The sequence below is a fragment of the Tenrec ecaudatus genome, chromosome X (genome assembly GCF_050624435.1).
Source record: "Tenrec ecaudatus isolate mTenEca1 chromosome X, mTenEca1.hap1, whole genome shotgun sequence".
Classification (NCBI taxonomy): domain Eukaryota; kingdom Metazoa; phylum Chordata; class Mammalia; order Afrosoricida; family Tenrecidae; genus Tenrec; species Tenrec ecaudatus.
In genome coordinates this window covers 68,344,708-68,416,796 of record NC_134548.1, presented here as the reverse complement: position 1 = coordinate 68,416,796, position 72,089 = coordinate 68,344,708, and positions in this window count along the sequence as shown.

The window sequence follows — 72,089 nt, the reverse complement described above, 5'->3', positions numbered from 1 at the left end:
CTCTCATATTGTCATTGCGATGGGAAGATTCCTTATTCGCTAGGAAATGTTTTACCGTGGAAGACGGGTCACCACATAGCTCTCTCTTTTGTGTTGAGACAATGTGTGCTGAATTTACCTGCCAGCAGTTGCTTGTCCTCCCTTTCTTTTAAGGTCGATGGAGACGCACGAGTGTAAGGAGAACGGTGAATGGTGGCCGTTCATAACCCAGGATCATCAGAAACCGCAGAGTAAATTTTAGGAACGTAGACGTAGGACAGCGGAGAAAACTTCACTCAGGGACTTCAGTGAACCCTCCTTACAATGCTGAGGCCTGACACGCCTAGTGCCTTGGGCAACACGGCTCCTGCCCCAGGTAGTTTTCTTGAGCGTGCCTCCCTCTGGGGGTGCCTTTTCTCTCCCAGCAATATTGCTCCGTGAAATTCGGTCGATGATGAAAACTATTTGCCATAGGTTTGTCCTTTCACCTCATTGGCCTCATCTTTGAAGTACAAATGCTTTTCTACAAGGGTGCTGCCTCCCTGAGCTTTCCTTTGTCTTGGCTCAATCGATGCAGATTCCTGTGCTGAATACGCCATGGACTAGCACAGGTGGGTGCTTGTCAGTATACCGGGCACACGCAGCAATTTCGTTTGTCAAGACCCACATGGCTTGATCAAGGTTCTTTATTCCAGTGAAAACGATTTTTATCCAAATTCTAGAGGAGCACCAGTGTGCCTCTGGGAGCTACACCCGGGCCTGCTGAACAGAGGCTCCGGAGTTTTCATTTTCTGACTAAAATTCTACACGGAATTTCATGGATCTAAGGAAACCGTGAATTGTGGACGTACCAGATTCTCACATCTTCATTGTCTAATGGAAGCTGAAGTTTCCCAGTCTGATCCGGCTGCCACTTCATTTCTGGCAATGACCATTCAATTGTGGACATTCAGCCTTCTTCGGAATTCTCTTATACCGGCATGTTCCCGCGCCACATTAAGACCACTCGGTGGAGGTTCATGTGACTCAGGACAACTCTTTATTTCAGGCGTCTAGAACAAAGGGAATTCACAGAGGTTGATGATCACTTATTAAAGTCCCGTTTCTCTATGATGCCCACTGATGACACTTCTACATCTGAGGGCAAAGAGCTCATGCAGCATGATATTCTCATTTCAGCCACGCCGCCTGCAGTTTCTTCCTTGCAGAGAAATCTTTCCCAGTGTACTTCTTTAAAATGCTGCAAAATAGTGGGAAAGAAGATTTCGGTTTAGCGTTAACTTTAAACGGGCATAGATACAGGCATGTGGGCATTTTAGACAGTGTTTCACTGGTCTGGGGTAAAGGGTGGAGCGCCTGGGTTCCCGTGCTTCACTACTGTATGGCCTCAAGATGATGTTTGTAGGCACAGCGGCAAATCCATCGGTGGCAATACTCTCATATTGTCATTGCGATGGGAAGATTCCTTATTCGCTAGGAAATGTTTTACCGTGGAAGACGGGTCACCACATAGCTGTCTCTTTTGTGTTGAGACAAAGTGTGCTGAATTTACCTGCCAGCAGTTGCTTGTCCTCCCTTTCTTTTAAGGTCGATGGAGACGCACGAGTGTAAGGAGAACGGTGAATGGTGGCCGTTCATAACCCAGGATCATCAGAAACCGCAGAGTAAATTTTAGGAACGTAGACGTAGGACAGCAGAGAAAACTTCACCCAGGGACTTCAGTGAACCCTCCTTACAATGCTGAGGCCTGACACGCCTAGTGCCTTGGGCAACACGGCTCCTGCCCCAGGTAGTTTTCTTGAGCGTGCCTCCCTCTGGGGGTGCCTTTTCTCTCCCAGCAATATTGCTCCGTGAAATTTGGCCGATGATGAAAACTATTTGCCATGGGTTTGTCCTTTCACCTCATTGGCCTCATCTTTGAAGTACAAATGCTTTTCTGCACGGGTGCTGCCTCCCTGAGCTTTCCTTTGTCTTGGCTCAATCGATGCAGATTCCTGTGCTGAATACGCCATGGACTAGCACAGGTGGGTGCTTGTCAGTATACCGGGCACACGCAGCAATTTCGTTTGTCAAGACCCACCTGGCTTGATCAAGGTTCTTTATTCCAGTGAAAACGATTTTTATCCAAATTCTAGAGGAGCACCAGGGTGCCTCTGGGAGCTACACCCGGGCCTGCAGAACAGAGGCTCCGGAGTTTTCATTTTCTGACTAAAATACTACACGGAATTTCATGGATCTAAGGAAACCGTGAATTGTGGACGTACCAGATTCTCACATCTTCATTGTCTAATGGAAGCTGAAGTTTCCCAGTCTGATCCGGCTGCCACTTCATTTCTGGCAATGACCATTCAATTGTGGATGTTCACCCTTCTTCGGAATTCTCTTATACCGGCATGTTCCCGCGCCACATTAAGACCACTCGGTGGAGGTTCATGTGACTCAGGACAACTCTTTATTTCAGGCGTCTAGAACAAAGGGAATTCACAGAGGTTGATGATCACTTATTAAAGTCCCGTTTCTCTATGATGCCCACTGATGACACTTCTACATCTGAGGGCAAAGAGCTCGTGCAGCATGATATTCTCATTTCAGCCACGCCGCCTGCAGTTTCTTCCTTGCAGAGAAATCTTTCCCAGTGTACTTCTTTAAAATGCTGCAAAATAGTGGGAAAGAAGATTTCGGTTTAGCGTTAACTTTAAACGGGCATAGATACAGGCATGTGGGCATTTTAGACACAGTGTTTCACTGGTCTTGGGTAAAGGGTGGAGCGCCTGGGTTCCCGTGCTTCACTACTGTATGGCCTCAAGATGATGTTTGTAGGCACAGCGGCAAATCCATCGGTGGCAATACTCTCATATTGTCATTGCGATGGGAAGATTCCTTATTCGCTAGGAAATGTTTTACCGTGGAAGACGGGTCACCACAGAGCTGTCTCTTTTGTGTTGAGACAAAGTGTGCTGAATTTACCTGCCAGCAGTTGCCTGTCCTCCCTTTCTTTTAAGGTCGATGGAGACGCACGAGTGTAAGGAGAACGGTGAATGGTGGCCGTTCATAACCCAGGATCATCAGAAACCGCAGAGTAAATTTTAGGAACGTAGACGTAGGACAGCGGAGAAAACTTCACTCAGGGACTTCAGTGAACCCTCCTTACAATGCTGAGGCCTGACACGCCTAGTGCCTTGGGCAACCCGGCTCCTGCCCCAGGTAGTTTTGTTGAGCGTGCCTCCCTCTGGGGGTGCCTTTTCTCTCCCAGCAATATTGCTCCGTGAAATTCGGCCGATGATGAAAACTATTTGCCATGGGTTTGTCCTTTCACCTCATTGGCCTCATCTTTGAAGTACAAATGCTTTTCTACACGGGTGCTGCCTCCCTGAGCGTTCCTTTGTCTTGGCTCAATCGATGCAGATTCCTGTGCTGAATACGCCATGGACTAGCACAGGTGGGTGCTTGTCAGTATACCGGGCACACGCAGCAATTTCGTTTGTCAAGACCCACCTGGCTTGATCAATGTTCTTTATTCCAGTGAAAACGATTTTTATCCAAATTCTAGAGGAGCACCAGGGTGCCTCTGGGAGCTACACCCGGGCCTGCAGAACAGAGGCTCCGGAGTTTTCATTTTCTGACTAAAATTCTACACGGAATTTCATGGATCTAAGGAAACCGTGAATTGTGGACGTACCAGATTCTCACATCTTCATTGTCTAATGGAAGCTGAAGTTTCCCAGTCTGATCCGGCTGCCACTTCATTTCTGGCAATGACCATTCAATTGTGGACGTTCAGCCTTCTTCGGAATTCTCTTATACCGGCATGTTCCCGCGCCACATTAAGACCACTCGGTGGAGGTTCATGTGACTCAGGACAACTCTTTATTTCAGGCGTCTAGAACAAAGGGAATTCACAGAGGTTGATGATCACTTATTAAAGTCCCGTTTCTCTATGATGCCCACTGATGACACTTCTACATCTGAGGGCAAAAAGCTCGTGCAGCATGATATTCTCATTTCAACCACGCCGCCTGCAGTTTCTTCCTTGCAGAGAAATCTTTCCCAGTGTACTTCTTTAAAATGCTGCAAAATAGTGGGAAAGAAGATTTCGGTTTAGCGTTAACTTTAAACGGGCATAGATACAGGCATGTGGGCATTTTAGACACAGTGTTTCACTGGTCTGGGGTAAAGGGTGGAGCGCCTGGGTTCCCGTGCTTCACTACTGTATGGCCTCAAGATGATGTTTGTAGGCACAGCGGCAAATCCATCGGTGGCAATTTTCTCATATTGTCATTGCGATGGGAAGATTCCTTATTCGCTAGGAAATGTTTTACCGTGGAAGACGGGTCACCACATAGCTGTCTCTTTTGTGTTGAGACAAAGTGTGCTGAATTTACCTGCCAGCAGTTGCTTGTCCTCCCTTTCTTTTAAGGTCGATGGAGACGCACGAGTGTAAGGAGAACGGTGAATGGTGGCCGTTCATAACCCAGGATCATCAGAAACCGCAGAGTAAATTTTAGGAACGTAGACATAGGACAGCGGAGAAAACTTCACTCAGGGACTTCAGTGAACCCTCCTTACAATGCTGAGGCCTGACACGCCTAGTGCCTGGGGGCAACCCGGCTCCTGCCCTAGGTAGTTTTGTTGAGCGTGCCTCCCTCTGGGGGTGCCTTTTCTCTCCCAGCAATATTGCTCCGTGAAATTTGGCCGATGATGAAAACTATTTGCCATGGGTTTGTCCTTTCACCTCATTGGCCTCATCTTTGAAGTACAAATGCTTTTCTACACGGGTGCTGCCTCCCTGAGCTTTCCTTTGTCTTGGATCAATCCATGCAGATTCCTGTGCTGAATACGCCATGGACTAGCACAGGTGGGTGCTTGTCAGTATACCGGGCACACGCAGCAATTTCGTTTGTCAAGACCCACCTGGCTTGATCAAGGTTCTTTATTCCAGTGAAAACGATTTTTATCGAAATTCTAGAGGAGCACCAGGGTGCCTCTGGGAGCTACACCCGGGCCTGCAGAACAGAGGCTCCGGAGTTTTCATTTTCTGACTAAAATTCTACACGGAATTTCATGGATCTAAGGAAACCGTGAATTGTGGACGTACCAGATTCTCACATCTTCATTGTCTAATGGAAGCTGAAGTTTCCCAGTCTGATCCGGCTGCCACTTCATTTCTGGCAATGACCATTCAATTGTGGACGTTCAGCCTTCTTCGGAATTCTCTTATACCGGCATGTTCCCGCGCCACATTAAGACCACTCGGTGGAGGTTCATGTGACTCAGGACAACTCTTTATTTCAGGCGTCTAGAACAAAGGGAATTCACAGAGGTTGATGATCACTTATTAAAGTCCCGTTTCTCTATGATGCCCACTGATGACACTTCTACATCTGAGGGCAAAGAGCTCATGCAGCATGATATTCTCATTTCAGCCACGCCGCCTGCAGTTTCTTCCTTGCAGAGAAATCTTTCCCAGTGTACTTCTTTAAAATGCTGCAAAATAGTGGGAAAGAAGATTTCGGTTTAGCGTTAACTTTAAACGGGCATAGATACAGGCATGTGGGCATTTTAGACAGTGTTTCACTGGTCTGGGGTAAAGGGTGGAGCGCCTGGGTTCCCGTGCTTCACTACTGTATGGCCTCAAGATGATGTTTGTAGGCACAGCGGCAAATCCATCGGTGGCAATACTCTCATATTGTCATTGCGATGGGAAGATTCCTTATTCGCTAGGAAATGTTTTACCGTGGAAGACGGGTCACCACATAGCTGTCTCTTTTGTGTTGAGACAAAGTGTGCTGAATTTACCTGCCAGCAGTTGCTTGTCCTCCCTTTCTTTTAAGGTCGATGGAGACGCACGAGTGTAAGGAGAACGGTGAATGGTGGCCGTTCATAACCCAGGATCATCAGAAACCGCAGAGTAAATTTTAGGAACGTAGACGTAGGACAGCAGAGAAAACTTCACCCAGGGACTTCAGTGAACCCTCCTTACAATGCTGAGGCCTGACACGCCTAGTGCCTTGGGCAACACGGCTCCTGCCCCAGGTAGTTTTCTTGAGCGTGCCTCCCTCTGGGGGTGCCTTTTCTCTCCCAGCAATATTGCTCCGTGAAATTTGGCCGATGATGAAAACTATTTGCCATGGGTTTGTCCTTTCACCTCATTGGCCTCATCTTTGAAGTACAAATGCTTTTCTGCACGGGTGCTGCCTCCCTGAGCTTTCCTTTGTCTTGGCTCAATCGATGCAGATTCCTGTGCTGAATACGCCATGGACTAGCACAGGTGGGTGCTTGTCAGTATACCGGGCACACGCAGCAATTTCGTTTGTCAAGACCCACCTGGCTTGATCAAGGTTCTTTATTCCAGTGAAAACGATTTTTATCCAAATTCTAGAGGAGCACCAGGGTGCCTCTGGGAGCTACACCCGGGCCTGCAGAACAGAGGCTCCGGAGTTTTCATTTTCTGACTAAAATACTACACGGAATTTCATGGATCTAAGGAAACCGTGAATTGTGGACGTACCAGATTCTCACATCTTCATTGTCTAATGGAAGCTGAAGTTTCCCAGTCTGATTCGGCTGCCACTTCATTTCTGGCAATGACCATTCAATTGTGGATGTTCACCCTTCTTCGGAATTCTCTTATACCGGCATGTTCCCGCGCCACATTAAGACCACTCGGTGGAGGTTCATGTGACTCAGGACAACTCTTTATTTCAGGCGTCTAGAACAAAGGGAATTCACAGAGGTTGATGATCACTTATTAAAGTCCCGTTTCTCTATGATGCCCACTGATGACACTTCTACATCTGAGGGCAAAGAGCTCGTGCAGCATGATATTCTCATTTCAGCCACGCCGCCTGCAGTTTCTTCCTTGCAGAGAAATCTTTCCCAGTGTACTTCTTTAAAATGCTGCAAAATAGTGGGAAAGAAGATTTCGGTTTAGCGTTAACTTTAAACGGGCATAGATACAGGCATGTGGGCATTTTAGACACAGTGTTTCACTGGTCTGGGGTAAAGGGTGGAGCGCCTGGGTTCCCGTGCTTCACTACTGTATGGCCTCAAGATGATGTTTGTAGGCACAGCGGCAAATCCATCGGTGGCAATACTCTCATATTGTCATTGCGATGGGAAGATTCCTTATTCGCTAGGAAATGTTTTACCGTGGAAGACGGGTCACCACAGAGCTGTCTCTTTTGTGTTGAGACAAAGTGTGCTGAATTTACCTGCCAGCAGTTGCCTGTCCTCCCTTTCTTTTAAGGTCGATGGAGACGCACGAGTGTAAGGAGAACGGTGAATGGTGGCCGTTCATAACCCAGGATCATCAGAAACCGCAGAGTAAATTTTAGGAACGTAGACGTAGGACAGCGGAGAAAACTTCACTCAGGGACTTCAGTGAACCCTCCTTACAATGCTGAGGCCTGACACGCCTAGTGCCTTGGGCAACCCGGCTCCTGCCCCAGGTAGTTTTGTTGAGCGTGCCTCCCTCTGGGGGTGCCTTTTCTCTCCCAGCAATATTGCTCCGTGAAATTCGGCCGATGATGAAAACTATTTGCCATGGGTTTGTCCTTTCACCTCATTGGCCTCATCTTTGAAGTACAAATGCTTTTCTACACGGGTGCTGCCTCCCTGAGCGTTCCTTTGTCTTGGCTCAATCGATGCAGATTCCTGTGCTAAATACGCCATGGACTAGCACAGGTGGGTGCTTGTCAGTATACCGGGCACACGCAGCAATTTCGTTTGTCAAGACCCACCTGGCTTGATCAAGGTTCTTTATTCCAGTGAAAACGATTTTTATCGAAATTCTAGAGGAGCACCAGGGTGCCTCTGGGAGCTACACCCGGGCCTGCAGAACAGAGGCTCCGGAGTTTTCATTTTCTGACTAAAATTCTACACGGAATTTCATGGATCTAAGGAAACCGTGAATTGTGGACGTACCAGATTCTCACATCTTCATTGTCTAATGGAAGCTGAAGTTTCCCAGTCTGATCCGGCTGCCACTTCATTTCTGGCAATGACCATTCAATTGTGGACGTTCAGCCTTCTTCGGAATTCTCTTATACCGGCATGTTCCCGCGCCACATTAAGACCACTCGGTGGAGGTTCATGTGACTCAGGACAACTCTTTATTTCAGGCGTCTAGAACAAAGGGAATTCACAGAGGTTGATGATCACTTATTAAAGTCCCGTTTCTCTATGATGCCCACTGATGACACTTCTACATCTGAGGGCAAAAAGCTCGTGCAGCATGATATTCTCATTTCAACCACGCCGCCTGCAGTTTCTTCCTTGCAGAGAAATCTTTCCCAGTGTACTTCTTTAAAATGCTGCAAAATAGTGGGAAAGAAGATTTCGGTTTAGCGTTAACTTTAAACGGGCATAGATACAGGCATGTGGGCATTTTAGACACAGTGTTTCACTGGTCTGGGGTAAAGGGTGGAGCGCCTGGGTTCCCGTGCTTCACTACTGTATGGCCTCAAGATGATGTTTGTAGGCACAGCGGCAAATCCATCGGTGGCAATTTTCTCATATTGTCATTGCGATGGGAAGATTCCTTATTCGCTAGGAAATGTTTTACCGTGGAAGACGGGTCACCACATAGCTGTCTCTTTTGTGTTGAGACAAAGTGTGCTGAATTTACCTGCCAGCAGTTGCTTGTCCTCCCTTTCTTTTAAGGTCGATGGAGACGCACGAGTGTAAGGAGAACGGTGAATGGTGGCCGTTCATAACCCAGGATCATCAGAAACCGCAGAGTAAATTTTAGGAACGTAGACATAGGACAGCGGAGAAAACTTCACTCAGGGACTTCAGTGAACCCTCCTTACAATGCTGAGGCCTGACACGCCTAGTGCCTGGGGGCAACCCGGCTCCTGCCCTAGGTAGTTTGTTGAGCGTGCCTCCCTCTGGGGGTGCCTTTTCTCTCCCAGCAATATTGCTCCGTGAAATTTGGCCGATGATGAAAACTATTTGCCATGGGTTTGTCCTTTCACCTCATTGGCCTCATCTTTGAAGTACAAATGCTTTTCTACACGGGTGCTGCCTCCCTGAGCTTTCCTTTGTCTTGGATCAATCCATGCAGATTCCTGTGCTGAATACGCCATGGACTAGCACAGGTGGGTGCTTGTCAGTATACCGGGCACACGCAGCAATTTCGTTTGTCAAGACCCACCTGGCTTGATCAAGGTTCTTTATTCCAGTGAAAACGATTTTTATCGAAATTCTAGAGGAGCACCAGGGTGCCTCTGGGAGCTACACCCGGGCCTGCAGAACAGAGGCTCCGGAGTTTTCATTTTCTGACTAAAATTCTACACGGAATTTCATGGATCTAAGGAAACCGTGAATTGTGGACGTACCAGATTCTCACATCTTCATTGTCTAATGGAAGCTGAAGTTTCCCAGTCTGATCCGGCTGCCACTTCATTTCTGGCAATGACCATTCAATTGTGGACGTTCAGCCTTCTTCGGAATTCTCTTATACCGGCATGTTCCCGCGCCACATTAAGACCACTCGGTGGAGGTTCATGTGACTCAGGACAACTCTTTATTTCAGGCGTCTAGAACAAAGGGAATTCACAGAGGTTGATGATCACTTATTAAAGTCCCGTTTCTCTATGATGCCCACTGATGACACTTCTACATCTGAGGGCAAAGAGCTCATGCAGCATGATATTCTCATTTCAGCCACGCCGCCTGCAGTTTCTTCCTTGCAGAGAAATCTTTCCCAGTGTACTTCTTTAAAATGCTGCAAAATAGTGGGAAAGAAGATTTCGGTTTAGCGTTAACTTTAAACGGGCATAGATACAGGCATGTGGGCATTTTAGACACAGTGTTTCACTGGTCTGGGGTAAAGGGTGGAGCGCCTGGGTTCCCGTGCTTCACTACTGTATGGCCTCAAGATGATGTTTGTAGGCACAGCGGCAAATCCATCGGTGGCAATACTCTCATATTGTCATTGCGATGGGAAGATTCCTTATTCGCTAGGAAATGTTTTACCGTGGAAGACGGGTCACCACATAGCTGTCTCTTTTGTGTTGAGACAAAGTGTGCTGAATTTACCTGCCAGCAGTTGCTTGTCCTCCCTTTCTTTTAAGGTCGATGGAGACGCACGAGTGTAAGGAGAACGGTGAATGGTGGCCGTTCATAACCCAGGATCATCAGAAACCGCAGAGTAAATTTTAGGAACGTAGACGTAGGACAGCGGAGAAAACTTCACTCAGGGACTTCAGTGAACCCTCCTTACAATGCTGAGGCCTGACACGCCTAGTGCCTTGGGCAACGCGGCTCCTGCCCCAGGTAGTTTTCTTGAGCGTGCCTCCCTCTGGGGGTGCCTTTTCTCTCCCAGCAATATTGCTCCGTGAAATTCGGCCGATGATGAAAACTATTTGCCATAGGTTTGTCCTTTCACCTCATTGGCCTCATCTTTGAAGTACAAATGCTTTTCTACAAGGGTGCTGCCTCCCTGAGCTTTCCTTTGTCTTGGCTCAATCGATGCAGATTCCTGTGCTGAATACGCCATGGACTAGCACAGGTGGGTGCTTGTCAGTATACCGGGCACACGCAGCAATTTCGTTTGTCAAGACCCACTTGGCTTGATCAAGGTTCTTTATTCCAGTGAAAACGATTTTTATCCAAATTCTAGAGGAGCACCTGTGTGCCTCTGGGAGCTACACCCGGGCCTGCAGAACAGAGGCTCCGGAGTTTTCATTTTCTGACTAAAATTCTACACGGAATTTCATGGATCTAAGGAAACCGTGAATTGTGGACGTACCAGATTTTCACATCTTCATTGTCTAATGGAAGCTGAAGTTTCCCAGTCTGATCCGGCTGGCATTTCATTTCTGGCAATGACCATTCAATTGTGGACGTTCAGCTTTCTTCGGAATTCTCTTATACCGGCATGTTCCCGCGCCACATTAAGACCACTCGGTGGAGGTTCATGTGACTCAGGACAACTCTTTATTTCAGGCGTCTAGAACAAAGGGAATTCACAGAGGTTGATGATCACTTATTAAAGTCCCGTTTCTCTATGATGCCCACTGATGACACTTCTACATCTGAGGGCAAAGAGCTCGTGCAGCATGATATTCTCATTTCAGCCACGCCGCCTGCAGTTTCTTCCTTGCAGAGAAATCTTTCCCAGTGTACTTCTTTAAAATGCTGCAAAATAGTGGGAAAGAAGATTTCGGTTTAGCGTTAACTTTAAACGGGCATAGATACAGGCATGTGGGCATTTTAGACACAGTGTTTCACTGGTCTGGGGTAAAGGGTGGAGCGCCTGGGTTCCCGTGCTTCACTACTGTATGGCCTCAAGATGATGTTTGTAGGCACAGCGGCAAATCCATCGGTGGCAATACTCTCATATTGTCATTGCGATGGGAAGATTCCTTATTCGCTAGGAAATGTTTTACCGTGGAAGACGGGTCACCACATAGCTGTCTCTTTTGTGTTGAGACAAAGTGTGCTGAATTTACCTGCCAGCAGTTGCTTGTCCTCCCTTTCTTTTAAGGTCGATGGAGACGCACGAGTGTAAGGAGAACGGTGAATGGTGGCCGTTCATAACCCAGGATCATCAGAAACCGCAGAGTAAATTTTAGGAACGTAGACGTAGGACAGCGGAGAAAACTTCACTCAGGGACTTCAGTGAACCCTCCTTACAATGCTGAGGCCTGACACGCCTAGTGCCTTGGGCAACCCGGCTCCTGCCCCAGGTAGTTTTGTTGAGCGTGCCTCCCTCTGGGGGTGCCTTTTCTCTCCCAGCAATATTGCTCCGTGAAATTCGGCCGATGATGAAAACTATTTGCCATGGGTTTGTCCTTTCACCTCATTGGCCTCATCTTTGAAGTACAAATGCTTTTCTACACGGGTGCTGCCTCCCTGAGCGTTCCTTTGTCTTGGCTCAATCGATGCAGATTCCTGTGCTAAATACGCCATGGACTAGCACAGGTGGGTGCTTGTCAGTATACCGGGCACACGCAGCAATTTCGTTTGTCAAGACCCACCTGGCTTGATCAAGGTTCTTTATTCCAGTGAAAACGATTTTTATCGAAATTCTAGAGGAGCACCAGGGTGCCTCTGGGAGCTACACCCGGGCCTGCAGAACAGAGGCTCCGGAGTTTTCATTTTCTGACTAAAATTCTACACGGAATTTCATGGATCTAAGGAAACCGTGAATTGTGGACGTACCAGATTCTCACATCTTCATTGTCTAATGGAAGCTGAAGTTTCCCAGTCTGATCCGGCTGCCACTTCATTTCTGGCAATGACCATTCAATTGTGGACGTTCAGCCTTCTTCGGAATTCTCTTATACCGGCATGTTCCCGCGCCACATTAAGACCACTCGGTGGAGGTTCATGTGACTCAGGACAACTCTTTATTTCAGGCGTCTAGAACAAAGGGAATTCACAGAGGTTGATGATCACTTATTAAAGTCCCGTTTCTCTATGATGCCCACTGATGACACTTCTACATCTGAGGGCAAAAAGCTCGTGCAGCATGATATTCTCATTTCAACCACGCCGCCTGCAGTTTCTTCCTTGCAGAGAAATCTTTCCCAGTGTACTTCTTTAAAATGCTGCAAAATAGTGGGAAAGAAGATTTCGGTTTAGCGTTAACTTTAAACGGGCATAGATACAGGCATGTGGGCATTTTAGACACAGTGTTTCACTGGTCTGGGGTAAAGGGTGGAGCGCCTGGGTTCCCGTGCTTCACTACTGTATGGCCTCAAGATGATGTTTGTAGGCACAGCGGCAAATCCATCGGTGGCAATTTTCTCATATTGTCATTGCGATGGGAAGATTCCTTATTCGCTAGGAAATGTTTTACCGTGGAAGACGGGTCACCACATAGCTGTCTCTTTTGTGTTGAGACAAAGTGTGCTGAATTTACCTGCCAGCAGTTGCTTGTCCTCCCTTTCTTTTAAGGTCGATGGAGACGCACGAGTGTAAGGAGAACGGTGAATGGTGGCCGTTCATAACCCAGGATCATCAGAAACCGCAGAGTAAATTTTAGGAACGTAGACATAGGACAGCGGAGAAAACTTCACTCAGGGACTTCAGTGAACCCTCCTTACAATGCTGAGGCCTGACACGCCTAGTGCCTGGGGGCAACCCGGCTCCTGCCCTAGGTAGTTTGTTGAGCGTGCCTCCCTCTGGGGGTGCCTTTTCTCTCCCAGCAATATTGCTCCGTGAAATTTGGCCGATGATGAAAACTATTTGCCATGGGTTTGTCCTTTCACCTCATTGGCCTCATCTTTGAAGTACAAATGCTTTTCTACACGGGTGCTGCCTCCCTGAGCTTTCCTTTGTCTTGGATCAATCCATGCAGATTCCTGTGCTGAATACGCCATGGACTAGCACAGGTGGGTGCTTGTCAGTATACCGGGCACACGCAGCAATTTCGTTTGTCAAGACCCACCTGGCTTGATCAAGGTTCTTTATTCCAGTGAAAACGATTTTTATCGAAATTCTAGAGGAGCACCAGGGTGCCTCTGGGAGCTACACCCGGGCCTGCAGAACAGAGGCTCCGGAGTTTTCATTTTCTGACTAAAATTCTACACGGAATTTCATGGATCTAAGGAAACCGTGAATTGTGGACGTACCAGATTCTCACATCTTCATTGTCTAATGGAAGCTGAAGTTTCCCAGTCTGATCCGGCTGCCACTTCATTTCTGGCAATGACCATTCAATTGTGGACGTTCAGCCTTCTTCGGAATTCTCTTATACCGGCATGTTCCCGCGCCACATTAAGACCACTCGGTGGAGGTTCATGTGACTCAGGACAACTCTTTATTTCAGGCGTCTAGAACAAAGGGAATTCACAGAGGTTGATGATCACTTATTAAAGTCCCGTTTCTCTATGATGCCCACTGATGACACTTCTACATCTGAGGGCAAAGAGCTCATGCAGCATGATATTCTCATTTCAGCCACGCCGCCTGCAGTTTCTTCCTTGCAGAGAAATCTTTCCCAGTGTACTTCTTTAAAATGCTGCAAAATAGTGGGAAAGAAGATTTCGGTTTAGCGTTAACTTTAAACGGGCATAGATACAGGCATGTGGGCATTTTAGACACAGTGTTTCACTGGTCTGGGGTAAAGGGTGGAGCGCCTGGGTTCCCGTGCTTCACTACTGTATGGCCTCAAGATGATGTTTGTAGGCACAGCGGCAAATCCATCGGTGGCAATACTCTCATATTGTCATTGCGATGGGAAGATTCCTTATTCGCTAGGAAATGTTTTACCGTGGAAGACGGGTCACCACATAGCTGTCTCTTTTGTGTTGAGACAAAGTGTGCTGAATTTACCTGCCAGCAGTTGCTTGTCCTCCCTTTCTTTTAAGGTCGATGGAGACGCACGAGTGTAAGGAGAACGGTGAATGGTGGCCGTTCATAACCCAGGATCATCAGAAACCGCAGAGTAAATTTTAGGAACGTAGACGTAGGACAGCGGAGAAAACTTCACTCAGGGACTTCAGTGAACCCTCCTTACAATGCTGAGGCCTGACACGCCTAGTGCCTTGGGCAACCCGGCTCCTGCCCCAGGTAGTTTTCTTGAGCGTGCCTCCCTCTGGGGGTGCCTTTTCTCTCCCAGCAATATTGCTCCGTGAAATTCGGCCGATGATGAAAACTATTTGCCATAGGTTTGTCCTTTCACCTCATTGGCCTCATCTTTGAAGTACAAATGCTTTTCTACAAGGGTGCTGCCTCCCTGAGCTTTCCTTTGTCTTGGCTCAATCGATGCAGATTCCTGTGCTGAATACGCCATGGACTAGCACAGGTGGGTGCTTGTCAGTATACCGGGCACACGCAGCAATTTCGTTTGTCAAGACCCACTTGGCTTGATCAAGGTTCTTTATTCCAGTGAAAACGATTTTTATCCAAATTCTAGAGGAGCACCTGTGTGCCTCTGGGAGCTACACCCGGGCCTGCAGAACAGAGGCTCCGGAGTTTTCATTTTCTGACTAAAATTCTACACGGAATTTCATGGATCTAAGGAAACCGTGAATTGTGGACGTACCAGATTTTCACATCTTCATTGTCTAATGGAAGCTGAAGTTTCCCAGTCTGATCCGGCTGGCATTTCATTTCTGGCAATGACCATTCAATTGTGGACGTTCAGCTTTCTTCGGAATTCTCTTATACCGGCATGTTCCCGCGCCACATTAAGACCACTCGGTGGAGGTTCATGTGACTCAGGACAACTCTTTATTTCAGGCGTCTAGAACAAAGGGAATTCACAGAGGTTGATGATCACTTATTAAAGTCCCGTTTCTCTATGATGCCCACTGATGACACTTCTACATCTGAGGGCAAAGAGCTCATGCAGCATGATATTCTCATTTCAGCCACGCCGCCTGCAGTTTCTTCCTTGCAGAGAAATCTTTCCCAGTGTACTTCTTTAAAATGCTGCAAAATAGTGGGAAAGAAGATTTCGGTTTAGCGTTAACTTTAAACGGGCATAGATACAGGCATGTGGGCATTTTAGACACAGTGTTTCACTGGTCTGGGGTAAAGGGTGGAGCGCCTGGGTTCCCGTGCTTCACTACTGTATGGCCTCAAGATGATGTTTGTAGGCACAGCGGCAAATCCATCGGTGGCAATACTCTCATATTGTCATTGCGATGGGAAGATTCCTTATTCGCTAGGAAATGTTTTACCGTGGAAGACGGGTCACCACATAGCTGTCTCTTTTGTGTTGAGACAAAGTGTGCTGAATTTACCTGCCAGCAGTTGCTTGTCCTCCCTTTCTTTTAAGGTCGATGGAGACGCACGAGTGTAAGGAGAACGGTGAATGGTGGCCGTTCATAACCCAGGATCATCAGAAACCGCAGAGTAAATTTTAGGAACGTAGACGTAGGACAGCAGAGAAAACTTCACTCAGGGACTTCAGTGAACCCTCCTTACAATGCTGAGGCCTGACACGCCTAGTGCCTTGGGCAACACGGCTCCTGCCCCAGGTAGTTTTGTTGAGCGTGCCTCCCTCTGGGGGTGCCTTTTCTCTCCCAGCAATATTGCTCCGTGAAATTCGGCCGATGATGAAAACTATTTGCCATAGGTTTGTCCTTTCACCTCATTGGCCTCATCTTTGAAGTACAAATGCTTTTCTACAAGGGTGCTGCCTCCCTGAGCTTTCCTTTGTCTTGGCTCAATCGATGCAGATTCCTGTGCTGAATATGCCATGGACTAGCACAGGTGGGTGCTTGTCAGTATACCGGGCACACGCAGCAATTTCGTTTGTCAAGACCCACTTGGCTTGATCAAGGTTCTTTATTCCAGTGAAAACGATTTTTATCCAAATTCTAGAGGAGCACCAGTGTGCCTCTGGGAGCTACACCCGGGCCTGCTGAACAGAGGCTCCGGAGTTTTCATTTTCTGACTAAAATTCTACACGGAATTTCATGGATCTAAGGAAACCGTGAATTGTGGACGTACCAGATTCTCACATCTTCATTGTCTAATGGAAGCTGAAGTTTCCCAGTCTGATCCGGCTGCCACTTCATTTCTGGCAATGACCATTCAATTGTGGACGTTCAGCCTTCTTCGGAATTCTCTTATACCGGCATGTTCCCGCGCCACATTAAGACCACTCGGTGGAGGTTCATGTGACTCAGGACAACTCTTTATTTCAGGCGTCTAGAACAAAGGGAATTCACAGAGGTTGATGATCACTTATTAAAGTCCCGTTTCTCTATGATGCCCACTGATGACACTTCTACATCTGAGGGCAAAGAGCTCATGCAGCATGATATTCTCATTTCAGCCACGCCGCCTGCAGTTTCTTCCTTGCAGAGAAATCTTTCCCAGTGTACTTCTTTAAAATGCTGCAAAATAGTGGGAAAGAAGATTTCGGTTTAGCGTTAACTTTAAACGGGCATAGATACAGGCATGTGGGCATTTTAGACACAGTGTTTCACTGGTCTGGGGTAAAGGGTGGAGCGCCTGGGTTCCCGTGCTTCACTACTGTATGGCCTCAAGATGATGTTTGTAGGCACAGCGGCAAATCCATCGGTGGCAATACTCTCATATTGTCATTGCGATGGGAAGATTCCTTATTCGCTAGGAAATGTTTTACCGTGGAAGACGGGTCACCACATAGCTGTCTCTTTTGTGTTGAGACAAAGTGTGCTGAATTTACCTGCCAGCAGTTGCTTGTCCTCCCTTTCTTTTAAGGTCGATGGAGACGCACGAGTGTAAGGAGAACGGTGAATGGTGGCCGTTCATAACCCAGGATCATCAGAAACCGCAGAGTAAATTTTAGGAACGTAGACGTAGGACAGCAGAGAAAACTTCACTCAGGGACTTCAGTGAACCCTCCTTACAATGCTGAGGCCTGACACGCCTAGTGCCTTGGGCAACACGGCTCCTGCCCCAGGTAGTTTTGTTGAGCGTGCCTCCCTCTGGGGGTGCCTTTTCTCTCCCAGCAATATTGCTCCGTGAAATTCGGCCGATGATGAAAACTATTTGCCATAGGTTTGTCCTTTCACCTCATTGGCCTCATCTTTGAAGTACAAATGCTTTTCTACAAGGGTGCTGCCTCCCTGAGCTTTCCTTTGTCTTGGCTCAATCGATGCAGATTCCTGTGCTGAATACGCCATGGACTAGCACAGGTGGGTGCTTGTCAGTATACCGGGCACACGCAGCAATTTCGTTTGTCAAGACCCACTTGGCTTGATCAAGGTTCTTTATTCCAGTGAAAACGATTTTTATCCAAATTCTAGAGGAGCACCAGTGTGCCTCTGGGAGCTACACCCGGGCCTGCAGAACAGAGGCTCCGGAGTTTTCATTTTCTGACTAAAATTCTACACGGAATTTCATGGATCTAAGGAAACCGTGAATTGTGGACGTACCAGATTTTCACATCTTCATTGTCTAATGGAAGCTGAAGTTTCCCAGTCTGATCCGGCTGCCATTTCATTTCTGGCAATGACCATTCAATTGTGGACGTTCAGCTTTCTTCGGAATTCTCTTATACCGGCATGTTCCCGCGCCACATTAAGACCACTCGGTGGAGGTTCATGTGACTCAGGACAACTCTTTATTTCAGGCGTCTAGAACAAAGGGAATTCACAGAGGTTGATGATCACTTATTAAAGTCCCGTTTCTCTATGATGCCCACTGATGACACTTCTACATCTGAGGGCAAAGAGCTCATGCAGCATGATATTCTCATTTCAGCCACGCCGCCTGCAGTTTCTTCCTTGCAGAGAAATCTTTCCCAGTGTACTTCTTTAAAATGCTGCAAAATAGTGGGAAAGAAGATTTCGGTTTAGCGTTAACTTTAAACGGGCATAGATACAGGCATGTGGGCATTTTAGACACAGTGTTTCACTGGTCTGGGGTAAAGGGTGGAGCGCCTGGGTTCCCGTGCTTCACTACTGTATGGCCTCAAGATGATGTTTGTAGGCACAGCGGCAAATCCATCGGTGGCAATACTCTCATATTGTCATTGCGATGGGAAGATTCCTTATTCGCTAGGAAATGTTTTACCGTGGAAGACGGGTCACCACAGAGCTGTCTCTTTTGTGTTGAGACAAAGTGTGCTGAATTTACCTGCCAGCAGTTGCTTGTCCTCCCTTTCTTTTAAGGTCGATGGAGACGCACGAGTGTAAGGAGAACGGTGAATGGTGGCCGTTCATAACCCAGGATCATCAGAAACCGCAGAGTAAATTTTAGGAACGTAGACGTAGGACAGCGGAGAAAACTTCACTCAGGGACTTCAGTGAACCCTCCTTACAATGCTGAGGCCTGACACGCCTAGTGCCTTGGGCAACACGGCTCCTGCCCCAGGTAGTTTTCTTGAGCGTGCCTCCCTCTGGGGGTGCCTTTTCTCTCCCAGCAATATTGCTCCGTGAAATTCGGCCGATGATGAAAACTATTTGCCATAGGTTTGTCCTTTCACCTCATTGGCCTCATCTTTGAAGTACAAATGCTTTTCTACAAGGGTGCTGCCTCCCTGAGCTTTCCTTTGTCTTGGCTCAATCGATGCAGATTCCTGTGCTGAATACGCCATGGACTAGCACAGGTGGGTGCTTGTCAGTATACCGGGCACACGCAGCAATTTCGTTTGTCAAGACCCACTTGGCTTGATCAAGGTTCTTTATTCCAGTGAAAACGATTTTTATCCAAATTCTAGAGGAGCACCAGTGTGCCTCTGGGAGCTACACCCGGGCCTGCAGAACAGAGGCTCCGGAGTTTTCATTTTCTGACTAAAATTCTACACGGAATTTCATGGATCTAAGGAAACCGTGAATTGTGGACGTACCAGATTTTCACATCTTCATTGTCTAATGGAAGCTGAAGTTTCCCAGTCTGATCCGGCTGCCATTTCATTTCTGGCAATGACCATTCAATTGTGGACGTTCAGCTTTCTTCGGAATTCTCTTATACCGGCATGTTCCCGCGCCACATTAAGACCACTCGGTGGAGGTTCATGTGACTCAGGACAACTCTTTATTTCAGGCGTCTAGAACAAAGGGAATTCACAGAGGTTGATGATCACTTATTAAAGTCCCGTTTCTCTATGATGCCCACTGATGACACTTCTACATCTGAGGGCAAAGAGCTCATGCAGCATGATATTCTCATTTCAGCCACGCCGCCTGCAGTTTCTTCCTTGCAGAGAAATCTTTCCCAGTGTACTTCTTTAAAATGCTGCAAAATAGTGGGAAAGAAGATTTCGGTTTAGCGTTAACTTTAAACGGGCATAGATACAGGCATGTGGGCATTTTAGACACAGTGTTTCACTGGTCTGGGGTAAAGGGTGGAGCGCCTGGGTTCCCGTGCTTCACTACTGTATGGCCTCAAGATGATGTTTGTAGGCACAGCGGCAAATCCATCGGTGGCAATACTCTCATATTGTCATTGCGATGGGAAGATTCCTTATTCGCTAGGAAATGTTTTACCGTGGAAGACGGGTCACCACATAGCTGTCTCTTTTGTGTTGAGACAAAGTGTGCTGAATTTACCTGCCAGCATTTGCTTGTCCTCCCTTTCTTTTAAGGTCGATGGAGACGCACGAGTGTAAGGAGAACGGTGAATGGTGGCCGTTCATAACCCAGGATCATCAGAAACCGCAGAGTAAATTTTAGGAACGTAGACGTAGGACAGCAGAGAAAACTTCACTCAGGGACTTCAGTGAACCCTCCTTACAATGCTGAGGCCTGACACGCCTAGTGCCTTGGGCAACACGGCTCCTGCCCCAGGTAGTTTTGTTGAGCGTGCCTCCCTCTGGGGGTGCCTTTTCTCTCCCAGCAATATTGCTCCGTGAAATTCGGCCGATGATGAAAACTATTTGCCATAGGTTTGTCCTTTCACCTCATTGGCCTCATCTTTGAAGTACAAATGCTTTTCTACAAGGGTGCTGCCTCCCTGAGCTTTCCTTTGTCTTGGCTCAATCGATGCAGATTCCTGTGCTGAATATGCCATGGACTAGCACAGGTGGGTGCTTGTCAGTATACCGGGCACACGCAGCAATTTCGTTTGTCAAGACCCACTTGGCTTGATCAAGGTTCTTTATTCCAGTGAAAACGATTTTTATCCAAATTCTAGAGGAGCACCAGTGTGCCTCTGGGAGCTACACCCGGGCCTGCTGAACAGAGGCTCCGGAGTTTTCATTTTCTGACTAAAATTCTACACGGAATTTCATGGATCTAAGGAAACCGTGAATTGTGGACGTACCAGATTCTCACATCTTCATTGTCTAATGGAAGCTGAAGTTTCCCAGTCTGATCCGGCTGCCATTTCATTTCTGGCAATGACCATTCAATTGTGGACGTTCAGCTTTCTTCGGAATTCTCTTATACCGGCATGTTCCCGCGCCACATTAAGACCACTCGGTGGAGGTTCATGTGACTCAGGACAACTCTTTATTTCAGGCGTCTAGAACAAAGGGAATTCACAGAGGTTGATGATCACTTATTAAAATCCCGTTTCTCTATGATGCCCACTGATGACACTTCTACATCTGAGGGCAAAGAGCTCATGCAGCATGATATTCTCATTTCAGCCACGCCGCCTGCAGTTTCTTCCTTGCAGAGAAATCTTTCCCAGTGTACTTCTTTAAAATGCTGCAAAATAGTGGGAAAGAAGATTTCGGTTTAGCGTTAACTTTAAACGGGCATAGATACAGGCATGTGGGCATTTTAGACACAGTTTTTCACTGGTCTAGGGTAAAGGGTGGAGCGCCTGGGTTCCCGTGCTTCACTACTGTATGGCCTCAAGATGATGTTTGTAGGCACAGCGGCAAATCCATCGGTGGCAATTCCCTCATATTGTCATTGCGATGGGAAGATTCCTTATTCGCTAGGAAATGTTTTACCGTGGAAGACGGGTCACCACAGAGCTGTCTCTTTTGTGTTGAGACAAAGTGTGCTGAATTTACCTGCCAGCAGTTGCCTGTCCTCCCTTTCTTTTAAGGTCGATGGAGACGCACGAGTGTAAGGAGAACGGTGAATGGTGGCCGTTCATAACCCTGGATCATCAGAAACCGCAGAGAAAATTTTAGGAACGTAGACGTAGGACAGCGGAGAAAACTTCACTCAGGGACTTCAGTGAACCCTCCTTACAATGCTGAGGCCTGACACGCCTAGTGCCTGGGGGCAACCCGGCTCCTGCCCTAGGTAGTTTTGTTGAGCATGCCTCCCTCTGGGGGTGCCTTTTCTCTCCCAGCAATATTGCTCCGTGAAATTCGGCCGATGATGAAAACTATTTGCCATAGGTTTGTCCTTTCACCTCATTGGCCTCATCTTTGAAGTACAAATGCTTTTCTACAAGGGTGCTGCCTCCCTGAGCTTTCCTTTGTCTTGGCTCAATCGATGCAGATTCCTGTGCTGAATACGCCATGGACTAGCACAGGTGGGTGCTTGTCAGTATACCGGGCACACGCAGCAATTTCGTTTGTCAAGACCCACCTGGCTTGATCAAGGTTCTTTATTCCAGTGAAAACGATTTTTATCCAAATTCTAGAGGAGCACCAGGGTGCCTCTGGGAGCTACACCCGGGCCTGCAGAACAGAGGCTCCGGAGTTTTCATTTTCTGACTAAAATTCTACACGGAATTTCATGGATCTAAGGAAACCGTGAATTGTGGACGTACCAGATTCTCACATCTTCATTGTCTAATGGAAGCTGAAGTTTCCCAGTCTGATCCGGCTGCCACTTCATTTCTGGCAATGACCATTCAATTGTGGACGTTCAGCCTTCTTCAGAATTCTCTTATACCGGCATGTTCCCGCGCCACATTAAGACCACTCGGTGGAGGTTCATGTGACTCAGGACAACTCTTTATTTCAGGCGTCTAGAACAAAGGGAATTCACAGAGGTTGATGATCACTTATTAAAGTCCCGTTTCTCTATGATGCCCACTGATGACACTTCTACATCTGAGGGCAAAGAGCTCATGCAGCATGATATTCTCATTTCAGCCACGCCGCCTGCAGTTTCTTCCTTGCAGAGAAATCTTTCCCAGTGTACTTCTTTAAAATGCTGCAAAATAGTGGGAAAGAAGATTTCGGTTTAGCGTTAACTTTAAACGGGCATAGATACAGGCATGTGGGCATTTTAGACACAGTGTTTCACTGGTCTGGGGTAAAGGGTGGAGCGCCTGGGTTCCCGTGCTTCACTACTGTATGGCCTCAAGATGATGTTTGTAGGCACAGCGGCAAATCCATCGGTGGCAATACTCTCATATTGTCATTGCGATGGGAAGATTCCTTATTCGCTAGGAAATGTTTTACCGTGGAAGACGGGTCACCACAGAGCTGTCTCTTTTGTGTTGAGACAAAGTGTGCTGAATTTACCTGCCAGCAGTTGCCTGTCCTCCCTTTCTTTTAAGGTCGATGGAGACGCACGAGTGTAAGGAGAACGGTGAATGGTGGCCGTTCATAACCCAGGATCATCAGAAACCGCAGAGTAAATTTTAGGAACGTAGACGTAGGACAGCGGAGAAAACTTCACTCAGGGACTTCAGTGAACCCTCCTTACAATGCTGAGGCCTGACACGCCTAGTGCCTTGGGCAACCCGGCTCCTGCCCCAGGTAGTTTTGTTGAGCGTGCCTCCCTCTGGGGGTGCCTTTTCTCTCCCAGCAATATTGCTCCGTGAAATTCGGCCGATGATGAAAACTATTTGCCATGGGTTTGTCCTTTCACCTCATTGGCCTCATCTTTGAAGTACAAATGCTTTTCTACACGGGTGCTGCCTCCCTGAGCGTTCCTTTGTCTTGGCTCAATCGATGCAGATTCCTGTGCTGAATACGCCATGGACTAGCACAGGTGGGTGCTTGTCAGTATACCGGGCACACGCAGCAATTTCGTTTGTCAAGACCCACCTGGCTTGATCAAGGTTCTTTATTCCAGTGAAAACGATTTTTATCGAAATTCTAGAGGAGCACCAGGGTGCCTCTGGGAGCTACACCCGGGCCTGCAGAACAGAGGCTCCGGAGTTTTCATTTTCTGACTAAAATTCTACACGGAATTTCATGGATCTAAGGAAACCGTGAATTGTGGACGTACCAGATTCTCACATCTTCATTGTCTAATGGAAGCTGAAGTTTCCCAGTCTGATCCGGCTGCCACTTCATTTCTGGCAATGACCATTCAATTGTGGACGTTCAGCCTTCTTCGGAATTCTCTTATACCGGCATGTTCCCGCGCCACATTAAGACCACTCGGTGGAGGTTCATGTGACTCAGGACAACTCTTTATTTCAGGCGTCTAGAACAAAGGGAATTCACAGAGGTTGATGATCACTTATTAAAGTCCCGTTTCTCTATGATGCCCACTGATGACACTTCTACATCTGAGGGCAAAGAGCTCGTGCAGCATGATATTCTCATTTCAGCCACGCCGCCTGCAGTTTCTTCCTTGCAGAGAAATCTTTCCCAGTGTACTTCTTTAAAATGCTGCAAAATAGTGGGAAAGAAGATTTCGGTTTAGCGTTAACTTTAAACGGGCATAGATACAGGCATGTGGGCATTTTAGACACAGTGTTTCACTGGTCTGGGGTAAAGGGTGGAGCGCCTGGGTTCCCGTGCTTCACTACTGTATGGCCTCAAGATGATGTTTGTAGGCACAGCGGCAAATCCATCGGTGGCAATTCTCTCATATTGTCATTGCGATGGGAAGATTTCTTATTCGCTAGGAAATGTTTTACCGTGGAAGACGGGTCACCACATAGCTGTCTCTTTTGTGTTGAGACAAAGTGTGCTGAATTTACCTGCCAGCAGTTGCTTGTCCTCCCTTTCTTTTAAGGTCGATGGAGACGCACGAGTGTAAGGAGAACGGTGAATGGTGGCCGTTCATAACCCAGGATCATCAGAAACCGCAGAGTAAATTTTAGGAACGTAGACGTAGGACAGCGGAGAAAACTTCACTCAGGGACTTCAGTGAACCCTCCTTACAATGCTGAGGCCTGACACGCCTAGTGCCTTGGGCAACACGGCTCCTGCCCTAGGTAGTTTTGTTGAGCGTGCCTCTCTCTGGGGGTGCCTTTTCTCTCCCAGCAATATTGCTCCGTGAAATTCGGCCGATGATGAAAACTATTTGACATAGGTTTGTCCTTTCACCTCATTGGCCTCATCTTTGAAGTACAAATGCTTTTCTACAAGGGTGCTGCCTCCCTGAGCTTTCCTTTGTCTTGGCTCAATCGATGCAGATTCCTGTGCTGAATACGCCATGGACTAGCACAGGTGGGTGCTTGTCAGTATACCGGGCACACGCAGCAATTTCGTTTGTCAAGACCCACTTGGCTTGATCAAGGTTCTTTATTCCAGTGAAAACGATTTTTATCCAAATTCTAGAGGAGCACCAGTGTGCCTCTGGGAGCTACACCCGGGCCTGCTGAAGAGAGGCTCCGGTGTTTTCATTTTCTGACTAAAATTCTACACGGAATTTCATGGATCTAAGGAAACCGTGAATTGTGGACGTACCAGATTCTCACATCTTCATTGTCTAATGGAAGCTGAAGTTTCCCAGTCTGATCCGGCTGCCACTTCATTTCTGGCAATGACCATTCAATTGTGGACGTTCAGCTTTCTTCGGAATTCTCTTATACCGGCATGTTCCCACGCCACATTAAGACCACTCGGTGGAGGTTCATGTGACTCAGGACAACTCTTTATTTCAGGCGTCTAGAACAAAGGGAATTCACAGAGGTTGATGATCACTTATTAAAGTCCCGTTTCTCTATGATGCCCACTGATGACACTTCTACATCTGAGGGCAAAGAGCTCATGCAGCATGATATTCTCATTTCAGCCACGCCGCCTGCAGTTTCTTCCTTGCAGAGAAATCTTTCCCAGTGTACTTCTTTAAAATGCTGCAAAATAGTGGGAAAGAAGATTTCGGTTTAGCGTTAACTTTAAACGGGCATAGATACAGGCATGTGGGCATTTTAGACACAGTGTTTCACTGGTCTAGGGTAAAGGGTGGAGCGCCTGGGTTCCCGTGCTTCACTACTGTATGGCCTCAAGATGATGTTTGTAGGCACAGCGGCAAATCCATCGGTGGCAATTCTCTCATATTGTCATTGCGATGGGAAGATTCCTTATTCGCTAGGAAATGTTTTACCGTGGAAGACGGGTCACCACAGAGCTGTCTCTTTTGTGTTGAGACAAAGTGTGCTGAATTTACCTGCCAGCAGTTGCCTGTCCTCCCTTTCTTTTAAGGTCGATGGAGACGCACGAGTGTAAGGAGAACGGTGAATGGTGGCCGTTCATAACCCTGGATCATCAGAAACCGCAGAGTAAATTTTAGGAACGTAGACATAGGACAGCGGAGAAAACTTCACTCAGGGACTTCAGTGAACCCTCCTTACAATGCTGAGGCCTGACACGCCTAGTGCCTGGGGGCAACCCGGCTCCTGCCCTAGGTAGTTTTGTTGAGCGTGCCTCCCTCTGGGGGTGCCTTTTCTCTCCCAGCAATATTGCTCCGTGAAATTTGGCCGATGATGAAAACTATTTGCCATGGGTTTGTCCTTTCACCTCATTGGCCTCATCTTTGAAGTACAAATGCTTTTCTACACGGGTGCTGCCTCCCTGAGCTTTCCTTTGTCTTGGCTCAATCGATGCAGATTCCTGTGCTGAATACGCCATGGACTAGCACAGGTGGGTGCTTGTCAGTATACCGGGCACACGCAGCAATTTCGTTTGTCAAGACCCACCTGGCTTGATCAAGGTTCTTTATTCCAGTGAAAACGATTTTTATCCAAATTCTAGAGGAGCACCAGGGTGTCTCTGGGAGCTACACCCGGGCCTGCAGAACAGAGGCTCCGGAGTTTTCATTTTCTGACTAAAATTCTACACGGAATTTCATGGATCTAAGGAAACCGTGAATTGTGGACGTACCAGATTCTCACATCTTCATTGTCTAATGGAAGCTGAAGTTTCCCAGTCTGATCCGGCTGCCACTTCATTTCGGGCAATGACCATTCAATTGTGGACGTTCAGCCTTCTTCGGAATTCTCTTATACCGGCATGTTCCCGCGCCACATTAAGACCACTCGGTGGAGGTTCATGTGACTCAGGACAACTCTTTATTTCAGGCGTCTAGAACAAAGGGAATTCACAGAGGTTGATGATCACTTATTAAAGTCCCGTTTCTCTATGATGCCCACTGATGACACTTCTACATCTGAGGGCAAAGAGCTCATGCAGCATGATATTCTCATTTCAGCCACGCCGCCTGCAGTTTCTTCCTTGCAGAGAAATCTTTCCCAGTGTACTTCTTTAAAATGCTGCAAAATAGTGGGAAAGAAGATTTCGGTTTAGCGTTAACTTTAAACGGGCATAGATACAGGCATGTGGGCATTTTAGACACAGTGTTTCACTGGTCTGGGGTAAAGGGTGGAGCGCCTGGGTTCCCGTGCTTCACTACTGTATGGCCTCAAGATGATGTTTGTAGGCACAGCGGCAAATCCATCGGTGGCAATACTCTCATATTGTCATTGCGATGGGAAGATTCCTTATTCGCTAGGAAATGTTTTACCGTGGAAGACGGGTCACCACATAGCTGTCTCTTTTGTGTTGAGACAAAGTGTGCTGAATTTACCTGCCAGCAGTTGCTTGTCCTCCCTTTCTTTTAAGGTCGATGGAGACGCACGAGTGTAAGGAGAACGGTGAATGGTGGCCGTTCATAACCCAGGATCATCAGAAACCGCAGAGTAAATTTTAGGAACGTAGACGTAGGACAGCAGAGAAAACTTCACCCAGGGACTTCAGTGAACCCTCCTTACAATGCTGAGGCCTGACACGCCTAGTGCCTTGGGCAACACGGCTCCTGCCCCAGGTAGTTTTCTTGAGCGTGCCTCCCTCTGGGGGTGCCTTTTCTCTCCCAGCAATATTGCTCCGTGAAATTTGGCCGATGATGAAAACTATTTGCCATAGGTTTGTCCTTTCACCTCATTGGCCTCATCTTTGAAGTACAAATGCTTTTCTACACGGGTGCTGCCTCCCTGAGCTTTCCTTTGTCTTGGCTCAATCGATGCAGATTCCTGTGCTGAATACGCCATGGACTAGCACAGGTGGGTGCTTGTCAGTATACCGGGCACACGCAGCAATTTCGTTTGTCAAGACCCACTTGGCTTGATCAAGGTTCTTTATTCCAGTGAAAACGATTTTTATCCAAATTCTAGAGGAGCACCAGTGTGCCTCTGGGAGCTACACCCGGGCCTGCTGAACAGAGGCTCCGGAGTTTTCATTTTCTGACTAAAATTCTACACGGAATTTCATGGATCTAAGGAAACCGTGAATTGTGGACGTACCAGATTCTCACATCTTCATTGTCTAATGGAAGCTGACGTTTCCCAGTCTGATCCGGCTGCCACTTCATTTCTGGCAATGACCATTCAATTGTGGACGTTCAGCTTTCTTCGGAATTCTCTTATACCGGCATGTTCCCGCGCCACATTAAGACCACTCGGTGGAGGTTCATGTGACTCAGGACAACTCTTTATTTCAGGCGTCTAGAACAAAGGGAATTCGCAGAGGTTGATGATCACTTATTAAAGTCCTGTTTCTCTATGATGCCCACTGATGACACTTCTACATCTGAGGGCAAAGAGCTCATGCAGCATGATATTCTCATTTCAGCCACGCCGCCTGCAGTTTCTTCCTTGCAGAGAAATCTTTCCCAGTGTACTTCTTTAAAATGCTGCAAAATAGTGGGAAAGAAGATTATGGTTTAGCGTTAACTTTAAACGGGCATTGATACAGGCATGTGGGCATTTAAGACACAATGTTTCACTGGTCTTGGGTAAAGGGTGGAGCGCCTGGGTTCCCGTGCTTCACTACTGTATGGCCTCAAGATGATGTTTGTAGGCACAGCGGCAAATCCATCGGTGGCAATTCTCTCATATTGTCATTGCGATGGGAAGATTCCTTATTCGCTAGGAAATGTTTTACCGTGGAAGACGGGTCACCACAGAGCTGTCTCTTTTGTGTTGAGACAAAGTGTGCTGAATTTACCTGCCAGCAGTTGCCTGTCCTCCCTTTCTTTTAAGGTCGATGGAGACGCACGAGTGTAAGGAGAACGGTGAATGGTGGCCGTTCATAACCCTGGATCATCAGAAACCGCAGAGTAAATTTTAGGAACGTAGACGTAGGACAGCGGAGAAAACTTCACTCAGGGACTTCAGTGAACCCTCCTTACAATGCTGAGGCCTGACACGCCTAGTGCCTGGGGGCAACCCGGCTCCTGCCCTAGGTAGTTTTGTTGAGCGTGCCTCCCTCTGGGGGTGCCTTTTCTCTCCCAGCAATATTGCTCCGTGAAATTTGGCCGATGATGAAAACTATTTGCCATGGGTTTGTCCTTTCACCTCATTGGCCTCATCTTTGAAGTACAAATGCTTTTCTACACGGGTGCTGCCTCCCTGAGCTTTCCTTTGTCTTGGCTCAATCGATGCAGATTCCTGTGCTGAATACGCCATGGACTAGCACAGGTGGGTGCTTGTCAGTATACCGGGCACACGCAGCAATTTCGTTTGTCAAGACCCACCTGGCTTGATCAAGGTTCTTTATTCCAGTGAAAACGATTTTTATCGAAATTCTAGAGGAGCACCAGGGTGCCTCTGGGAGCTACACCCGGGCCTGCAGAACAGAGGCTCCGGAGTTTTCATTTTCTGACTAAAATTCTACACGGAATTTCATGGATATAAGGAAACCGTGAATTGTGGACGTACCAGATTCTCACATCTTCATTGTCTAATGGAAGCTGAAATTTCCCAGTCTGATCGGGCTGCCACTTCATTTCTGGCAATGACCATTCAATTGTGGACGTTCAGCCTTCTTCGGAATTCTCTTATACCGGCATGTTCCCGCGCCACATTAAGACCACTCGGTGGAGGTTCATGTGACTCAGGACAACTCTTTATTTCAGGCGTCTAGAACAAAGGGAATTCACAGAGGTTGATGATCACTTATTAAAGTCCCGTTTCTCTATGATGCCCACTGATGACACTTCTACATCTGAGGGCAAAGAGCTCATGCAGCATGATATTCTCATTTCAGCCACGCCGCCTGCATTTTCTTCCTTGCAGAGAAATCTTTCCCAGTGTACTTCTATAAAATGCTGCAAAATAGTGGGAAAGAAGATTTCGGTTTAGCGTTAACTTTAAACGGGCATAGATACAGGCATGTGGGCATTTTAGACACAGTGTTTCACTGGTCTAGGGTAAAGGGTGGAGCGCCTGGGTTCCCGTGCTTCACTACTGTATGGCCTCAAGATGATGTTTGTAGGCACAGCGGCAAATCCATCGGTGGCAATTCTCTCATATTGTCATTGCGATGGGAAGATTCCTTATTCGCTAGAAAATGTTTTACCGTGGAAGACGGGTCACCACAGAGCTGTCTCTTTTGTGTTGAGACAAAGTGTGCTGAATTTACCTGCCAGCAGTTGCTTGTCCTCCCTTTCTTTTAAGGTCGATGGAGACGCACGAGTGTAAGGAGAACGGTGAATGGTGGCCATTCATAACCCTGGATCATCAGAAACCGCAGAGTAAATTTCAGGAACGTAGACGTAGGACAGCAGAGAAAACTTCACTCAGGGACTTCAGTGAACCCTCCTTACAATGCTGAGGCCTGACACGCCTAGTGCCTTGGGCAACACGGCTCCTGCCCCAGGTAGTTTTGTTGAGCGTGCCTCTCTCTGGGGGTGCCTTTTCTCTCCCAGCAATATTGCTCCGTGAAATTCGGCCAATGATGAAAACTATTTGCCATAGGTTTGTCCTTTCACCTCATTGGCCTCATCTTTGAAGTACAAATGCTTTTCTACACGGGTGCTGCCTCCCTGAGCTTTCCTTTGTCTTGGCTCAATCGATGCAGATTCCTGTGCTGAATACGCCATGGACTAGCACAGGTGGGTGCTTGTCAGTATACCGGGCACACGCAGCAATTTCGTTTGTCAAGACCCACTTGGCTTGATCAAGGTTCTTTATTCCAGTGAAAACGATTTTTATCCAAATTCTAGAGGAGCACCAGTGTGCCTCTGGGAGCTACACCCGGGCCTGCTGAACAGAGGCTCCGGAGTTTTCATTTTCTGACTAAAATTCTACACGGAATTTCATGGATCTAAGGAAACCGTGAATTGTGGACGTACCAGATTCTCACATCTTCATTGTCTAATGGAAGCTGAAGTTTCCCAGTCTGATCCGGCTGCCACTTCATTTCTGGCAATGACCATTCAATTGTGGACGTTCAGCCTTCTTCGGAATTCTCTTATACCGGCATGTTCCCGCGCCACATTAAGACCACTCGGTGGAGGTTCATGTGACTCAGGACAACTCTTTATTTCAGGCGTCTAAAACAAAGGGAATTCACAGAGGTTGATGATCACTTATTAAAGTCCCGTTTCTCTATGATGCCCACTGATGACACTTCTACATCTGAGGGCAAAGAGCTCATGCAGCATGATATTCTCATTTCAGCCACGCCGCCTGCAGTTTCTTCCTTGCAGAGAAATCTTTCCCAGTGTACTTCTTTAAAATGCTGCAAAATAGTGGGAAAGAAGATTTCGGTTTAGCGTTAACTTTAAACGGGCATAGATACAGGCATGTGGGCATTTTAGACACAGTGTTTCACTGGTCTGGGGTAAAGGGTGGAGCGCCTGGGTTCCCGTGCTTCACTACTGTATGGCCTCAAGATGATGTTTGTAGGCACAGCGGCAAATCCATCGGTGGCAATACTCTCATATTGTCATTGCGATGGGAAGATTCCTTATTCGCTAGGAAATGTTTTACCGTGGAAGACGGGTCACCACATAGCTGTCTCTTTTGTGTTGAGACAAAGTGTGCTGAATTTACCTGCCAGCAGTTGCTTGTCCTCCCTTTCTTTTAAGGTCGATGGAGACGCACGAGTGTAAGGAGAACGGTGAATGGTGGCCGTTCATAACCCTGGATCATCAGAAACCGCAGAGTAAATTTTAGGAACGTAGACGTAGGACAGCGGAGAAAACTTCACTCAGGGACTTCAGTGAACCCTCCTTACAATGCTGAGGCCTGACACGCCTAGTGCCTGGGGGCAACCCGGCTCCTGCCCTAGGTAGTTTTGTTGAGCATGCCTCCCTCTGGGGGTGCCTTTTCTCTCCCAGCAATATTGCTCCGTGAAATTTGGCCGATGATGAAAACTATTTGCCATGGGTTTGTCCTTTCACCTCATTGGCCTCATCTTTGAAGTACAAATGCTTTTCTACACGGGTGCTGCCTCCCTGAGCTTTCCTTTGTCTTGGCTCAATCGATGCAGATTCCTGTGCTGAATACGCCATGGACTAGCACAGGTGGGTGCTTGTCAGTATACCGGGCACACGCAGCAATTTCGTTTGTCAAGACCCACCTGGCTTGATCAAGGTTCTTTATTCCAGTGAAAACGATTTTTATCGAAATTCTAGAGGAGCACCAGGGTGCCTCTGGGAGCTACACCCGGGCCTGCAGAACAGAGGCTCCGGAGTTTTCATTTTCTGACTAAAATTCTACACGGAATTTCATGGATCTAAGGAAACCGTGAATTGTGGACGTACCAGATTCTCACATCTTCATTGTCTAATGGAAGCTGAAGTTTCCCAGTCTGATCCGGCTGCCACTTCATTTCTGGCAATGACCATTCAATTGTGGACGTTCAGCCTTCTTCGGAATTCTCTTATACCGGCATGTTCCCGCGCCACATTAAGACCACTCGGTGGAGGTTCATGTGACTCAGGACAACTCTTTATTTCAGGCGTCTAGAACAAAGGGAATTCACAGAGGTTGATGATCACTTATTAAAGTCCCGTTTCTCTATGATGCCCACTGATGACACTTCTACATCTGAGGGCAAAGAGCTCGTGCAGCATGATATTCTCATTTCAGCCACGCCGCCTGCAGTTTCTTCCTTGCAGAGAAATCTTTCCCAGTGTACTTCTTTAAAATGCTGCAAAATAGTGGGAAAGAAGATTTCGGTTTAGCGTTAACTTTAAACGGGCATAGATACAGGCATGTGGGCATTTTAGACACAGTGTTTCACTGGTCTGGGGTAAAGGGTGGAGCGCCTGGGTTCCCGTGCTTCACTACTGTATGGCCTCAAGATGATGTTTGTAGGCACAGCGGCAAATCCATCGGTGGCAATACTCTCATATTGTCATTGCGATGGGAAGATTCCTTATTCGCTAGGAAATGTTTTACCGTGGAAGACGGGTCACCACAGAGCTGTCTCTTTTGTGTTGAGACAAAGTGTGCTGAATTTACCTGCCAGCAGTTGCCTGTCCTCCCTTTCTTTTAAGGTCGATGGAGACGCACGAGTGTAAGGAGAACGGTGAATGGTGGCCGTTCATAACCCAGGATCATCAGAAACCGCAGAGTAAATTTTAGGAACGTAGACGTAGGACAGCGGAGAAAACTTCACTCAGGGACTTCAGTGAACCCTCCTTACAATGCTGAGGCCAGACACGCCTAGTGCCTTGGGCAACCCGGCTCCTGCCCCAGGTAGTTTTGTTGAGCGTGCCTCCCTCTGGGGGTGCCTTTTCTCTCCCAGCAATATTGCTCCGTGAAATTCGGCCGATGATGAAAACTATTTGCCATGGGTTTGTCCTTTCACCTCATTGGCCTCATCTTTGAAGTACAAATGCTTTTCTACACGGGTGCTGCCTCCCTGAGCGTTCCTTTGTCTTGGCTCAATCGATGCAGATTCCTGTGCTGAATACGCCATGGACTAGCACAGGTGGGTGCTTGTCAGTATTCCGGGCACACGCAGCAATTTCGTTTGTCAAGACCCACCTGGCTTGATCAAGGTTCTTTATTCCAGTGAAAACGATTTTTATCCAAATTCTAGAGGAGCACCAGGGTGCCTCTGGGAGCTACACCCGGGCCTGCAGAACAGAGGCTCCGGAGTTTTCATTTTCTGACTAAAATTCTACACGGAATTTCATGCATCTAAGGAAACCGTGAATTGTGGACGTACCAGATTCTCACATCTTCATTGTCTAATGGAAGCTGAAGTTTCCCAGTCTGATCCGGCTGCCACTTCATTTCTGGCAATGACCATTCAATTGTGGACGTTCAGCCTTCTTCGGAATTCTCTTATACCGGCATGTTCCCGCGCCACATTAAGACCACTCGGTGGAGGTTCATGTGACTCAGGACAACTCTTTATTTCAGGCGTCTAGAACAAAGGGAATTCACAGAGGTTGATGATCACTTATTAAAGTCCCGTTTCTCTATGATGCCCACTGATGACACTTCTACATATGAGGGCAAAGAGCTCGTGCAGCATGATATTCTCATTTCAGCCACGCCGCCTGCAGTTTCTTCTTTGCAGAGAAATCTTTCCCAGTGTACTTCTTTAAAATGCTGCAAAATAGTGGGAAAGAAGATTTCGGTTTAGCGTTAACTTTAAACGGGCATAGATACAGGCATGCGGGCATTTTAGACACAGTGTTTCACTGGTCTGGGGTAAAGGGTGGAGCGCCTGGGTTCCCGTGCTTCACTACTGTATGGCCTCAAGATGATGTTTGTAGGCACAGCGGCAAATCCATCGGTGGCAATTCTCTCATATTGTCATTGCGATGGGAAGATTCCTTATTCGCTAGGAAATGTTTTACCGTGGAAGACGGGTCACCACATAGCTGTCTCTTTTGTGTAGAGACAAAGTGTGCTGAATTTACCTGCCAGCAGTTGCTTGTCCTCCCTTTCTTTTAAGTTCGATGGAGACGCACGAGTGTAAGGAGAACGGTGAATGGTGGCCGTTCATAACCCAGGATCATCAGAAACCGCAGAGTAAATTTTAGGAACGTAGACGTAGGACAGCGGAGAAAACTTCACTCAGGGACGTCAGTGAACCCTCCTTACAATGCTGAGGCCTGACACGCCTAGTGCCTTGGGCAACACGGCTCCTGCCCCAGGTAGTTTTGTTGAGCGTGCCTCTCTCTGGGGGTGCCTTTTCTCTCCCAGCAATATTGCTCCGTGAAATTCGGCCGATGATGAAAACTATTTGACATAGGTTTGTCCTTTCACCTCATTGGCCTCATCTTTGAAGTACAAATGCTTTTCTACACGGGTGCTGCCTCCCTGAGCTTTCCTTTGTCTTGGCTCAATCGATGCAGATTCCTGTGCTGAATACGCCATGGACTAGCACAGGTGGGTGCTTGTCAGTATACCGGGCACACGCAGCAATTTCGTTTGTCAAGACCCACTTGGCTTGATCAAGGTTCTTTATTCCAGTGAAAACGATTTTTATCCAAATTCTAGAGGAGCACCAGTGTGCCTCTGGGAGCTACACCCGGGCCTGCTGAACAGAGGCTCCGGTGTTTTCATTTTCTGACTAAAATTCTACACGGAATTTCATGGATCTAAGGAAACCGTGAATTGTGGACGTACCAGATTCTCACATCTTCATTGTCTAATGGAAGCTGAAGTTTCCCAGTCTGATCCGGCTGCCACTTCATTTCTGGCAATGACCATTCAATTGTGGACGTTCAGCTTTCTTCGGAATTCTCTTATACCGGCATGTTCCCGCGCCACATTAAGACCACTCGGTGGAGGTTCATGTGACTCAGGACAACTCTTTATTTCAGGCGTCTAGAACAAAGGGAATTCACAGAGGTTGATGATCACTTATTAAAGTCCCGTTTCTCTATGATGCCCACTGATGACACTTCTACATCTGAGGGCAAAGAGCTCATGCAGCATGATATTCTCATTTCAGCCACGCCGCCTGCAGTTTCTTCCTTGCAGAGAAATCTTTCCCAGTGTACTTCTTTAAAATGCTGCAAAATAGTGGGAAAGAAGATTTCGGTTTAGCGTTAACTTTAAACGGGCATAGATACAGGCATGTGGGCATTTTAGACACAGTGTTTCACTGGTCTGGGGTAAAGGGTGGAGCGCCTGGGTTCCCGTGCTTCACTACTGTATGGCCTCAAGATGATGTTTGTAGGCACAGCGGCAAATCCATCGGTGGCAATTCTCTCATATTGTCATTGCGATGGGAAGATTCCTTATTCGCTAGGAAATGTTTTACCGTGGAAGACGGGTCACCACAGAGCTGTCTCTTTTGTGTTGAGACAAAGTGTGCTGAATTTACCTGCCAGCAGTTGCCTGTCCTCCCTTTGTTTTAAGGTCGATGGAGACGCACGAGTGTAAGGAGAACGGTGAATGGTGGCCGTTCATAACCCTGGATCATCAGAAACCGCAGAGTAAATTTTAGGAACGTAGACGTAGGACAGCGGAGAAAACTTCACTCAGGGACTTCAGTGAACCCTCCTTACAATGCTGAGGCCTGACACGCCTAGTGCCTGGGGGCAACCCGGCTCCTGCCCTAGGTAGTTTTGTTGAGCGTGCCTCCCTCTGGGGGTGCCTTTTCTCTCCCAGCAATATTGCTCCGTGAAATTTGGCCGATGATGAAAACTATTTGCCATGGGTTTGTCCTTTCACCTCATTGGCCTCATCTTTGAAGTACAAATGCTTTTCTACAAGGGTGCTGCCTCCCTGAGCTTTCCTTTGTCTTGGATCAATCGATGCAGATTCCTGTGCTGAATACGCCATGGACTAGCACAGGTGGGTGCTTGTCAGTATACCGGGCACACGCAGCAATTTCGTTTGTCAAGACCCACCTGGCTTGATCAAGGTTCTTTATTCCAGTGAAAACGATTTTTATCCAAATTCTAGAGGAGCACCAGGGTGCCTCTGGGAGCTACACCCGGGCCTGCAGAACAGAGGCTCCGGAGTTTTCATTTTCTGACTAAAATTCTACACGGAATTTCATGGATCTAAGGAAACCGTGAATTGTGGACGTACCAGATTCTCACATCTTCATTGTCTAATGGAAGCTGAAGTTTCCCAGTCTGATCCGGCTGCCACTTCATTTCTGGCAATGACCATTCAATTGTGGACGTTCAGCCTTCTTCGGAATTCTCTTATACCGGCATGTTCCCGCGCCACATTAAGACCACTCGGTGGAGGTTCATGTGACTCAGGACAACTCTTTATTTCAGGCGTCTAGAACAAAGGGAATTCACAGAGGTTGATGATCACTTATTAAAGTCCCGTTTCTCTATGATGCCCACTGATGACACTTCTACATCTGAGGGCAAAGAGCTCATGCAGCATGATATTCTCATTTCAGCCACGCCGCCTGCAGTTTCTTCCTTGCAGAGAAATCTTTCCCAGTGTACTTCTTTAAAATGCTGCAAAATAGTGGGAAAGAAGATTTCGGTTTAGCGTTAACTTTAAACGGGCATAGATACAGGCATGTGGGCATTTTAGACACAGTGTTTCACTGGTCTGGGGTAAAGGGTGGAGCGCCTGGGTTCCCGTGCTTCACTACTGTATGGCCTCAAGATGATGTTTGTAGGCACAGCGGCAAATCCATCGGTGGCAATACTCTCATATTGTCATTGCGATGGGAAGATTCCTTATTCGCTAGGAAATGTTTTACCGTGGAAGACGGGTCACCACATAGCTGTCTCTTTTGTGTTGAGACAAAGTGTGCTGAATTTACCTGCCAGCAGTTGCTTGTCCTCCCTTTCTTTTAAGGTCGATGGAGACGCACGAGTGTAAGGAGAACGGTGAATGGTGGCCGTTCATAACCCAGGATCATCAGAAACCGCAGAGTAAATTTTAGGAACGTAGACGTAGGACAGCGGAGAAAACTTCACTCAGGGACTTCAGTGAACCCTCCTTACAATGCTGAGGCCTGACACGCCTAGTGCCTTGGGCAACACGGCTCCTGCCCCAGGTAGTTTTCTTGAGCGTGCCTCCCTCTGGGGGTGCCTTTTCTCTCCCAGCAATATTGCTCCGTGAAATTCGGCCGATGATGAAAACTATTTGCCATAGGTTTGTCCTTTCACCTCATTGGCCTCATCTTTGAAGTACAAATGCTTTTCTACAAGGGTGCTGCCTCCCTGAGCTTTCCTTTGTCTTGGCTCAATCGATGCAGATTCCTGTGCTGAATACGCCATGGACTAGCACAGGTGGGTGCTTGTCAGTATACCGGGCACACGCAGCAATTTCGTTTGTCAAGACCCACTTGGCTTGATCAAGGTTCTTTATTCCAGTGAAAACGATTTTTATCCAAATTCTAGAGGAGCACCAGTGTGCCTCTGGGAGCTACACCCGGGCCTGCTGAACAGAGGCTCCGGAGTTTTCATTTTCTGACTAAAATTCTACACGGAATTTCATGGATCTAAGGAAACCGTGAATTGTGGACGTACCAGATTCTCACATCTTCATTGTCTAATGGAAGCTGAAGTTTCCCAGTCTGATCCGGCTGCCATTTCATTTCTGGCAATGACCATTCAATTGTGGACGTTCAGCTTTCTTCGGAATTCTCTTATACCGGCATGTTCCCGCGCCACATTAAGACCACTCGGTGGAGGTTCATGTGACTCAGGACAACTCTTTATTTCAGGCGTCTAGAACAAAGGGAATTCACAGAGGTTGATGATCACTTATTAAAGTCCCGTTTCTCTATGATGCCCACTGATGACACTTCTACATCTGAGGGCAAAGAGCTCATGCAGCATGATATTCTCATTTCAGCCACGCCGCCTGCAGTTTCTTCCTTGCAGAGAAATCTTTCCCAGTGTACTTCTTTAAAATGCTGCAAAATAGTGGGAAAGAAGATTTCGGTTTAGCGTTAACTTTAAACGGGCATAGATACAGGCATGTGGGCATTTTAGACACAGTGTTTCACTGGTCTAGGGTAAAGGGTGGAGCGCCTGGGTTCCCGTGCTTCACTACTGTATGGCCTCAAGATGATGTTTGTAGGCACAGCGGCAAATCCATCGGTGGCAATTCTCTCATATTGTCATTGCGATGGGAAGATTCCTTATTCGCTAGGAAATGTTTTACCGTGGAAGACGGGTCACCACAGAGCTGTCTCTTTTGTGTTGAGACAAAGTGTGCTGAATTTACCTGCCAGCAGTTGCCTGTCCTCCCTTTCTTTTAAGGTCGATGGAGACGCAAGAGTGTAAGGAGAACGGTGAATGGTGGCCGTTCATAACCCTGGATCATCAGAAACCGCAGAGTAAATTTTAGGAACGTAGACGTAGGACAGCGGAGAAAACTTCACTCAGGGACTTCAGTGAACCCTCCTTACAATGCTGAGGCCTGACACGCCTAGTGCCTGGGGGCAACCCGGCTCCTGCCCTAGGTAGTTTTGTTGAGCGTGCCTCCCTCTGGGGGTGCCTTTTCTCTCCCAGCAATATTGCTCCGTGAAATTTGGCCGATGATGAAAACTATTTGCCATGGGTTTGTCCTTTCACCTCATTGGCCTCATCTTTGAAGTACAAATGCTTTTCTACACGGGTGCTGCCTCCCTGAGCTTTCCTTTGTCTTGGCTCAATTGATGCAGATTCCTGTGCTGAATACGCCATGGACTAGCACAGGTGGGTGCTTGTCAGTATACCGGGCACACGCAGCAATTTCGTTTGTCAAGACCCACCTGGCTTGATCAAGGTTCTTTATTCCAGTGAAAACGATTTTTATCGAAATTCTAGAGGAGCACCAGGGTGCCTCTGGGAGCTACACCCGGGCCTGCAGAACAGAGGCTCCGGAGTTTTCATTTTCTGACTAAAATTCTACACGGAATTTCATGGATCTAAGGAAACCGTGAATTGTGGACGTACCAGATTCTCACATCTTCATTGTCTAATGGAAGCTGAAGTTTCCCAGTCTGATCCGGCTGCCACTTCATTTCTGGCAATGACCATTCAATTGTGGACGTTCAGCCTTCTTCGGAATTCTCTTATACCGGCATGTTCCCGCGCCACATTAAGACCACTCGGTGGAGGTTCATGTGACTCAGGACAACTCTTTATTTCAGGCGTCTAGAACAAAGGGAATTCACAGAGGTTGATGATCACTTATTAAAGTCCCGTTTCTCTATGATGCCCACTGATGACACTTCTACATCTGAGGGCAAAGAGCTCATGCAGCATGATATTCTCATTTCAGCCACGCCGCCTGCAGTTTCTTCCTTGCAGAGAAATCTTTCCCAGTGTACTTCTTTAAAATGCTGCAAAATAGTGGGAAAGAAGATTTCGGTTTAGCGTTAACTTTAAACGGGCATAGATACAGGCATGTGGGCATTTTAGACACAGTGTTTCACTGGTCTAGTGTAAAGGGTGGAGCGCCTGGGTTCCCGTGCTTCACTACTGTATGGCCTCAAGATGGTGTTTGTAGGCACAGCGGCAAATCCATCGGTGGCAATTCTCTCATATTGTCATTGCGATGGGAAGATTCCTTATTCGCTAGGAAATGTTTTACCGTGGAAGACGGGTCACCACAGAGCTGTCTCTTTTGTGTTGAGACAAAGTGTGCTGAATTTACCTGCCAGCAGTTGCTTGTCCTCCCTTTCTTTTAAGGTCGATGGAGATGCACGAGTGTAAGGAGAACGGTGAATGGTGGCCATTCATAACCCTGGATCATCAGAAACCGCAGAGTAAATTTCAGGAACGTAGACGTAGGACAGCGGAGAAAACTTCACTCAGGGACTTCAGTGAACCCTCCTTACAATGCTGAGGCCTGACACGCCTAGTGCCTTGGGCAACACGGCTCCTGCCCCAGGTAGTTTTGTTGAGCGTGCCTCTCTCTGGGGGTGCCTTTTCTCTCCCAGCAATATTGCTCCGTGAAATTCGGCCGATGATGAAAACTATTTGCCATAGGTTTGTCCTTTCACCTCATTGGCCTCATCTTTGAAGTACAAATGCTTTTCTACACGGGTGCTGCCTCCCTGAGCTTTCCTTTGTCTTGGCTCAATCGATGCAGATTCCTGTGCTGAATACGCCATGGACTAGCACAGGTGGGTGCTTGTCAGTATACCGGGCACACGCAGCAATTTCGTTTGTCAAGACCCACTTGGCTTGATCAAGGTTCTTTATTCCAGTGAAAACGATTTTTATCCAAATTCTAGAGGAGCACCAGTGTGCCTCTGGGAGCTACACCCGGGCCTGCTGAACAGAGGCTCCGGAGTTTTCATTTTCTGACTAAAATTCTACACGGAATTTCATGGATCTAAGGAAACCGTGAATTGTGGACGTACCAGATTCTCACATCTTCATTGTCTAATGGAAGCTGAAGTTTCCCAGTCTGATCCGGCTGCCACTTCATTTCTGGCAATGACCATTCAATTGTTGACGTTCAGCCTTCTTCGGAATTCTCTTATACCGGCATGTTCCCGCGCCACATTAAGACCACTCGGTGGAGGTTCATGTGACTCAGGACAACTCTTTATTTCAGGCGTCTAGAACAAAGGGAATTCACAGAGGTTGATGATCACTTATTAAAGTCCCGTTTCTCTATGATGCCCACTGATGACACTTCTACATCTGAGGGCAAAGAGCTCATGCAGCATGATATTCTCATTTCAGCCACGCCGCCTGCAGTTTCTTCCTTGCAGAGAAATCTTTCCCAGTGTACTTCTTTAAAATGCTGCAAAATAGTGGGAAAGAAGATTTCGGTTTAGCGTTAACTTTAAACGGGCATAGATACAGGCATGTGGGCATTTTAGACACAGTGTTTCACTGGTCTAGGGTAAAGGGTGGAGCGCCTGGGTTCCCGTGCTTCACTACTGTATGGCCTCAAGATGGTGTTTGTAGGCACAGCGGCAAATCCATCGGTGGCAATTCTCTCATATTGTCATTGCGATGGGAAGATTCCTTATTCGCTAGGAAATGTTTTACCGTGGAAGACGGGTCACCACAGAGCTGTCTCTTTTGTGTTGAGACAAAGTGTGCTGAATTTACCTGCCAGCAGTTGCTTGTCCTCCCTTTCTTTTAAGGTCGATGGAGATGCACGAGTGTAAGGAGAACGGTGAATGGTGGCCATTCATAACCCTGGATCATCAGAAACCGCAGAGTAAATTTCAGGAACGTAGACGTAGGACAGCGGAGAAAACTTCACTCAGGGACTTCAGTGAACCCTCCTTACAATGCTGAGGCCTGACACGCCTAGTGCCTTGGGCAACACGGCTCCTGCCCCAGGTAGTTTTGTTGAGCGTGCCTCTCTCTGGGGGTGCCTTTTCTCTCCCAGCAATATTGCTCCGTGAAATTCGGCCGATGATGAAAACTATTTGCCATAGGTTTGTCCTTTCACCTCATTGGCCTCATCTTTGAAGTACAAATGCTTTTCTACACGGGTGCTGCCTCCCTGAGCTTTCCTTTGTCTTGGCTCAATCGATGCAGATTCCTGTGCTGAATACGCCATGGACTAGCACAGGTGGGTGCTTGTCAGTATACCGGGCACACGCAGCAATTTCGTTTGTCAAGACCCACTTGGCTTGATCAAGGTTCTTTATTCCAGTGAAAACGATTTTTATCCAAATTCTAGAGGAGCACCAGTGTGCCTCTGGGAGCTACACCCGGGCCTGCTGAACAGAGGCTCCGGAGTTTTCATTTTCTGACTAAAATTCTACACGGAATTTCATGGATCTAAGGAAACCGTGAATTGTGGACGTACCAGATTCTCACATCTTCATTGTCTAATGGAAGCTGAAGTTTCCCAGTCTGATCCGGCTGCCACTTCATTTCTGGCAATGACCATTCAATTGTGGACGTTCAGCTTTCTTCGGAATTCTCTTATACCGGCATGTTCCCGCGCCACATTAAGACCACTCGGTGGAGGTTCATGTGACTCAGGACAACTCTTTATTTCAGGCGTCTAGAACAAAGGGAATTCACAGAGGTTGATGATCACTTATTAAAGTCCCGTTTCTCTATGATGCCCACTGATGACACTTCTACATCTGAGGGCAAAGAGCTCATGCAGCATGATATTCTCATTTCAGCCACGCCGCCTGCAGTTTCTTCCTTGCAGAGAAATCTTTCCCAGTGTACTTCTTTAAAATGCTGCAAAATAGTGGGAAAGAAGATTTCGGTTTAGCGTTAACTTTAAACGGGCATAGATACAGGCATGTGGGCATTTTAGACACAGTGTTTCACTGGTCTGGGGTAAAGGGTGGAGCGCCTGGGTTCCCGTGCTTCACTACTGTATGGCCTCAAGATGATGTTTGTAGGCACAGCGGCAAATCCATCGGTGGCAATACTCTCATATTGTCATTGCGATGGGAAGATTCCTTATTCGCTAGGAAATGTTTTACCGTGGAAGACGGGTCACCACAGAGCTGTCTCTTTTGTGTTGAGACAAAGTGTGCTGAATTTACCTGCCAGCAGTTGCTTGTCCTCCCTTTCTTTTAAGGTCGATGGAGACGCACGAGTGTAAGGAGAACGGTGAATGGTGGCCGTTCATAACCCTGGATCATCAGAAACCGCAGAGTAAATTTTAGGAACGTAGACGTAGGACAGCGGAGAAAACTTCACTCAGGGACTTCAGTGAACCCTCCTTACAATGCTGAGGCCTGACACGCCTAGTGCCTGGGGGCAACCCGGCTCCTGCCCTAGGTAGTTTTGTTGAGCGTGCCTCCCTCTGGGGGTGCCTTTTCTCTCCCAGCAATATTGCTCCGTGAAATTTGGCCGATGATGAAAACTATTTGCCATCGGTTTGTCCTTTCACCTCATTGGCCTCATCTTTGAAGTACAAATGCTTTTCTACACGGGTGCTGCCTCCCTGAGCTTTCCTTTGTCTTGGCTCAATCGATGCAGATTCCTGTGCTGAATACGCCATGGACTAGCACAGGTGGGTGCTTGTCAGTATACCGGGCACACGCAGCAATTTCGTTTGTCAAGACCCACCTGGCTTGATCAAGGTTCTTTATTCCAGTGAAAACGATTTTTATCCAAATTCTAGAGGAGCACCAGGGTGCCTCTGGGAGCTACACCCGGGCCTGCAGAACAGAGGCTCCGGAGATTTCATTTTCTGACTAAAATTCTACACGGAATTTCATGGATCTAAGGAAACCGTGAATTGTGGACGTACCAGATTCTCACATCTTCATTGTCTAATGGAAGCTGAAGTTTCCCAGTCTGATCCGGCTGCCACTTCATTTCTGGCAATGACCATTCAATTGTGGACGTTCAGCCTTCTTCGGAATTCTCTTATACCGGCATGTTCCCGCGCCACATTAAGACCACTCGGTGGAGGTTCATGTGACTCAGGACAACTCTTTATTTCAGGCGTCTAGAACAAAGGGAATTCACAGAGGTTGATGATCACTTATTAAAGTCCCGTTTCTCTATGATGCCCACTGATGACACTTCTACATCTGAGGGCAAAGAGCTCGTGCAGCATGATATTCTCATTTCAGCCACGCCGCCTGCAGTTTCTTCCTTGCAGAGAAATCTTTCCCAGTGTACTTCTTTAAAATGCTGCAAAATAGTGGGAAAGAAGATTTCGGTTTAGCGTTAACTTTAAACAGGCATAGATACAGGCATGTGGGCATTTTAGACACAGTGTTTCACTGGTCTAGGGTAAAGGGTGGAGCGCCTGGGTTCCCGTGCTTCACTACTGTATGGCCTCAAGATGATGTTTGTGGGCACAGCGGCAAATCCACCGGTGGCAATTCTCTCATATTGTCATTGCGATGGGAAGATTCCTTATTCGCTAGGAAATGTTTTACCGTGGAAGACGGATCACCACAGAGCTGTCTCTTTTGTGTTGAGACAAAGTGTGCTGAATTTACCTGCCAGCAGTTGCTTGTCCTCCCTTTCTTTTAAGGTCGATGGAGACGCACGAGTGTAAGGAGAACGGTGAATGGTGGCCATTCATAACCCTGGATCATCAGAAACCGCAGAGTAAATTTCAGGAACGTAGATGTAGGACAGCGGAGAAAACTTCACTCAGGGACTTCAGTGAACCCTCCTTACAATGCTGAGGCCTGACACGCCTAGTGCCTTGGGCAACACGGCTCCTGCCCCAGGTAGTTTTGTTGAGCGTGCCTCTCTCTGGGGGTGCCTTTTCTCTCCCAGCAATATTGCTCCGTGAAATTCGGCCGATGATGAAAACTATTTGCCATAGGTTTGTCCTTTCACCTCATTGGCCTCATCTTTGAAGTACAAATGCTTTTCTACACGGGTGCTGCCTCCCTGAGCTTTCCTTTGTCTTGGCTCAATCGATGCAGATTCCTGTGCTGAATACGCCATGGACTAGCACAGGTGGGTGCTTGTCAGTATACCGGGCACACGCAGCAATTTCGTTTGTCAAGACCCACTTGGCTTAATCAAGGTTCTTTATTCCAGTGAAAACGATTTTTATCCAAATTCTAGAGGAGCACCAGTGTGCCTCTGGGAGCTACACCCGGGCCTGCTGAACAGAGGCTTCGGAGTTTTCATTTTCTGACTAAAATTCTACACGGAATTTCATGGATCTAAGGAAACCGTGAATTGTGGACGTACCAGATTCTCACATCTTCATTGTCTAATGGAAGCTGAAGTTTCCCAGTCTGATCCGGCTGCCACTTCATTTCTGGCAATGACCATTCAATTGTGGACGTTCAGCCTTCTTCGGAATTCTCTTATACCGGCATGTTCCCGCGCCACATTAAGACCACTCGGTGGAGGTTCATGTGACTCAGGACAACTCTTTATTTCAGGCGTCTAGAACAAAGGGAATTCACAGAGGTTGATGATCACTTATTAAAGTCCCGTTTCTCTATGATGCCCACTGATGACACTTCTACATCTGAGGGCAAAGAGCTCATGCAGCATGATATTCTCATTTCAGCCATGCCGCCTGCAGTTTCTTCCTTGCAGAGAAATCTTTCCCAGTGTACTTCTTTAAAATGCTGCAAAATAGTGGGAAAGAAGATTTCGGTTTAGCGTTAACTTTAAACGGGCATAGATACAGGCATGTGGGCATTTTAGACACAGTGTTTCACTGGTCTAGGGTAAAGGGTGGAGCGCCTGGGTTCCCGTGCTTCACTACTGTATGGCCTCAAGATGATGTTTGTAGGCACAGCGGCAAATCCATCGGTGGCAATTCTCTCATATTGTCATTGCGATGGGAAGATTCCTTATTCGCTAGGAAATGTTTTAACGTGGAAGACGGGTCACCACAGAGCTGTCTCTTTTGTGTTGAGACAAAGTGTGCTGAATTTACCTGCCAGCAGTTGCTTGTCCTCCCTTTCTTTTAAGGTCGATGGAGATGCACGAGTGTAAGGAGAACGGTGAATGGTAGCCATTCATAACCCTGGATCATCAGAAACCGCAGAGTAAATTTCAGGAACGTAGACGTAGGACAGCGGAGAAAACTTCACTCAGGGACTTCAGTGAACCCTCCTTACAATGCTGAGGCCTGACACGCCTAGTGCCTTGGGCAACACGGCTCCTGCCCCAGGTAGTTTTGTTGAGCGTGCCTCTCTCTGGGGGTGCCTTTTCTCTCCCAGCAATATTGCTCCGTGAAATTCGGCCGATGATGAAAACTATTTGCCATAGGTTTGTCCTTTCACCTCATTGGCCTCATCTTTGAAGTACAAATGCTTTTCTACACGGGTGCTGCCTCCCTGAGCTTTCCTTTGTCTTGGCTCAATCGATGCAGATTCCCGTGCTGAATACGCCATGGACTAGCACAGGTGGGTGCTTGTCAGTATACCGGGCACACGCAGCAATTTCGTTTGTCAAGACCCACTTGGCTTGATCAAGGTTCTTTATTCCAGTGAAAACGATTTTTATCCAAATTCTAGAGGAGCACCAGTGTGCCTCTGGGAGCTACACCCGGGCCTGCTGAACAGAGGCTCCGGAGTTTTCATTTTCTGACTAAAATTCTACACGGAATTTCATTCATCTAAGGAAACCGTGAATTGTGGACGTACCAGATTCTCACATCTTCATTGTCTAATGGAAGCTGAAGTTTCCCAGTCTGATCCGGCTGCCACTTCATTTCTGGCAATGACCATTCAATTGTGGACGTTCAGCCTTCTTCGGAATTCTCTTATACCGGCATGTTCCCGCGCCACATTAAGACCACTCGGTGGAGGTTCATGTGACTCAGGACAACTCTTTATTTCAGGCGTCTAGAACAAAGGGAATTCACAGAGGTTGATGATCACTTATTAAAGTCCCGTTTCTCTATGATGCCCACTGATGACACTTCTACATCTGAGGGCAAAGAGCTCGTGCAGCATGATATTCTCATTTCAGCCACGCCGCCTGCAGTTTCTTGCTTGCAGAGAAATCTTTCCCAGTGTACTTCTTTAAAATGCTGCAAAATAGTGGGAAAGAAGATTTCGGTTTAGCGTTAACTTTAAACGGGCATAGATACAGGCATGTGGGCATTTTAGACACAGTGTTTCACTGGTCTAGGGTAAAGGGTGGAGCGCCTGGGTTCCCGTGCTTCACTACTGTATGGCCTCAAGATGATGTTTGTAGGCACAGCGGCAAATCCATCGGTGGCAATACTCTCATATTGTCATTGCGATGGGAAGATTCCTTATTCGCTAGGAAATGTTTTACCGTGGAAGACGGGTCACCACAGAGCTGTCTCTTTTGTGTTGAGACAAAGTGTGCTGAATTTACCTGCCAGCAGTTGCCTGTCCTCCCTTTCTTTTAAGGTCGATGGAGACGCACGAGTGTAAGGAGAACGGTGAATGGTGACCGTTCATAACCCAGGATCATCAGAAACCGCAGAGTAAATTTTAGGAACGTAGACATAGGACAGCGGAGAAAACTTCACTCAGGGACTTCAGTGAACCCTCCTTACAATGCTGAGGCCTGACACGCCTAGTGCCTTGGGCAACACGGCTCCTGCCCCAGGTAGTTTTCTTGAGCGTGCCTCCCTCTGGGGGTGCCTTTTCTCTCCCAGCAATATTGCTCCGTGAAATTCGGCCGATGATGAAAACTATTTGCCATAGGTTTGTCCTTTCACCTCATTGGCCTCATCTTTGAAGTACAAATGATTTTCTACAAGGGTGCTGCCTCCCTGAGCTTTCCTTTGTCTTGGCTCAATCGATGCAGATTCCTGTGCTGAATACGCCATGGACTAGCACAGGTGGGTGCTTGTCAGTATACCGGGCACACGCAGCAATTTCGTTTGTCAAGACCCACCTGGCTTGATCAAGGTTCTTTATTCCAGTGAAAACGATTTTTATCCAAATTCTAGAGGAGCACCAGGGTGCCTCTGGGAGCTACACCCGGGCCTGCAGAACAGAGGCTCCGGAGTTTTCATTTTCTGACTAAAATTCTACACGGAATTTCATGGATCTAAGGAAACCGTGAATTGTGGACGTACCAGATTCTCACATCTTCATTGTCTAATGGAAGCTGAAGTTTCCCAGTCTGATCCGGCTGCCACTTCATTTCTGGCAATGACCATTCAATTGTGGACGTTCAGCCTTCTTCGGAATTCTCTTATACCGGCATGTTCCCGCGCCACATTAAGACCACTCGGTGGAGGTTCATGTGACTCAGGACAACTCTTTATTTCAGGCGTCTAGAACAAAGGGAATTCACAGAGGTAGATGATCACTTATTAAAGTCCCGTTTCTCTATGATGCCCACTGATGACACTTCTACATCTGAGGGCAAAAAGCTCGTGCAGCATGATATTCTCATTTCAACCACGCCGCCTGCAGTTTCTTCCTTGCAGAGAAATCTTTCCCAGTGTACTTCTTTAAAATGCTGCAAAATAGTGGGAAAGAAGATTTCGGTTTAGCGTTAACTTTAAACGGGCATAGATACAGGCATGTGGGCATTTTAGACACAGTGTTTCACTGGTCTGGGGTAAAGGGTGGAGCGCCTGGGTTCCCGTGCTTCACTACTGTATGGCCTCAAGATGATGTTTGTAGGCACAGCGGCAAATCCATCGGTGGCAATTTTCTCATATTGTCATTGCGATGGGAAGATTCCTTATTCGCTAGGAAATGTTTTACCGTGGAAGACGGGTCACCACAGAGCTGTCTCTTTTGTGTTGAGACAAAGTGTGCTGAATTTACCTGCCAGCAGTTGCCTGTCCTCCCTTTCTTTTAAGGTCGATGGAGACGCACGAGTGTAAGGAGAACGGTGAATGGTGGCCGTTCATAACCCTGGATCATCAGAAACCGCAGAGTAAATTTTAGGAACGTAGACGTAGGACAGCGGAGAAAACTTCACTCAGGGACTTCAGTGAACCCTCCTTACAATGCTGAGGCCTGACACGCCTAGTGCCTGGGGGCAACCCGGCTCCTGCCCTAGGTAGTTTTGTTGAGCGTGCCTCCCTCTGGGGGTGCCTTTTCTCTCCCAGCAATATTGCTCCGTGAAATTTGGCCGATGATGAAAACTATTTGCCATGGGTTTGTCCTTTCACCTCATTGGCCTCATCTTTGAAGTACAAATGCTTTTCTACAAGGATGCTGCCTCCCTGAGCTTTCCTTTGTCTTGGCTCAATCGATGCAGATTCCTGTGCTGAATACGCCATGGACTAGCACAGGTGGGTGCTTGTCAGTATACCGGGCACACGCAGCAATTTCGTTTGTCAAGACCCACCTGGCTTGATCAAGGTTCTTTATTCCAGTGAAAACGATTTTTATCGAAATTCTAGAGGAGCACCAGGGTGCCTCTGGGAGCTACACCCGGGCCTGCAGAACAGAGGCTCCGGAGTTTTCATTTTCTGACTAAAATTCTACACGGAATTTCATGGATCTAAGGAAACCGTGAATTGTGGACGTACCAGATTCTCACATCTTCATTGTCTAATGGAAGCTGAAGTTTCCCAGTCTGATACGGCTGCCACTTCATTTCTGGCAATGACCATTCAATTGTGGACGTTCAGCCTTCTTCGGAATTCTCTTATACCGGCATGTTCCCGCGCCACATTAAGACCACTCAGTGGAGGTTCATGTGACTCAGGACAACTCTTTATTTCAGGCGTCTAGAACAAAGGGAATTCACAGAGGTTGATGATCACTTATTAAAGTCCCGTTTCTCTATGATGCCCACTGATGACACTTCTACATCTGAGGGCAAAGAGCTCGTGCAGCATGATATTCTCATTTCAGCCACGCCGCCTGCAGTTTCTTGCTTGCAGAGAAATCTTTCCCAGTGTACTTCTTTAAAATGCTGCAAAATAGTGGGAAAGAAGATTTCGGTTTAGCGTTAACTTTAAACGGGCATAGATACAGGCATGTGGGCATTTTAGACAGTGTTTCACTGGTTTGGGGTAAAGGGTGGAGCGCCAGGGTTCCCGTGCTTCACTACTGTATGGCCTCAAGATGATGTTTGTAGGCACAGCGGCAAATCCATCGGTGGCAATACTCTCATATTGTCATTGCGATGGGAAGATTCCTTATTCGCTAGGAAATGTTTTACCGTGGAAGAGGGGTCACCACAGAGCTGTCTCTTTTGTGTTGAGACAAAGTGTGCTGAATTTACCTGCCAGCAGTTGCCTGTCCTCCCTTTCTTTTAAGGTCGATGGAGACGCACGAGTGTAAGGAGAACGGTGAATGGTGGCCGTTCATAACCCTGGATCATCAGAAACCGCAGAGTAAATTTTAGGAACGTAGACGGAGGACAGCGGAGAAAACTTCACTCAGGGACTTCAGTGAACCCTCCTTACAATGCTGAGGCCTGACACGCCTAGTGCCTGGGGGCAACCCGGCTCCTGCCCTAGGTAGTTTTGTTGAGCGTGCCTCCCTCTGGGGGTGCCTTTTCTCTCCCAGCAATATTGCTCCGTGAAATTTGGCCGATGATGAAAACTATTTGCCATGGGTTTGTCCTTTCACCTCATTGGCCTCATCTTTGAAGTACAAATGCTTTTCTACAAGGATGCTGCCTCCCTGAGCTTTCCTTTGTCTTGGCTCAATCGATGCAGATTCCTGTGCTGAATACGCCATGGACTAGCACAGGTGGGTGCTTGTCAGTATACCGGGCACACGCAGCAATTTCGTTTGTCAAGACCCACCTGGCTTGATCAAGGTTATTTATTCCAGTGAAAACGATTTTTATCGAAATTCTAGAGGAGCACCAGGGTGCCTCTGGGAGCTACACCCGGGCCTGCAGAACAGAGGCTCCGGAGTTTTCATTTTCTGACTAAAATTCTACACGGAATTTCATGGATCTAAGGAAACCGTGAATTGTGGACGTACCAGATTCTCACATCTTCATTGTCTAATGGAAGCTGAAGTTTCCCAGTCTGATCCGGCTGCCACTTCATTTCTGGCAATGACCATTCAATTGTGGACGTTCAGCCTTCTTCGGAATTCTCTTATACCGGCATGTTCCCGCGCCACATTAAGACCACTCGGTGGAGGTTCATGTGACTCAGGACAACTCTTTATTTCAGGCGTCTAGAACAAAGGGAATTCACAGAGGTTGATGATCACTTATTAAAGTCCCGTTTCTCTATGATGCCCACTGATGACACTTCTACATCTGAGGGCAAAGAGCTCGTGCAGCATGATATTCTCATTTCAGCCACGCCGCCTGCAGTTTCTTCCTTGCAGAGAAATCTTTCCCAGTGTACTTCTTTAAAATGCTGCAAAATAGTGGGAAAGAAGATTTCGGTTTAGCGTTAACTTTAAACGGGCATAGATACAGGCATGTGGGCATTTTAGACACAGTGTTTCACTGGTCTGGGGTAAAGGGTGGAGCGCCTGGGTTCCCGTGCTTCACTACTGTATGGCCTCAAGATGATGTTTGTAGGCACAGCGGCAAATCCATCGGTGGCAATACTCTCATATTGTCATTGCGATGGGAAGATTCCTTATTCGCTAGGAAATGTTTTACCGTGGAAGACGGGTCACCACAGAGCTGTCTCTTTTGTGTTGAGACAAAGTGTGCTGAATTTACCTGCCAGCAGTTGCCTGTCCTCCCTTTCTTTTAAGGTCGATGGAGACGCACGAGTGTAAGGAGAACGGTGAATGGTGGCCGTTCATAACCCAGGATCATCAGAAACCGCAGAGTAAATTTTAGGAACGTAGACGTAGGACAGCGGAGAAAACTTCACTCAGGGACTTCAGTGAACCCTCCTTACAATGCTGAGGCCTGACACGCCTAGTGCCTTGGGCAACACGGCTCCTGCCCCAGGTAGTTTTGTTGAGCGTGCCTCCCTCTGGGGGTGCCTTTTCTCTCCCAGCAATATTGCTCCGTGAAATTCGGCCGATGATGAAAACTATTTGCCATAGGTTTGTCCTTTCACCTCATTGGCCTCATCTTTGAAGTACAAATGCTTTTCTACAAGGGTGCTGCCTCCCTGAGCTTTCCTTTGTCTTGGCTCAATCGATGCAGATTCCTGTGCTGAATACGCCATGGACTAGCACAGGTGGGTGCTTGTCAGTATACCAGGCACACGCAGCAATTTCGTTTGTCAAGACCCACCTGGCTTGATCAAGGTTCTTTATTCCAGTGAAAACGATTTTTATCCAAATTCTAGAAGAGCACCAGGGTGCCTCTGGGAGCTACACCCGGGCCTGCAGAACAGAGGCTCCGGAGTTTTCATTTTCTGACTAAAATTCTACACGGAATTTCATGGATCTAAGGAAACCGTGAATTGTGGACGTACCAGATTCTCACATCTTCATTGTCTAATGGAAGCTGAAGTTTCCCAGTCTGATCCGGCTGCCACTTCATTTCTGGCAATGACCATTCAATTGTGGACGTTCAGCCTTCTTCGGAATTCTCTTATACCGGCATGTTCCCGCGCCACATTAAGACCACTCGGTGGAGGTTCATGTGACTCAGGACAACTCTTTATTTCAGGCGTCTAGAACAAAGGGAATTCACAGAGGTAGATGATCACTTATTAAAGTCCCGTTTCTCTATGATGCCCACTGATGACACTTCTACATCTGAGGGCAAAAAGCTCGTGCAGCATGATATTCTCATTTCAACCACGCCGCCTGCAGTTTCTTCCTTGCAGAGAAATCTTTCCCAGTGTACTTCTTTAAAATGCTGCAAAATAGTGGGAAAGAAGATTTCGGTTTAGCGTTAACTTTAAACGGGCATAGATACAGGCATGTGGGCATTTTAGACACAGTGTTTCACTGGTCTGGGGTAAAGGGTGGAGCGCCTGGGTTCCCGTGCTTCACTACTGTATGGCCTCAAGATGATGTTTGTAGGCACAGCGGCAAATCCATCGGTGGCAATTTTCTCATATTGTCATTGCGATGGGAAGATTCCTTATTCGCTAGGAAATGTTTTACCGTGGAAGACGGGTCACCACAGAGCTGTCTCTTTTGTGTTGAGACAAAGTGTGCTGAATTTACCTGCCAGCAGTTGCTTGTCCTCCCTTTCTTTTAAGGTCGATGGAGACGCACGAGTGTAAGGAGAACGGTGAATGGTGGCCGTTCATAACCCAGGATCATCAGAAACCGCAGAGTAAATTTTAGGAACGTAGACGTAGGACAGCGGAGAAAACTTCACTCAGGGACTTCAGTGAACCCTCCTTACAATGCTGAGGCCTGACACGCCTAGTGCCTGGGGGCAACCCGGCTCCTGCCCTAGGTAGTTTTGTTGAGCGTGCCTCCCTCTGGGGGTGCCTTTTCTCTCCCAGCAATATTGCTCCGGGAAATTTGGCCGATGATGAAAACTATTTGACATGGGTTTGTCCTTTCACCTCATTGGCCTCATCTTTGAAGTACAAATGCTTTTCTACACGGGTGCTGCCTCCCTGAGCTTTCCTTTGTCTTGGCTCAATCGATGCAGATTCCTGTGCTGAATACGCCATGGACTAGCACAGGTGGGTGCTTGTCAGTATACCGGGCACACGCAGCAATTTCGTTTGTCAAGACCCACCTGGCTTGATCAAGGTTCTTTATTCCAGAGAAAACGATTTTTATCGAAATTCTAGAGGAGCACCAGGGTGCCTCTGGGAGCTACACCCGGGCCTGCAGAACAGAGGCTCCGGAGTTTTCATTTTCTGACTAAAATTCTACACGGAATTTCATGGATCTAAGGAAACCGTGAATTGTGGACGTACCAGATTCTCACATCTTCATTGTCTAATGGAAGCTGAAGTTTCCCAGTCTGATCCGGCTGCCACTTCATTTCTGGCAATGACCATTCAATTGTGGACGTTCAGCCTTCTTCGGAATTCTCTTATACCGGCATGTTCCCGCGCCACATTAAGACCACTCGGTGGAGGTTCATGTGACTCAGGACAACTCTTTATTTCAGGCGTCTAGAACAAAGGGAATTCACAGAGGTAGATGATCACTTATTAAAGTCCCGTTTCTCTATGATGCCCACTGATGACACTTCTACATCTGAGGGCAAAAAGCTCGTGCAGCATGATATTCTCATTTCAACCACGCCGCCTGCAGTTTCTTCCTTGCAGAGAAATCTTTCCCAGTGTACTTCTTTAAAATGCTGCAAAATAGTGGGAAAGAAGATTTCGGTTTAGCGTTAACTTTAAACGGGCATAGATACAGGCATGTGGGCATTTTAGACACAGTGTTTCACTGGTCTGGGGTAAAGGGTGGAGCGCCTGGGTTCCCGTGCTTCACTACTGTATGGCCTCAAGATGATGTTTGTAGGCACAGCGGCAAATCCATCGGTGGCAATTTTCTCATATTGTCATTGCGATGGGAAGATTCCTTATTCGCTAGGAAATGTTTTACCGTGGAAGACGGGTCACCACAGAGCTGTCTCTTTTGTGTTGAGACAAAGTGTGCTGAATTTACCTGCCAGCAGTTGCTTGTCCTCCCTTTCCTTTAAGGTCGATGGAGACGCACGAGTGTAAGGAGAACGGTGAATGGTGGCCGTTCATAACCCAGGATCATCAGAAACCGCAGAGTAAATTTTAGGAACGTAGACGTAGGACAGCGGAGAAAACTTCACTCAGGGACTTCAGTGAACCCTCCTTACAATGCTGAGGCCTGACACGCCTAGTGCCTGGGGGCAACCCGGCTCCTGCCCTAGGTAGTTTTGTTGAGCGTGCCTCCCTCTGGGGGTGCCTTTTCTCTCCCAGCAATATTGCTCCGTGAAATTTGGCCGATGATGAAAACTATTTGACATGGGTTTGTCCTTTCACCTCATTGGCCTCATCTTTGAAGTACAAATGCTTTTCTACACGGGTGCTGCCTCCCTGAGCTTTCCTTTGTCTTGGATCAATCGATGCAGATTCCAGTGCTGAATACGCCATGGACTAGCACAGGTGGGTGCTTGTCAGTATACCGGGCACACGCAGCAATTTCGTTTGTCAAGACCCACCTGGCTTGATCAAGGTTCTTTATTCCAGTGAAAACGATTTTTATCGAAATTCTAGAGGAGCACCAGGGTGCCTCTGGGAGCTACACCCGGGCCTGCAGAACAGAGGCTCCGGAGTTTTCATTTTCTGACTAAAATTCTACACGGAATTTCATGGATCTAAGGAAACCGTGAATTGTGGACGTACCAGATTCTCACATCTTCATTGTCTAATGGAAGCTGAAGTTTCCCAGTCTGATCCGGCTGCCACTTCATTTCTGGCAATGACCATTCAATTGTGGACGTTCAGCCTTCTTCGGAATTCTTTTATACCGGCATGTTCCCGCGCCACATTAAGACCACTCGGTGGAGGTTCATGTGACTCAGGACAACTCCTTATTTCAGGCGTCTAGAACAAAGGGAATTCACAGAGGTTGATGATCACTTATTAAAGTCCCGTTTCTCTATGATGCCCACTGATGACACTTCTACATCTGAGGGCAAAGAGCTCATGCAGCATGATATTCTCATTTCAGCCACGCCGCCTGCAGTCTCTTCCTTGCAGAGAAATCTTTCCCAGTGTACTTCTTGAAAATGCTGCAAAATAGTGGGAAAGAAGATTTCGGTTTAGCGTTAACTTTAAACGGGCATAGATACAGGCATGTGGGCATTTTAGACACAGTGTTTCACTGGTCTGGGGTAAAGGGTGGAGCGCCTGGGTTCCCGTGCTTCACTACTGTATGGCCTCAAGATGATGTTTGTAGGCACAGCGGCAAATCCATCGGTGGCAATACTCTCATATTGTCATTGCGATGGGAAGATTCCTTATTCGCTAGGAAATGTTTTACCGTGGAAGACGGGTCACCACATAGCTGTCTCTTTTGTGTTGAGACAAAGTGTGCTGAATTTACCTGCCAGCAGTTGCTTGTCCTCCCTTTCTTTTAAGGTCGATGGAGACGCACGAGTGTAAGGAGAACGGTGAATGGTGGCCGTTCATAACCCTGGATCATCAGAAACCGCAGAGTAAATTTTAGGAACGTAGACGTAGGACAGCGGAGAAAACTTCACTCAGGGACTTCAGTGAACCCTCCTTACAATGCTGAGGCCTGACACGCCTAGTGCCTGGGGGCAACCCGGCTCCTGCCCTAGGTAGTTTTGTTGAGCGTGCCTCCCTCTGGGGGTGCCTTTTCTCTCCCAGCAATATTGCTCCGTGAAATTTGGCCGATGATGAAAACTATTTGCCATGGGTTTGTCCTTTCACCTCATTGGCCTCATCTTTGAAGTACAAATGCTTTTCTACACGGGTGCTGCCTCCCTGAGCTTTCCTTTGTCTTGGCTCAATCGATGCAGATTCCTGTGCTGAATACGCCATGGACTAGCACAGGTGGGTGCTTGTCAGTATACCGGGCACACGCAGCAATTTCGTTTGTCAAGACCCACCTGCCTTGATCAAGGTTCTTTATTCCAGTGAAAACGATTTTTATCGAAATTCTAGAGGAGCACCAGGGTGCCTCTGGGAGCTACACCCGGGCCTGCAGAACAGAGGCTCCGGAGTTTTCATTTTCTGACTAAAATTCTACACGGAATTTCATGGATCTAAGGAAACCGTGAATTGTGGACGTACCAGATTCTCACATCTTCATTGTCTAATGGAAGCTGAAGTTTCCCAGTCTGATCCGGCTGCCACTTCATTTCTGGCAATGACCATTCAATTGTGGACGTTCAGCCTTCTTCGGAATTCTCTTATACCGGCATGTTCCCGCGCCACATTAAGACCACTCGGTGGAGGTTCATGTGACTCAGGACAACTCTTTATTTCAGGCGTCTAGAACAAAGGGAATTCACAGAGGTTGATGATCACTTATTAAAGTCCCGTTTCTCTATGATGCCCACTGATGACACTTCTACATCTGAGGGCAAAGAGCTCGTGCAGCATGATATTCTCATTTCAGCCACGCCGCCTGCAGTTTCTTCCTTGCAGAGAAATCTTTCCCAGTGTACTTCTTTAAAATGCTGCAAAATAGTGGGAAAGAAGATTTCGGTTTAGCGTTAACTTTAAACGGGCATAGATACAGGCATGTGGGCATTTTAGACACAGTGTTTCACTGGTCTGGGGTAAAGGGTGGAGCGCCTGGGTTCCCGTGCTTCACTACTGTATGGCCTCAAGATGATGTTTGTAGGCACAGCGGCAAATCCATCGGTGGCAATACTCTCATATTGTCATTGCGATGGGAAGATTCCTTATTCGCTAGGAAATGTTTTACCGTGGAAGACGGGTCACCACAGAGCTGTCTCTTTTGTGTTGAGACAAAGTGTGCTGAATTTACCTGCCAGCAGTTGCCTGTCCTCCCTTTCTTTTAAGGTCGATGGAGACGCACGAGTGTAAGGAGAACGGTGAATGGTGGCCGTTCATAACCCAGGATCATCAGAAACCGCAGAGTAAATTTTAGGAACGTAGACGTAGGACAGCGGAGAAAACTTCACTCAGGGACTTCAGTGAACCCTCCTTACAATGCTGAGGCCTGACACGCCTAGTGCCTTGGGCAACACGGCTCCTGCCCCAGGTAGTTTTCTTGAGCGTGCCTCCCTCTGGGGGTGCCTTTTCTCTCCCAGCAATATTGCTCCGTGAAATTCGGCCGATGATGAAAACTATTTGCCATGGGTTTGTCCTTTCACCTCATTGGCCTCATCTTTGAAGTACAAATGCTTTTCTACACGGGTGCTGCCTCCCTGAGCGTTCCTTTGTCTTGGCTCAATCGATTCAGATTCCTGTGCTGAATACGCCATGGACTAGCACAGGTGGGTGCTTGTCAGTATACCGGGCACACGCAGCAATTTCGTTTGTCAAGACCCACCTGGCTTGATCAACGTTCTTTATTCCAGTGAAAACGATTTTTATCCAAATTCTAGAGGAGCACCAGGGTGCCTCTGGGAGCTACACCCGGGCCTGCAGAACAGAGGCTCCGGAGTTTTCATTTTCTGACTAAAATTCTACACGGAATTTCATGGATCTAAGGAAACCGTGAATTGTGGACGTACCAGATTCTCACATCTTCATTGTCTAATGGAAGCTGAAGTTTCCCAGTCTGATCCGGCTGCCACTTCATTTCTGGCAATGACCATTCAATTGTGGACGTTCAGCCTTCTTCGGAATTCTCTTATACCGGCATGTTCCCGCGCCACATTAAGACCACTCGGTGGAGGTTCATGTGACTCAGGACAACTCTTTATTTCAGGCGTCTAGAACAAAGGGAATTCACAGAGGTTGATGATCACTTATTAAAGTCCCGTTTCTCTATGATGCCCACTGATGACACTTCTACATCTGAGGGCAAAAAGCTCGTGCAGCATGATATTCTCATTTCAACCACGCCGCCTGCAGTTTCTTCCTTGCAGAGAAATCTTTCCCAGTGTACTTCTTTAAAATGCTGCAAAATAGTGGGAAAGAAGATTTCGGTTTAGCGTTAACTTTAAACGGGCATAGATACAGGCATGTGGGCATTTTAGACACAGTGTTTCACTGGTCTGGGGTAAAGGGTGGAGCGCCTGGGTTCCCGTGCTTCACTACTGTATGGCCTCAAGATGATGTTTGTAGGCACAGCGGCAAATCCATCGGTGGCAATACTCTCATATTGTCATTGCGATGGGAAGATTCCTTATTCGCTAGGAAATGTTTTACCGTGGAAGACGGGTCACCACATAGCTGTCTCTTTTGTGTTGAGACAAAGTGTGCTGAATTTACCTGCCAGCAGTTGCTTGTCCTCCCTTTTTTAAGGTCGATGGAGACGCACGAGTGTAAGGAGAACGGTGAATGGTGGCCGTTCATAACCCAGGATCATCAGAAACCGCAGAGTAAATTTTAGGAACGTAGACGTAGGACAGCGGAGAAAACTTCACTCAGGGACTTCAGTGAACCCTGTTACAATGCTGAGGCCTGACACGCCTAGTGCCTTGGGCAACACGGCTCCTGCCCCAGGTAGTTTTCTTGAGCGTGCCTCCCTCTGGGGGTGCCTTTTCTCTCCCAGCAATATTGCTCCGTGAAATTCGGCCGATGATGAAAACTATTTGCCATAGGTTTGTCCTTTCACCTCATTGGCCTCATCTTTGAAGTACAAATGCTTTTCTACAAGGGTGCTGCCTCCCTGAGCTTTCCTTTGTCTTGGCTCAATCGATGCAGATTCCTGTGCTGAATACGCCATGGACTAGCACAAGTGGGTGCTTGTCAGTATACCGGGCACACGCAGCAATTTCGTTTGTCAAGACCCACTTGGCTTGATCAAGGTTCTTTATTCCAGTGAAAACGATTTTTATCCAAATTCTAGAGGAGCACCAGTGTGCCTCTGGGAGCTACACCCGGGCCTGCTGAACAGAGGCTCCGGAGTTTTCATTTTCTGACTAAAATTCTACACGGAATTTCATGGATCTAAGGAAACCGTGAATTGTGGACGTACCAGATTCTCACATCTTCATTGTCTAATGGAAGCTGAAGTTTCCCAGTCTGATCCGGCTGCCACTTCATTTCTGGCAATGACCATTCAATTGTGGACGTTCAGCCTTCTTCGGAATTCTCTTATACCGGCATGTTCCCGCGCCACATTAAGACCACTCGGTGGAGGTTCATGTGACTCAGGACAACTCTTTATTTCAGGCGTCTAGAACAAAGGGAATTCACAGAGGTTGATGATCACTTATTAAAGTCCCGTTTCTCTATGATGCCCACTGATGACACTTCTACATCTGAGGGCAAAGAGCTCATGCAGCATGATATTCTCATTTCAGCCACGCCGCCTGCAGTTTCTTCCTTGCAGAGAAATCTTTCCCAGTGTACTTCTTTAAAATGCTGCAAAATAGTGGGAAAGAAGATTTCGGTTTAGCGTTAACTTTAAACGGGCATAGATACAGGCATGTGGGCATTTTAGACACAGTGTTTCACTGGTCTGGGGTAAAGGGTGGAGCGCCTGGGTTCCCGTGCTTCACTACTGTATGGCCTCAAGATGATGTTTGTAGGCACAGCGGCAAATCCATCGGTGGCAATACTCTCATATTGTCATTGCGATGGGAAGATTCCTTATTCGCTAGGAAATGTTTTACCGTGGAAGACGGGTCACCACATAGCTGTCTCTTTTGTGTTGAGACAAAGTGTGCTGAATTTACCTGCCAGCAGTTGCTTGTCCTCCCTTTCTTTTAAGGTCGATGGAGACGCACGAGTGTAAGGAGAACGGTGAATGGTGGCCGTTCATAACCCAGGATCATCAGAAACCGCAGAGTAAATTTTAGGAACGTAGACGTAGGACAGCGGAGAAAACTTCACTCAGGGACTTCAGTGAACCCTCCTTACAATGCTGAGGCCTGACACGCCTAGTGCCTTGGGCAACACGGCTCCTGCCCCAGGTAGTTTTCTTGAGCGTGCCTCCCTCTGGGGGTGCCTTTTCTCTCCCAGCAATATTGCTCCGTGAAATTCGGCCGATGATGAAAACTATTTGCCATAGGTTTGTCCTTTCACCTCATTGGCCTCATCTTTGAAGTACAAATGCTTTTCTACAAGGGTGCTGCCTCCCTGAGCTTTCCTTTGTCTTGGCTCAATCGATGCAGATTCCTGTGCTGAATACGCCATGGACTAGCACAGGTGGGTGCTTGTCAGTATACCGGGCACACGCAGCAATTTCGTTTGTCAAGACCCACCTGGCTTGATCAAGGTTCTTTATTCCAGTGAAAACGATTTTTATCGAAATTCTAGAGGAGCACCAGTGTGCCTCTGGGAGCTACACCCGGGCCTGCTGAACAGAGGCTCCGGAGTTTTCATTTTCTGACTAAAATTCTACACGGAATTTCATGGATCTAAGGAAACCGTGAATTGTGGACGTACCAGATTCTCACATCTTCATTGTCTAATGGAAGCTGAAGTTTCCCAGTCTGATCCGGCTGCCACTTCATTTCTGGCAATGACCATTCAATTGTGGACGTTCAGCCTTCTTCGGAATTCTCTTATACCGGCATGTTCCCGCGCCACATTAAGACCACTCGGTGGAGGTTCATGTGACTCAGGACAACTCTTTATTTCAGGCGTCTAGAACAAAGGGAATTCACAGAGGTTGATGATCACTTATTAAAGTCCCGTTTCTCTATGATGCCCACTGATGACACTTCTACATCTGAGGGCAAAGAGCTCATGCAGCATGATATTTTCATTTCAGCCACGCCGCCTGCAGTTTCTTCCTTGCAGAGAAATCTTTCCCAGTGTACTTCTTTAAAATGCTGCAAAATAGTGGGAAAGAAGATTTCGGTTTAGCGTTAACTTTAAACGGGCATAGATACAGGCATGTGGGCATTTTAGACACAGTGTTTCACTGGTCTGGGGTAAAGGGTGGAGCGCCTGGGTTCCCGTGCTTCACTACTGTATGGCCTCAAGATGATGTTTGTAGGCACAGCGGCAAATCCATCGGTGGCAATACTCTCATATTGTCATTGCGATGGGAAGATTCCTTATTCGCTAGGAAATGTTTTACCGTGGAAGACGGGTCACCACATAGCTGTCTCTTTTGTGTTGAGACAAAGTGTGCTGAATTTACCTGCCAGCAGTTGCTTGTCCTCCCTTTCTTTTAAGGTCGATGGAGACGCACGAGTGTAAGGAGAACGGTGAATGGTGGCCGTTCATAACCCAGGATCATCAGAAACCGCAGAGTAAATTTTAGGAACGTAGACGTAGGACAGCGGAGAAAACTTCACTCAGGGACTTCAGTGAACCCTCCTTACAATGCTGAGGCCTGACACGCCTAGTGCCTTGGGCAACACGGCTCCTGCCCCAGGTAGTTTTCTTGAGCGTGCCTCCCTCTGGGGGTGCCTTTTCTCTCCCAGCAATATTGCTCCGTGAAATTCGGCCGATGATGAAAACTATTTGCCATAGGTTTGTCCTTTCACCTCATTGGCCTCATCTTTGAAGTACAAATGCTTTTGTACACGGGTGCTGCCTCCCTGAGCTTTCCTTTGTCTTGGCTCAATCGATGCAGATTCCTGTGCTGAATACGCCATGGACTAGCACAGGTGGGTGCTTGTCAGTATACCGGGCACACGCAGCAATTTCGTTTGTCAAGACCCACCTGGCTTGATCAAGGTTCTTTATTCCAGTGAAAACGATTTTTATCCAAATTCTAGAGGAGCACCAGGGTGCCTCTGGGAGCTACACCCGGGCCTGCAGAACAGAGGCTCCGGAGTTTTCATTTTCTGACTAAAATTCTACACGGAATTTCATGGATCTAAGGAAACCGTGAATTGTGGACGTACCAGATTCTCACATCTTCATTGTCTAATGGAAGCTGAAGTTTCCCAGTCTGATCCGGCTGCCACTTCATTTCTGGCAATGACCATTCAATTGTGGACGTTCAGCCTTCTTCGGAATTCTCTTATACCGGCATGTTCCCGCGCCACATTAAGACCACTCGGTGGAGGTTCATGTGACTCAGGACAACTCTTTATTTCAGGCGTCTAGAACAAAGGGAATTCACAGAGGTAGATGATCACTTATTAAAGTCCCGTTTCTCTATGATGCCCACTGATGACACTTCTACATCTGAGGGCAAAAAGCTCGTGCAGCATGATATTCTCATTTCAACCACGCCGCCTGCAGTTTCTTCCTTGCAGAGAAATCTTTCCCAGTGTACTTCTTTAAAATGCTGCAAAATAGTGGGAAAGAAGATTTCGGTTTAGCGTTAACTTTAAACGGGCATAGATACAGGCATGTGGGCATTTTAGACACAGTGTTTCACTGGTCTGGGGTAAAGTGTGGAGCGCCTGGGTTCCCGTGCTTCACTACTGTATGGCCTCAAGATGATGTTTGTAGGCACAGCGGCAAATCCATCGGTGGCAATTTTCTCATATTGTCATTGCGATGGGAAGATTCCTTATTCGCTAGGAAATGTTTTACCGTGGAAGACGGGTCACCACAGAGCTGTCTCTTTTGTGTTGAGACAAAGTGTGCTGAATTTACCTGCCAGCAGTTGCTTGTCCTCCCTTTCTTTTAAGGTCGATGGAGACGCACGAGTGTAAGGAGAACGGTGAATGGTGGCCGTTCATAACCCAGGATCATCAGAAACCGCAGAGTAAATTTTAGGAACGTAGACGTAGGACAGCGGAGAAAACTTCACTCAGGGACTTCAGTGAACCCTCCTTACAATGCTGAGGCCTGACACGCCTAGTGCCTGGGGGCAACCAGGCTCCTGCCCTAGGTAGTTTTGTTGAGCGTGCCTCCCTCTGGGGGTGCCTTTTCTCTCCCAGCAATATTGCTCCGTGAAATTTGGCCGATGATGAAAACTATTTGCCATGGGTTTGTCCTTTCACCTCATTGGCCTCATCTTTGAAGTACAAATGCTTTTCTACACGGGTGCTGCCTCCCTGAGCTTTCCTTTGTCTTGGCTCAATCGATGCAGATTCCTGTGCTGAATACGCCATGGACTAGCACAGGTGGGTGCTTGTCAGTATACCGGGCACACGCAGCAATTTCGTTTGTCAAGACCCACCTGGCTTGATCAAGGTTCTTTATTCCAGTGAAAACGATTTTTATCCAAATTCTAGAGGAGCACCAGGGTGCCTCTGGGAGCTACACCCGGGCCTGCAGAACAGAGGCTCCGGAGTTTTCATTTTCTGACTAAAATTCTACACGGAATTTCATGGATCTAAGGAAACCGTGAATTGTGGACGTACCAGATTCTCACATCTTCATTGTCTAATGGAAGCTGAAGTTTCCCAGTCTGATCCGGCTGCCACTTCATTTCTGGCAATGACCATTCAATTGTGGACGTTCAGCCTTCTTCGGAATTCTCTTATACCGGCATGTTCCCGCGCCACATTAAGACCACTCGGTGGAGGTTCATGTGACTCAGGACAACTCTTTATTTCAGGCGTCTAGAACAAAGGGAATTCACAGAGGTTGATGATCACTTATTAAAGTCCCGTTTCTCTATGATGCCCACTGATGACACTTCTACATCTGAGGGCAAAGAGCTCATGCAGCATGATATTCTCATTTCAGCCACGCCGCCTGCAGTTTCTTCCTTGCAGAGAAATCTTTCCCAGTGTACTTCTTTAAAATGCTGCAAAATAGTGGGAAAGAAGATTTCGGTTTAGCGTTAACTTTAAACGGGCATAGATACAGGCATGTGGGCATTTTAGACACAGTGTTTCACTGGTCTGGGGTAAAGGGTGGAGCGCCTGGGTTCCCGTGCTTCACTACTGTATGGCCTCAAGATGATGTTTGTAGGCACAGCGGCAAATCCATCGGTGGCAATACTCTCATATTGTCATTGCGATGGGAAGATTCCTTATTCGCTAGGAAATGTTTTACCGTGGAAGACGGGTCACCACATAGCTGTCTCTTTTGTGTTGAGACAAAGTGTGCTGAATTTACCTGCCAGCAGTTGCTTGTCCTCCCTTTCTTTTAAGGTCGATGGAGACGCACGAGTGTAAGGAGAACGGTGAATGGTGGCCGTTCATAACCCAGGATCATCAGAAACCGCAGAGTAAATTTTAGGAACGTAGACGTAGGACAGCGGAGAAAACTTCACTCAGGGACTTCAGTGAACCCTCCTTACAATGCTGAGGCCTGACACGCCTAGTGCCTTGGGCAACACGGCTCCTGCCCCAGGTAGTTTTCTTGAGCGTGCCTCCCTCTGGGGGTGCCTTTTCTCTCCCAGCAATATTGCTCCGTGAAATTCGGCCGATGATGAAAACTATTTGCCATAGGTTTGTCCTTTCACCTCATTGGCCTCATCTTTGAAGTACAAATGCTTTTCTACACGGGTGCTGCCTCCCTGAGCTTTCCTTTGTCTTGGCTCAATCGATGCAGATTCCTGTGCTGAATACGCCATGGACTAGCACAGGTGGGTGCTTGTCAGTATACCGGGCACACGCAGCAATTTCGTTTGTCAAGACCCACCTGGCTTGATCAAGGTTCTTTATTCCAGTGAAAACGATTTTTATCGAAATTCTAGAGGAGCACCAGGGTGCCTCTGGGAGCTACACCCGGGCCTGCAGAACAGAGGCTCCGGAGTTTTCATTTTCTGACTAAAATTCTACACGGAATTTCATGGATCTAAGGAAACCGTGAATTGTGGACGTACCAGATTCTCACATCTTCATTGTCTAATGGAAGCTGAAGTTTCCCAGTCTGATCCGGCTGCCACTTCATTTCTGGCAATGACCATTCAATTGTGGACGTTCAGCCTTCTTCGGAATTCTCTTATACCGGCATGTTCCCGCGCCACATTAAGACCACTCGGAGGAGGTTCATGTGACTCAGGACAACTCTTTATTTCAGGCGTCTAGAACAAAGGGAATTCACAGAGGTTGATGATCACTTATTAAAGTCCCGTTTCTCTATGATGCCCACTGATGACACTTCTACATCTGAGGGCAAAGAGCTCGTGCAGCATGATATTCTCATTTCAGCCACGCCGCCTGCAGTTTCTTCCTTGCAGAGAAATCTTTCCCAGTGTACTTCTTTAAAATGCTGCAAAATAGTGGGAAAGAAGATTTCGGTTTAGCGTTAACTTTAAACGGGCGTAGATACAGGCATGTGGGCATTTTAGACACAGTGTTTCACTGGTCTGGGGTAAAGGGTGGAGCGCCTGGGTTCCCGTGCTTCACTACTGTATGGCCTCAAGATGATGTTTGTAGGCACAGCGGCAAATCCATCGGTGGCAATACTCTCATATTGTCATTGCGATGGGAAGATTCCTTATTCGCTAGGAAATGTTTTACCGTGGAAGACGGGTCACCACATAGCTGTCTCTTTTGTGTTGAGACAAAGTGTGCTGAATTTACCTGCCAGCAGTTGCTTGTCCTCCCTTTCTTTTAAGGTCGATGGAGACGCACGAGTGTAAGGAGAACGGTGAATGGTGGCCGTTCATAACCCAGGATCATCAGAAACCGCAGAGTAAATTTTAGGAACGTAGACGTAGGACAGCGGAGAAAACTTCACTCAGGGAATTCAGTGAACCCTCCTTACAATGCTGAGGCCTGACACGCCTAGTGCCTTGGGCAACACGGCTCGTGCCCCAGGTAGTTTTCTTGAGCGTGCCTCCCTCTGGGGGTGCCTTTTCTCTCCCAGCAATATTGCTCCGTGAAATTCGGCCGATGATGAAAACTATTTGCCATAGGTTTGTCCTTTCACCTCATTGGCCTCATCTTTGAAGTACAAATGCTTTTCTACAAGGGTGCTGCCTCCCTGAGCTTTCCTTTGTCTTGGCTCAATCGATGCAGATTCCTGTGCTGAATACGCCATGGACTAGCACAGGTGGGTGCTTGTCAGTATACCGGGCACACGCAGCAATTTCGTTTGTCAAGACCCACTTGGCTTGATCAAGGTTCTTTATTCCAGTGAAAACGATTTTTATCCAAATTCTAGAGGAGCACCAGTGTGCCTCTGGGAGCTACACCCGGGCCTGCTGAACAGAGGCTCCGGAGTTTTCATTTTCTGACTAAAATTCTACACGGAATTTCATGGATCTAAGGAAACCGTGAATTGTGGACGTACCAGATTCTCACATCTTCATTGTCTAATGGAAGCTGAAGTTTCCCAGTCTGATCCGGCTGCCATTTCATTTCTGGCAATGACCATTCAATTGTGGACGTTCAGCTTTCTTCGGAATTCTCTTATACCGGCATGTTCCCGCGCCACATTAAGACCACTCGGTGGAGGTTCATGTGACTCAGGACAACTCTTTATTTCAGGCGTCTAGAACAAAGGGAATTCACAGAGGTTGATGATCACTTATTAAAGTCCCGTTTCTCTATGATGCCCACTGATGACACTTCTACATCTGAGGGCAAAGAGCTCGTGCAGCATGATATTCTCATTTCAGCCACGCCGCCTGCAGTTTCTTCCTTGCAGAGAAATCTTTCCCAGTGTACTTCTTTAAAATGCTGCAAAATAGTGGGAAAGAAGATTTCGGTTTAGCGTTAACTTTAAACGGGCATAGATACAGGCATGTGGGCATTTTAGACACAGTGTTTCACTGGTCTAGGGTAAAGGGTGGAGCGCCTGGGTTCCCGTGCTTCACTACTGTATGGCCTCAAGATGATGTTTGTAGGCACAGCGGCAAATCCATCGGTGGCAATTCTCTCATATTGTCATTGCGATGGGAAGATTCCTTATTCGCTAGGAAATGTTTTACCGTGGAAGACGGGTCACCACAGAGCTGTCTCTTTTGTGTTGAGACAAAGTGTGCTGAATTTACCTGCCAGCAGTTGCCTGTCCTCCCTTTCTTTTAAGGTCGATGGAGACGCATGAGTGTAAGGAGAACGGTGAATGGTGGCCGTTCATAACCCTGGATCATCAGAAACCGCAGAGTAAATTTTAGGAACGTAGACGTAGGACAGCGGAGAAAACTTCACTCAGGGACTTCAGTGAACCCTCCTTACAATGCTGAGGCCTGACACGCCTAGTGCCTTGGGCAACACGGCTCCTGCCCCAGGTAGTTTTGTTGAGCGTGCCTCCCTCTGGGGGTGCCTTTTCTCTCCCAGCTATATTGCTCCGTGAAATTCGGCCGATGATGAAAACTATTTGCCATGGGTTTGTCCTTTCACCTCATTGGCCTCATCTTTGAAGTACAAATGCTTTTCTACACGGGTGCTGCCTCCCTGAGCGTTCCTTTGTCTTGGCTCAATCGATGCAGATTCCTGTGCTGAATACGCCATGGACTAGCACAGGTGGGTGCTTGTCAGTATACCGGGCACACGCAGCAATTTCGTTTGTCAAGACCCACCTGGCTTGATCAAGGTTCTTTATTCCAGTGAAAACGATTTTTATCCAAATTCTAGAGGAGCACCAGGGTGCCTCTGGGAGCTACACCAGGGCCTGCAGAACAGAGGCTCCGGAGTTTTCATTTTCTGACTAAAATTCTACACGGAATTTCATGGATCTAAGGAAACCGTGAATTGTGGACGTACCAGATTCTCACATCTTCATTGTCTAATGGAAGCTGAAGTTTCCCAGTCTGATCCGGCTGCCACTTCATTTCTGGCAATGACCATTCAATTGTGGACGTTCAGCCTTCTTCGGAATTCTCTTATACCGGCATGTTCCCGCGCCACATTAAGACCACTCGGTGGAGGTTCATGTGACTCATGACAACTCTTTATTTCAGGCGTCTAGAACAAAGGGAATTCACAGAGGTTGATGATCACTTATTAAAGTCCCGTTTCTCTATGATGCCCACTGATGACACTTCTACATCTGAGGGCAAAGAGCTCGTGCAGCATGATATTCTCATTTCAGCCACGCCGCCTGCAGATTCTTCCTTGCAGAGAAATCTTTCCCAGTGTACTTCTTTAAAATGCTGCAAAATAGTGGGAAAGAAGATTTCGGTTTAGCGTTAACTTTAAACGGGCATAGATACAGGCATGTGGGCATTTTAGACACAGTGTTTCACTGGTCTGGGGTAAAGGGTGGAGCGCCTGGGTTCCCGTGCTTCACTACTGTATGGCCTCAAGATGATGTTTGTAGGCACAGCGGCAAATCCATCGGTGGCAATTTTCTCATATTGTCATTGCGATTGGAAGATTCCTTATTCGCTAGGAAATGTTTTAAGGTGGAAGACGGGTCACCACAGAGCTGTCTCTTTTGTGTTGAGACAAAGTGTGCTGAATTTACCTGCCAGCAGTTGCCTGTCCTCCCTTTCTTTTAAGGTCGATGGAGACGCACGAGTGTAAGGAGAACGGTGAATGGTGGCCGTTCATAACCCAGGATCATCAGAAACCGCAGAGTAAATTTTAGGAACGTAGACGTAGGACAGCGGAGAAAACTTCACTCAGGGACTACAGTGAACCCTCCTTACAATGCTGAGGCCTGACACGCCTAGTGCCTTGGGCAACACGGCTCCTGCCCCAGGTAGTTTTGTTGAGCGTGCCTCCCTCTGGGGGTGCCTTTTCTCTCCCAGCAATATTGCTCCGTGAAATTCGGCCGATGATGAAAACTATTTGCCATAGGTTTGTCCTTTCACCTCATTGGCCTCATCTTTGAAGTACAAATGCTTTTCTACACGGGTGCTGCCTCCCTGAGCTTTCCTTTGTCTTGGCTCAATCGATGCAGATTCCTGTGCTGAATACGCCATGGACTAGCACAGGTGGGTGCTTGTCAGTATACCGGGCACACGCAGCAATTTAGTTTGTCAAGACCCACTTGGCTTGATCAAGGTTCTTTATTCCAGTGAAAACGATTTTTATCCAAATTCTAGAGGAGCACCAGTGTGCCTCTGGGAGCTACACCCGGGCCTGCTGAACAGAGGCTCCGGAGTTTTCATTTTCTGACTAAAATTCTACACGGAATTTCATGGATCTAAGGAAACCGTGAATTGTGGACGTACCAGATTCTCACATCTTCATTGTCTAATGGGAGCTGAAGTTTCCCAGTCTGATCCGGCTGCCATTTCATTTCTGGCAATGACCATTCAATTGTGGACGTTCAGCTTTCTTCGGAATTCTCTTATACCGGCATGTTCCCGCGCCACATTAAGACCACTCGGTGGAAGTTCATGTGACTCAGGACAACGCTTTATTTCAGGCGTCTAGAACAAAGGGAATTCACAGAGGTTGATGATCACTTATTAAAGTCCCGTTTCTCTATGATGCCCACTGATGACACTTCTACATCTGAGGGCAAAGAGCTCATGCAGCATGATATTCTCATTTCAGCCACGCCGCCTGCAGTTTCTTCCTTGCAGAGAAATCTTTCCCAGTGTACTTCTTTAAAATGCTGCAAAATAGTGGGAAAGAAGATTTCGGTTTAGCGTTAACTTTAAACGGGCATAGATACAGGCATGTGGGCATTTTAGACACAGTGTTTCACTGGTCTAGGGTAAAGGGTGGAGCGCCTGGGTTCCCGTGCTTCACTACTGTATGGCCTCAAGATGATGTTTGTAGGCACAGCGGCAAATCCATCGGTGGCAATTCTCTCATATTGTCATTGCGATGGGAAGATTCCTTATTCGCTAGGAAATGTTTTACCGTGGAAGACGGGTCACCACAGAGCTGTCTCTTTTGTGTTGAGACAAAGTGTGCTGAATTTACCTGCCAGCAGTTGCCTGTCCTCCCTTTCTTTTAAGGTCGATGGAGACGCACGAGTGTAAGGAGAACGGAGAATGGTGGCCGTTCATAACCCAGGATCATCAGAAACCGCAGAGTAATTTTAGGAACGTAGACGTAGGACAGCGGAGAAAACTTCACTCAGGGACTTCAGTGAACCCTCCTTACAATGCTGAGGCCTGACACGCCTAGTGCCTGGGGGCAACCCGGCTCCTGCCCTAGGTAGTTTTGTTGAGCGTGCCTCCCTCTGGGGGTGCCTTTTCTCTCCCAGCAATATTGCTCCGTGAAATTTGGCCGATGATGAAAACTATTTGCCATGGGTTTGTCCTTTCACCTCATTGGCCTCATCTTTGAAGTACAAATGCTTTTCTACACGGGTGCTGCCTCCCTGAGCTTTCCTTTGTCTTGGCTCAATCGATGCAGATTCCTGTGCTGAATACGCCATGGACTAGCACAGGTGGGTGCTTGTCAGTATACCGGGCACACGCAGCAATTTCGTTTGTCAAGACCCACCTGGCTTGATCAAGGTTCTTTATTCCAGTGAAAACGATTTTTATCGAAATTCTAGAGGAGCACCAGGGTGCCTCTGGGAGCTACACCCGGGCCTGCAGAACAGAGGCTCCGGAGTTTTCATTTTCTGACTAAAATTCTACACGGAATTTCATGGATCTAAGGAAACCGTGAATTGTGGACGTACCAGATTCTCACATCTTCATTGTCTAATGGAAGCTGAAGTTTCCCAGTCTGATCCGGCTGCCACTTCATTTCTGGCAATGACCATTCAATTGTGGACGTTCAGCCTTCTTCGGAATTCTCTTATACCGGCATGTTCCCGCGCCACATTAAGACCACTCGGAGGAGGTTCATGTGACTCAGGACAACTCTTTATTTCAGGCGTCTAGAACAAAGGGAATTCACAGAGGTTGATGATCACTTATTAAAGTCCCGTTTCTCTATGATGCCCACTGATGACACTTCTACATCTGAGGGCAAAGAGCTCGTGCAGCATGATATTCTCATTTCAGCCACGCCGCCTGCAGTTTCTTCCTTGCAGAGAAATCTTTCCCAGTGTACTTCTTTAAAATGCTGCAAAATAGTGGGAAAGAAGATTTCGGTTTAGCGTTAACTTTAAACGGGCGTAGATACAGGCATGTGGGCATTTTAGACACAGTGTTTCACTGGTCTGGGGTAAAGGGTGGAGCGCCTGGGTTCCCGTGCTTCACTACTGTATGGCCTCAAGATGATGTTTGTAGGCACAGCGGCAAATCCATCGGTGGCAATACTCTCATATTGTCATTGCGATGGGAAGATTCCTTATTCGCTAGGAAATGTTTTACCGTGGAAGACGGGTCACCACATAGCTGTCTCTTTTGTGTTGAGACAAAGTGTGCTGAATTTACCTGCCAGCAGTTGCTTGTCCTCCCTTTCTTTTAAGGTCGATGGAGACGCACGAGTGTAAGGAGAACGGTGAATGGTGGCCGTTCATAACCCAGGATCATCAGAAACCGCAGAGTAAATTTTAGGAACGTAGACGTAGGACAGCGGAGAAAACTTCACTCAGGGAATTCAGTGAACCCTCCTTACAATGCTGAGGCCTGACACGCCTAGTGCCTTGGGCAACACGGCTCGTGCCCCAGGTAGTTTTCTTGAGCGTGCCTCCCTCTGGGGGTGCCTTTTCTCTCCCAGCAATATTGCTCCGTGAAATTCGGCCGATGATGAAAACTATTTGCCATAGGTTTGTCCTTTCACCTCATTGGCCTCATCTTTGAAGTACAAATGCTTTTCTACAAGGGTGCTGCCTCCCTGAGCTTTCCTTTGTCTTGGCTCAATCGATGCAGATTCCTGTGCTGAATACGCCATGGACTAGCACAGGTGGGTGCTTGTCAGTATACCGGGCACACGCAGCAATTTCGTTTGTCAAGACCCACTTGGCTTGATCAAGGTTCTTTATTCCAGTGAAAACGATTTTTATCCAAATTCTAGAGGAGCACCAGTGTGCCTCTGGGAGCTACACCCGGGCCTGCTGAACAGAGGCTCCGGAGTTTTCATTTTCTGACTAAAATTCTACACGGAATTTCATGGATCTAAGGAAACCGTGAATTGTGGACGTACCAGATTCTCACATCTTCATTGTCTAATGGAAGCTGAAGTTTCCCAGTCTGATCCGGCTGCCATTTCATTTCTGGCAATGACCATTCAATTGTGGACGTTCAGCTTTCTTCGGAATTCTCTTATACCGGCATGTTCCCGCGTCACATTAAGACCACTCGGTGGAGGTTCATGTGACTCAGGACAACTCTTTATTTCAGGCGTCTAGAACAAAGGGAATTCACAGAGGTTGATGATCACTTATTAAAGTCCCGTTTCTCTATGATGCCCACTGATGACACTTCTACATCTGAGGGCAAAGAGCTCGTGCAGCATGATATTCTCATTTCAGCCACGCCGCCTGCAGTTTCTTCCTTGCAGAGAAATCTTTCCCAGTGTACTTCTTTAAAATGCTGCAAAATAGTGGGAAAGAAGATTTCGGTTTAGCGTTAACTTTAAACGGGCATAGATACAGGCATGTGGGCATTTTAGACACAGTGTTTCACTGGTCTAGGGTAAAGGGTGGAG